The sequence below is a fragment of the Gadus chalcogrammus genome, chromosome 4 (genome assembly GCF_026213295.1).
Source record: "Gadus chalcogrammus isolate NIFS_2021 chromosome 4, NIFS_Gcha_1.0, whole genome shotgun sequence".
NCBI classification, from domain to species: domain Eukaryota; kingdom Metazoa; phylum Chordata; class Actinopteri; order Gadiformes; family Gadidae; genus Gadus; species Gadus chalcogrammus.
Genome location: NC_079415.1, coordinates 21,132,715 through 21,204,803, shown reverse-complemented (window position 1 = coordinate 21,204,803; position 72,089 = coordinate 21,132,715). Strand labels below are relative to the sequence as shown.

Below are 72,089 nucleotides of genomic sequence, written 5' to 3'. Positions count from 1 at the left end.
TGCGCTGCGGCGCCGGTGTGTGGAGGCCTTTTTTTTAGAGACACTTGGTGGACACGTTCACTTGCATGGACTCTGTCCATGCAAGTGAACGGAGCGTTCCCTCTCCGTTCACGTCGAGAGGGTCCGAGCTTGACCCTCTCGACGTCGGGTCAAGCTCCACGCTGATTGGCTATCGCGGCTAAGCGCCACGCGTTGGAGCGTTGAAAGTTCACATTTCTGAACTCCGGGCGTTGGTGCGTTGGGCGCGTTACTGCGTTTACGTGCGTAATTACGTGCGTCTGACGCGCCTAACGCCCCTAACGCGACGCTTCAACGCATGTAACGCGTCTACGCGCCAATACCAATGGTTCCCTATGCAAAAATGCCGAGTTTGGACACCCCTAACGCGAGTAACGCGGTTGGTGTGGCCCTACCGTAATGGTGCGGCCACACCAACCGCGTTACTCGCGTTGGATAACGCGAGTAACGCGCCTAACCTGACGCTTGACCAGTGTGTGGTGGTTCAACGCTTCCAACGCGCCAACGCAGCTTGATGAGTCCATGTCCATGCAAGTGAACGGAGCGTTCCCTCTTCGTCATAACTATCAAACCAAACATCCTTCACATTCACCGAGCGAACATTATGAAAGTAAAATGCTAATTTCTCGCTAGAAATGTTTCCATAAACGCATTTAATGGCGTAACTACGTTACTATTTCCACCCAGAATAAAGAAAGATGTCGGCGTATGCTTCTGTGCAAGCTCACTACTCTCTGCCAGTGACGTCGGGTCAAGCTCCACGCTGATTGGCTACCGCGGCTAAGCGTCACGCGTTGGAGCGTTGAAAGTTCAATTTTCTGAACTCCGGGCGTTGGTGCGTTGGGCGCGTTACTGCGTTTACGTGCGTAATTACGTGCAACTGCCGCGCCTAAAGGCGGCTGCATGCTTCAGCGTTGGTGTTACGTTGTTGCGCAAAATTTACTCAAAGCAATTCATGCTCCCTTTTAGGTTGCGCGTGTTGCCAAGCAATTTACCGCCAGAACAGTAGGTGGAGTAATATGTGGAGGAAAGTTTTTCGTTGAAGACGACCTCGAGAATGACGTCTTTGTCTATGGGAGTCGTTGGTTTGTTTATGTGCCAGATCGTGTTCTCCCCATACACAGTGAATGATGGCAACAGACAGAGGAACAGGGGTGATGAAGTTGTTGATCATTGGGGTTGTATAAATGTGCATATCTCTCTACATTTTAAAACGACATAATGTGTTGGCAGCAAAGTTAACTTCACTTCAGGTTAATGCTTTTGTATATGAGCCTGCCGGGTGATACTCCAGACAGGAAGTAGTAACCAGACCAGCAAACCAATCACAGCCTTGCAGGCTGGGCTGCTCGCGTAAAAGCTTACGTAAAAAATGACGCAAGTCTAGAAAAATCACCCGACGCACGCAAGACGTGAGAAGTCGCGCAAGGGGGGCGCAAGGGCGCGCAAGGGCCTCTTGCGCTTGCGCTTACGCTTACGTAACCGAGCATAAACCAGCCTTAACGCCCCCAACGCAACGCTTCAACGCTTCAACGCGTGTACCGCGCCTAGACCAATGGTTCCCTATGCAAAAATGCCGATTTTCAACGCCCCTAAAGGCGGCTGCATGCTTCAGCGTTGGTGTTACGTTGTTGCGCAAAATTTACTCAAAGCAATTCATGCTCCCTTTTAGGTTGCGCGTGTTGCGCGTGTTGCCAAGCAATTTACCGCCAGAACAGTAGGTGGAGTAATATGTGGAGGAAAGTTTTTCGTTGAAGACGACCTCGAGAATGACGTCTTTGTCTGTGGGAGTCGTTGGTTTGTTTATGTGCCAGATCGTGTTCTCCCCATACACAGTGAATGATGGCAACAGACAGAGGAACAGGGGTGATGAAGTTGTTGATCATTGGGGTTGTATAAATGTGCATATCTCTCTACATTTTAAAACGACATAATGTGTTGGCAGCAAAGTTAACTTCACTTCAGGTTAATGCTTTTGTATATGAGCCTGCCGGGTGATACTCCAGACAGGAAGTAGTAACCAGACCAGCAAACCAATCACAGCCTTGCAGGCTGGGCGGCTCGCGTAAAAGCTTACGTAAAAAATGACGCAAGTCTAGAAAAATCACCCGACGCACGCAAGACGTGAGAAGGGGGGCGCAAGGGCCTCTTGCGCTTGCGCTTACGCTTACGTAACCGAGCATAAACCAGCCTTTACTCGCGTTATCCAACGCGAGTAACGCGTTTGGTGTGGCCGCACCGTTAGGGCCCTTGTCCACAAAAAGCCTTTTTAAAAGGCGGAGCGCTCCGTGAACTGCTTTCAACGCGTTTGTGCGCGCCGCTCAAAAAAAGACGCACGAAGCTTTTTTCGTTTACGTCATTAAATACACGTCATCGCTTGTATCCATCGATACACAGCTTCTATCTGTTGGCTCCATCATATGGCATCTGACACCTGAACGTCCTGGTTACTCCTACAATTTGCGAATTGAATTCAAGAGTAAGGCCGCGTTCACACTAGACTTCTTTTTTTAGAAAAAAGCGCCGCCTTCTGCGTCTTTTTTACATGTAACTCTATGGGAAAAAGCAAAACGGCGGACGCCTTTCAGAAAGGCGCCGCCTTTTATGATCTTCTAAAAAAGCGCAACCTCCGACGCCTTTTTGAGTTCAATTTTCTCAACTTTTCAGAAAGGCGCCGGGTGACGTCAAGCGCCTTTTTGACCGCTGACCAATCAGGACGAGGAGAGTAGGTACACGCGTACCTTCCCTAGTAACATTCTATCTTAGTTACCGGTGCCCTCTAAAAAAGACCAAGATGGAGAAGGTACCAGTAGAGACACTCGTAATTGCTGTGGCTCATTATACTGAATTGTATGATTTGAGTCATAAGAGGTACTCAAACATCCACCACAAGGAGTCAATCTGGGAACAGATCGGCAGGACTTTGGGTTTTTCTGGTAAGTACACGTGAACTCTCATTCAACTGACTCTGATTCAACTGACGTTACTTTGCATTCATCGATATCGTAACCCAACCTATTAATTGATATCGTAATCCGCCCCAGTTATTAAAAGTGACAACCCATTATAAACCTTTATAGATCTAAAAATATTTAATCAATCAATCTTACATATTTTAGTAACGGTGGGTGTCTAGATTACGACTGGTTACGACTGGTAACTTGTTTGGAATTTCAACTGAACTTTTTTGAAAACCATGTGTTCCGTTATTTCCCGTTGTGTTAGAATAACGATAGATAGCCACAATAGGTATAACGAGTGTAGACTTATGCCAGGTTCATTTTTATCATAGCAAATGCATGCAGCAGAAAGTGGAAATACTTGAGGGACAAGTACAAGAAGGAGAAGAGAGAGGAGCAGGAGAAGTCCAGGAGTGGAGCCGAGGGGGGAGTCACGAGGAAATGGAAGTACCTCCATATACTGGAGTTCCTAGAGCCTTATAATCAGGACAGGGAGACCACCTCTAACTACCATCCGCGGACGGCAACAGTTATCCTAAATAATATTTGTTCAGAGGCAGGACAGGTAATTAAGTAGGCGATTATTAGGAATGTGTATACAGAAAAGCAGTGTGTATGTTCATAATTCATGTATAAACCTGGAACATGCTAATACTTCTAATAATGTTCTAATAAGTGCTGTGTTGGGTTTTATTTAAATTTTTACTACAGGATCAAGCTGAGGAAAGCCTTGACCTAGAGGATAGCCTGATGCTTTACGAAGAGACCCCTGAAGCAACCCCTGAAGCAAACCCTGAAGCTGAAGTGACCCCCGATAACCCGCCTCCCTCACCAACTTGCGCACCTTACCGGGACCCTTCACTGAGGACCACGTCTATTGGCAGGGGGAAGAGGAAGGCACCACAAGATATGACCGCATACCAGGCCCAAATTCTTCAAAGAATTGACCAAACTAAATACACAGAGACACAACATTACCTCCTCAGTCTGGCACCCGCAATTGACCGGTTAGACCCGCGGAAACAAGCCCTGGCAAAGCTTCGGATTCAACAAGCCTTGTATGACATTGAATTTGGAGAATAGTGTATACTATTCTCCAAATTCAATGTCATATAAGGCTTGGATAGTATAAAAATAGTGTTATATAAAATAGTATAAATATAGTTTATATAGTAGTAGTAGTAGTAGTATATATATATTGTATAGTATACAATAGAGTACTATAAAATAGTATAAATATAGTTTATATAGTAGTAGTAGTAGTATATATATATATATTGTATAGTATAAAATAGAGTAATAAAAAACTAGAGTAATATATGTAGCATATAACTAGAGTAAAATATTTGTATATATTTATATCATTATTGTATTTGTTATTGTTATGATTATTGATGAAAATAAACCTATAATTATATTTACTTTACCTGCAGTCATTAATCACATTGTTAACATTGCCTTGACACATTGCTTAATTTGTTCTTTAAATGACAACTCACAAGACCACACCTCAACTGATTTAGTTTTTAAAAGTTTACTGAAGGGTATCAGGGATGTGCAGGGGGCGGTTCTGCCAGGGGACTTGACCAGCTTCAGATGAAAAATAAGTTGTGAAGTTGGTCCTCACAGTAATGGCCTTGCAGAGTTCTTCAGGGAAAGAGGGGTCGAATCCAAAGGAATAGCTTTAAAGAGACTTTATTTGTATAAAGTATTTTCGGTATGGTAAACTGATGCTCTGATGTAAAGAGAGATTGAAGATGTGTTCTAAGCACGTGCAAGCGTTCTCCTAGCTGATCATAGCCATAAACCCACCTATGTCTAATCGCTGCCGGAAGAATTCTAACCTGCCTCCACCAGCTGGAGGCTTCTTATGGACTCAGCGAGGACCGGAAGACTTGGAGAGGAACCGGTGTGACGTAATCCTCGGTTTTCCTCGCCTGGTCTGTGGTGCTGCCCTCTGTGGCTAAAGTATCTATTGCAGCCTTCAGTAATGTCCTGCTTTCCCTTGTGGCTATGTGTAGTATTTACGGCTTATATGTTTGGTCCTACCCCCTATTGGTTAAGTGAGGGAAATACAGCTTGTGTTCCTAAAATACGTAACAGCCTCGTTGATGGCGTTGTTGCTGCCAACCCTGCCAATACTTCTCATTCCAGCAGATGGTTCTGCTGGACCAGTCAGTGCCTCTGTAGCACCCCCCCATCGCAGAAAGTTGTGTAGTATACACGTTGCCTTGACAACTGACTCTGCTACCTGTGGTGACACACCAAGCACCCTCCGGTATATCCTCCATTGGGCCGCAAGGATGCAGAAGGTACACTCCACCATTCTCCTGGCGTGAGAGAGGCGGTAATTAAAAACACGCTTTTCCCCGTGAGTGTGCCCAGGGTAGGGGCGAAGGAGATTTCTCCGCAAGGGGAATGCCTCGTCCGCCAGGAAAACATGAGGAATGGGCCCCAAGTTCTCTGCTCCAGGTAGGGGGGCATCCCCAGGGAGGTTGAGGGTCACCTGCCGCAGGGCAGACCCAAAGGCAGAGGCAGCTAATGTTCCTCCATCACTATTTTTGCCATAGGCTCCAATGTCGACCACCCTAAAACGATAGTGGGCATCGACTACCGCCAACAGTACAATGGAGAATGACTTCTTGTAATTAAAATAAAGGGAGCCGCAAGTGAACGGAGCGTTCCCTCTTCGTCATAACTATCAAACCAAACAGCCTTCACATTCACAGAGCGAACATTATGAAAGTAAAATGCACATTTCTCGCTAAAAATGTTTCCATAAACGCATTTAATGGCGTAACTATGTTACTATTTCCACCCAGAATAAAGATAGTTGTCGGCCGTGGCTGCGCTGGAGTCCGAGGTAGGAACCCCAAACGCTGCCGTGTTTGGGTGATAGATCTTAGATCGGGTTAGATTAAATAATCTCTGATATAAATAACAATAATCGGGTTAAATAACTTCACATGGTGTGTCTGGTGTGTTTCCAGCATTCGTAGTGTTGATCAGCAGAGAAATAGTCCGCCAAGACGTTGAGGTTGCTTAGCATCCAGACACTCTGTCCATGCAAGTGAACGGAGCGTTCACTCTTCGTCATAACTATCAAACCAAACATCCTTCACATTCACTGAGCGAACATTATGAAAGTAAAATGCACATTTCTCACTAAAAATGTTTCCATAAACGCATTTAATAGCGTAACTATGTTACTATTTCCACCCAGAATAAAGAAATATGTCGGCCGTATGCTTCTGTCCAAGCTCACTACTCTCTTGCCAGTGACGTCGGGTCAAGCTCAACGCTGATTGGCTATCGCGGCCAAGCGTCACGCGTTGGAGCGTTGAAAGTTCAGATTTCTGTACTCCGGGCGTTGGCGCGTTGGGCGCGTTACTGCGTTTACGTGCGTAATTACGTGCGTCTGACGCGCCTAACGCCCCTTACGCGACGCTTCATCGCATGTAACGCGTCTACGCGCCTATACCAATGGTTCCCTATGCAAAAATGCCGAATTTTGACGCCCCTAAAGGCCGATTTATGCTCAGTTACGTAAGCGTAAGCGCAAGCGCAAGAGGCCCTTGCGCGCCCTTGCGCACCCCTTGCGCGACTTCTCACGTCTTGCGTGCGTCGGGCGATTTTTCTAGACTTGCGTCATTTTTTATGTAAGCTTTTACGCGAGCCGCGCAGCCTGCAAGGCTGTGATTGGTCTGCTCGTCTGGTTACTACTTCCTGTCTGGAGTATCACATTTCCTGTTTTCATACCGCCACCTACCACACGATCTGGCACATAATTATGCGAACCCTTTATGCGAACCCTTCCACAGGGGCAAAGTGCTATTTCGATGCGCGACATCAAACAGCTGATGCGGGATTGTGAGCCATTTTAATGATCTTGTCACCCGATATTCGTTCTATTAGGCCTACTGGCCTTATTTGTTTTAGTGTTAGCCTATTTGAATTAATTACGTAATGTTTTGTGTTCACGTTCTATGTGAAACATAAGTGTTCATGTTCTGTGTGAAACATAAGTTCAGTAGCCTCTTTGAGTGAATGAAATTTGAAAGCGTGAGTGTGTAGTGAATGAAAAATGTGTGCGTGTATGGTGGGACTATTTTCTGTATTTGATAAATAAACCCCTTTTCTCTAATAATGCTGCCTACCAATAATTTATGTGGACATTATGCGCTATAGCTTAAAGCCTTTGGCTATAGGCCTCCACTTAAATAATTCATTCATCTGTCAAGGCAGTAGCTGTTGTATAAACATTTTATATGGATATGAATTAATGAGTTTGACGTAAACCAAATTAGGTAACTTGTGTAACATGATAACTAATGAATCAAAAGACATGCTTCCAAGTGACCAATGTATATATATTTATTGGTCAGTGCGCATACCCAATCGTAGCACATTGTACTGGTGGGGAAACACGCCAGCATCTGACAAAACATAATCTGCCAGCTGCTCCCTGACAAGGGCCGGTTTTGGTGAGAGTCGGGAAGATATCGGATGACTCGCGAAAGGAGATCATCAAACTTTGGCACATAAACAAACCAACGACTCCCACAGACAAAGACGTCATTCTCGAGGTCGTCTTCAACGAAAAACTTTACTCCACATATTACTCCACTTATTACTGTTCTGGCGGTAAATTGCTTGGCAACACGCGCAACCTAAAAGGGAGCATGAATTGCTTTGAGTAAATCTTGCGCAACAACGTAACACCATCGCTGAAGCATGCAGCCGCCTTAACACGCCTAACCTGACGCTTGATCATTGTGTGGTGGTTACTCGGTTCAACGCTTCCAACGCGTCAACGCGCCAACGCAGCTAGATGAGTCCATGTCCATGCAAGTGAACGGAACGTTCCCTCTTCGTCATAACTATCAAACCAAACATCCTTCACATTCAACGAGCGAACATTATGAAAGTAAAATGCACATTTCTCGCTAACATTTTTTCCATAAACGCATTTAATGGCGTAACTATGTTACTATTTCCACCCAGAATAAAGATAGTTGTCGGCCGTGGCTGCGCTGGAGTCCGAGGTAGGAAACCCAAACGCCGCCATGTTTGGGTGATAGAGTTTAGATCGGGTTAGATTAAATAATCTCTGATATAAATAACAATAATCGGGTTAAATAACTTCACATAGTGTGTCTGGTGTGTTTCCAGCATTCGTAGTGTTGATCAGGAGAGAAATTGTCCGCCAAGACGTTGAGGTTGCTTAGCATCCAGAGACTCTGTCCATGCAAGTGAACGGAGCGTTCCCTCTTCGTCATAACTATCAAACCAAACATCTTCACATTCACCGAGCGAACATTATGAAAGTAAAATGCACATTTCTCGCTAAAAATGTTTCCATAAACGCATTTAATGGCGTAACTATGTTACTATTTCCACCCAGAATAAAGATAGTTGTCGGCCGTGGCTGCGCTGGAGTCCGAGGTAGGAAACCCAAACGCCGCCGTGTTTGGGTGATAGAGCTTAGATCGGGTTTGATTAAATAATCTCTGATATAAATAACAATAATCGGGTTGAATAACTTCACATGGTGTGTCTGGTGTGTTTCCAGCATTCGTAGTGTTGATCAGCAGAGAAATAGTCCGCCAAGACGTTGAGGTTGCTTAGCATCCAGAGACTCTGTCCATGCAAGTGAACGGAGCGTTCCCTCTCCGTCATAACTATCAAACCAAACATCCTTCACATTCACCGAGCGAACATTATGAAATTAAAATGCACATTTCTCGCTAAAAATGTTTCCATAAACGCATTTAATGGCGTAACTATGTTACTATTTCCACCCAGAATAAAGATAGTTGTCGGCCGTGGCTGCGGTGGAGTCCGAGGTAGGAAACCCAAACGCCGCCGTGTTTGGGTGATGGAGTTTAGATCGGGTTAGATTAAATAATCTCTGATATAAATAACAATAATCTGGTTAAATAACTTCACATGGTGTGTCTGGTGTGTTTCCAGCATTCGTAGTGTTGATCAGCAGAGATATAGTCCGCCAAGACGTTGAGGTTGCTTAGCAACCAGACTCTGTCCATGCAAGTGAACGGAGCGTTCCCTCTTCGTCATAACTATCAAACCAAACATCCTTCACATTCACCGAGCGAACATTATGAAAGTAAAATGCACATTTCTCGCTAAAAATGTTTCCATAAACGCATTTAATAGCGTAACTATGTTACTATTTCCACCCAGAATAAAGAAAGATGTCGGCCGTATGATTCTGTCCAAGCTCACTACTCTCTGCCAGCGACGTCGGGTCAAGCTCCACGCTGATTGGCTATCGCGGCTAAGCGCCACGCGTTGGAGCGTTGAAAGTTCACATTTCTGAACTCCGGGCGTTGGTGCGTTGGGCGCGTTACTGCGTTTACGTGCGTAATTACGTGCGTCTGACGCGCCTAACGCCCCTAACGCGACGCTTCAACGCATGTAACGCGTCTACGCGCCAATACCAATGGTTCCCTATGCAAAAATGCCGAGTTTGGACACCCCTAACGCGAGTAACGCGGTTGGTGTGGCCCTACCGTAATGGTGCGGCCACACCAACCGCGTTACTCGCGTTGGATAACGCGAGTAACGCGCCTAACCTGACGCTTGACCAGTGTGTGGTGGTTCAACGCTTCCAACGCGCCAACGCAGCTTGATGAGTCCATGTCCATGCAAGTGAACGGAGCGTTCCCTCTTCGTCATAACTATCAAACCAAACATCCTTCACATTCACCGAGCGAACATTATGAAAGTAAAATGCTAATTTCTCGCTAGAAATGTTTCCATAAACGCATTTAATGGCGTAACTACGTTACTATTTCCACCCAGAATAAAGAAAGATGTCGGCGTATGCTTCTGTGCAAGCTCACTACTCTCTGCCAGTGACGTCGGGTCAAGCTCCACGCTGATTGGCTACCGCGGCTAAGCGTCACGCGTTGGAGCGTTGAAAGTTCAATTTTCTGAACTCCGGGCGTTGGTGCGTTGGGCGCGTTACTGCGTTTACGTGCGTAATTACGTGCAACTGCCGCGCCTAAAGGCGGCTGCATGCTTCAGCGTTGGTGTTACGTTGTTGCGCAAAATTTACTCAAAGCAATTCATGCTCCCTTTTAGGTTGCGCGTGTTGCGCGTGTTGCCAAGCAATTTACCGCCAGAACAGTAGGTGGAGTAATATGTGGAGGAAAGTTTTTCGTTGAAGACGACCTCGAGAATGACGTCTTTGTCTATGGGAGTCGTTGGTTTGTTTATGTGCCAGATCGTGTTCTCCCCATACACAGTGAATGATGGCAACAGACAGAGGAACAGGGGTGATGAAGTTGTTGATCATTGGGGTTGTATAAATGTGCATATCTCTCTACATTTTAAAACGACATAATGTGTTGGCAGCAAAGTTAACTTCACTTCAGGTTAATGCTTTTGTATATGAGCCTGCCGGGTGATACTCCAGACAGGAAGTAGTAACCAGACCAGCAAACCAATCACAGCCTTGCAGGCTGGGCTGCTCGCGTAAAAGCTTACGTAAAAAATGACGCAAGTCTAGAAAAATCACCCGACGCACGCAAGACGTGAGAAGTCGCGCAAGGGGGGCGCAAGGGCGCGCAAGGGCCTCTTGCGCTTGCGCTTACGCTTACGTAACCGAGCATAAACCAGCCTTAACGCCCCCAACGCAACGCTTCAACGCTTCAACGCGTGTACCGCGCCTAGACCAATGGTTCCCTATGCAAAAATGCCGATTTTCAACGCCCCTAAAGGCGGCTGCATGCTTCAGCGTTGGTGTTACGTTGTTGCGCAAAATTTACTCAAAGCAATTCATGCTCCCTTTTAGGTTGCGCGTGTTGCGCGTGTTGCCAAGCAATTTACCGCCAGAACAGTAGGTGGAGTAATATGTGGAGGAAAGTTTTTCGTTGAAGACGACCTCGAGAATGACGTCTTTGTCTGTGGGAGTCGTTGGTTTGTTTATGTGCCAGATCGTGTTCTCCCCATACACAGTGAATGATGGCAACAGACAGAGGAACAGGGGTGATGAAGTTGTTGATCATTGGGGTTGTATAAATGTGCATATCTCTCTACATTTTAAAATGACATAATGTGTTGGCAGCAAAGTTAACTTCACTTCAGGTTAATGCTTTTGTATATGAGCCTGCCGGGTGATACTCCAGACAGGAAGTAGTAACCAGACCAGCAAACCAATCACAGCCTTGCAGGCTGGGCGGCTCGCGTAAAAGCTTACGTAAAAAATGACGCAAGTCTAGAAAAATCACCCGACGCACGCAAGACGTGAGAAGTCGCGCAAGGGGGGCGCAAGGGCCTCTTGCGCTTGCGCTTACGCTTACGTAACCGAGCATAAACCAGCCTTAACGCGAGCAACGTGGTTGGTGTGGCCGTACCTTAACGCGGTTGGTGTGGCCGCACCATTAGGCTGGAAAAACGGGACATATGCCCAATCTGGCAACACAAACCGAAACTAGACATAGGCCTAGTCGCGCTCACACATGTGCTCGCTGTTGCCTCGTTTAACCGGTGAACGGATGAGTGGCTTGGCGCTTTGCGCAGAAATAGTTTCACAAACACCCGCGAAAGGAGATATAATAATAAAAGCGTGTAATACAGCAATATGCATCGTTGTTGGGCGTTGCAGCGATGCAGTTGGATCGTTCGCCAATTACGTTAAACCCCTAGTGTTTATGTATGTATAATAACTGGGTAGGTTATATTATGACTAAAAGCAGCACCAGAAAGTCCAAAAGGCCTTGAAATGTTTCAAATATGGATTGAATTTAACAGCTAATATTACTAATAGTACTTTGAAGGAAAAAAGTAAAGGAAGAGGGCTATGATAAGACACCTCAGACAAGATGCAACAGACAATATTTTCTAGAATTAGAATTAGAATATTTATTTGTCATTGGGTTAAATACAAAGTATTTACACAACGAAATTATGGTGCAGATCTTGTTCAGTGCTTTTTTTTTTTTTAAATAAATGAATAGAATGCAGTAAGAAATATTAATAAATATATAACAACAATAACCCCAATAACCCCTCCCCCTGCCTTCCACTTAAGGCACATTAAAGTGTCCTTCACCCTCCCCTCCCTCCCAGACAACAACGCCTTCTGCCCACATATATCTAAATAGCAGCAGGTCCAGGAAGGTAAGCAAGATGAGGAATGTCCAGAGGTAGTGGTGATCGATTATGTGGTTGTCTATGTATTGCACAGGGGTTATTTTTGTTTAGCGTACGTATGGCCCAGGGGAAGAAGCTGTTGGTTAGTCTGGTGGTGCGTGATTTCATTGAACTGTAACGCCTGCCAGAGGGAAGCAGATCGAACAGGTGGTGAGCAGGGTGCGCAGCGTCTTTTAGAATAGCACTCGTCCTGTTTCGGCAGCGGGAGCTGGCCAGCTCTTCCAGGTAGGGCAGTGGGCAGCCTGTGATCTTCTGAGCTGTGCCTATGACCCACTGAAGTGCCGTCCTGTCTGCCGCCGAACTCCCAGCATACCATGCTGTGATGCAGTAAGTGAGCACACTTTCAATGGTTGAGCGGTAGAAGGACACCAGCAGCTTTCGTTCAAGATGTTTTTTTCTGAGAATTCTCAGAAAGTGTAGTCGCTGCTGGGCCTTCTTTTTTATTGCCGTTGTGTTTGTTGACCAAGAAAGCTCCTGAGAGATGTATGTTCCCAGGAACTTGCAGGACGGAGCCCTCTCCACGCAATCCCCGTTGATGTGCAGAGGGGCATGGGCTGGGCTGTGTCGTCTGAAGTCTATGATGATTTCCTTAGTTTTGGATGTGTTTAGTTGGAGGTAATTTGCTGAACCCCATGCTGACAGCTGCTGGACCTCATCTCTATATGCCGTCTCGTCGCCCCCAGAGATGAGTCCGACCACAGTGGTGTCGTCAGCAAATTTTATAATGAGGTTGGAGGGGTGGGAGGGGGAGCAGTCAGATGTGTATAGAGTATACAGAAGTGGGCTCAACACACAGTTTTGGGGGGAGCCAGTGCTGAGTGTGAGGGGGGAAGAGAGATGGGGGCCGAGTCTCCCTTGTTGTGGTCTGTTGGAAAGGAAGTCCTTTATCCAAGCGCAGGTGGAGGCAGGGAGGTGTAGGCCCAGTAATTTATTTATCAGGATGTCCGGGATTATTGTATTGAAGGCTGAGCTGTAATCTATGAAGAGCAGTCTTGCATAGGTGCCGAGGTGGCTCAGCGTAGAGTGGAGGGTGATGGCAATGGCGTCCTCAGTAGAGCGGTTAGCCCTATAAGCGAACTGGTGGGGATCAAATGATGCTGGGAGGAAGGCCTTGATGTGCTGGGCAACCAGCCTCTCCAGGCATTTCATCACCACTGACGTGAGTGCAATGGGCCTGAGGTCATTTCCGCTTTTACCAGCTGACGTTTTTGGAACTGGGATGATAATTGCTGATTTCCAGAGGGTTGGGATGGTGGCTAGGGACAGAGAGATGTTGAAGAGCTTGGTGAGAATCCCTGTGAGTTGGTCTGTACAAGCTCTGAGTACTTTCCCCGGTACGCCGTCGGGTCCTGTCGCCTTCCTCGTTCCTCGTTCCTCCTTCCTATGACGTTCAAAATAGGCTTAAACCTACTTATTTAGGATGGCTTTTAGTACCCGGTAGTATGATAATACTTCTGTTTTATCTTACATGCTACATTTATTTTGAAGTACTGTTGGAAGGTAAAGTTAAGTAAAGTTAATTCACACTGTGTGACTTACCTTTTATTGTGTATGTTATTGATGCTTTCCGAATCACTGCCTTTCCGCTCTCTGGTTTCGAGATAGTGTTGGTTAAGGTGTGGTAAACACTAGTTTCTAGGAAATGCTTAATTTCTGCATAAAAGCTCTCCATAGCTGCTGCCATCTCCGGGAAACAAAACTCTCCAACGTACAGTATCTAGTTATGTGGTTGCTATGACTGCAGCCAGAGCTACAGCACAAAACAGCCAATCACAACTGTCCGACGTATAGCCAATCACAATGTATACGCCCATTCAAGCGTACAGCCAATGATATTGTGTGGCGTAATCAGCAGACGACGCACCCCGAGCCGATCTCTGGAAGCCGAGCCGATATGGAACTTACACCCTATGCTTACACCCATAGACATCTTATAGGTAGACGGAGCATCGAATGCTACCGCCTACTGGCGCTGACGAGACGCGGGGCCGCCATCTTGGAGTGGTCATCCGCTCCACTCAGTGTAATCCGTTTGGCTGGAGCAATGAACTGTCAGCGCATTTAATTAATCATACCTCACTGAATACCACAGATTTTCATGCGGTTTTTTGTCATACGTGTAGCTATGATAAAGGCCACATGGTTTGGCGTGTTTTATTATTCAATACTAATTATACCAATAGTACGGTAATGTTAAATCTTGCTTGTGAAAAGTAATCCCCGAATCCTATTATGGATTGTCCGCCGATTTGAGCAGGAATACGCTGAACAACAGCCCGGCATCCTGTTTCTGCTGCTGTTGCTGCTCCCGGTTGACCACTCCAAGATGGCGGCCGTATTTCTCGCTTCCCAGCAGCCAATGCTCCGTCTATCTATAAGATGTCTATGCTTACACCGGCCTACGTCAGCCATAGTAATCCATTCAAAACCTGCCTGGCAACAGACGATCGCGTCGCGTCGAATGACGTGGGAAGGTTCTTGAACATTCGCGAACTCGTTCATTGAGCGCGACAAGACAGATAACACTTGTTATTTTACAAATTACATTTATTAGGGTTCCTAACTTTATATACTATTGCATTGTATTTATCTATTTCCCTACACAGTAATAGCTAAATGTTATGGGGATAACATGAATAATAATAATAAACAACATTTACCAGTTAGTAAATGCCTGCTCACCTATCTACCCATCTATCTATCTATTACCTATAGTCTATTCTCTAAATTAAATTAAGGAAATTCAATTAACACAAGCTGGCTAGACTAAACACAAATTCGATTAAACAATTAAATGCAACACAAATATAAAGTAAAAACAAGTGTTATATAGCGATCCGTTATCTGTATTATATTATTTCGTCTTAGGCAACTTGAGCGCGATTGAAACCTGCCTGGCAACGGACAACCCCTTACGTAATCTGTTGATGAACTGATTACGTATCCGGTACAATATTCGCCCCCGGTACAATTTTAACGTGACAGTGCCTCTACGTAGATGATTTCCACAGTCACCCCAGACTGTCAGCAGGGAATACGTCGAAATGCATGTACGTCATTATTTGACACTTTAGTATGGTTAAACATGACTCATCATCTCATCTCATCTTCGTCCGCTTATCCGGGGTCGGGTCGCGGGGGGAGCAGCTCAAGCAGGGGGCCCCAGACTCCCCTTTCCCGGGCCACATTGACAAGCTCTGACGGGGCGTTCCCGAGGCGTTCCCAGGCCAGTGTTGAGATATAATCTCTCCACCTAGTCCTGGGTCTTCCCCCGAGGTCTCCTCCCCACTGGACGTGCCTGAAACACCTCCCAAGTTAGGCGCCCAGTGGGCATCCTTACCAGATGCCCAAACCAACTCAGCTGACAAGGAGCAGCGGCTCTAATCCGAGTTCCTCACGGTTAAACATGAATATCAATCATTATAACAACGTTTATAGGTCATAAAAGTCGAAAAAGCATAATAGGTCTTAAATAGTGTAGGTATTGACTGTTTTAAGTTGTTTTTGTAAATCCCAATCGAGATTTCAATCTTGACCAAGAAAATCTTGATTTTCATTTTTTCCCAAAATCAAGCAGCCCCAATGTAGCCTATACTTTGTATATGATGGCGACTTGCCGCGAGCATAGCAGACTAGCTTCCAGCAAACTAGTCTGCTTCTTCATTATTTTTTCCCACCATATAAGCCCTTTTCAAACATGTACTGTGAATTCTTAATGAATCGTGAGTATCCTGATATCAATACTAAGCTGAAAAATCGTGATTCATATTCACCGAATCGTATCTCTGGGAGAGATTCTCAAAATATTTTCTGGAGATCATGTGCGAAAGGGGCTACAGGCTACTTTAGTACATTTTGTTATAATGACATGTCCAAAATAGTGAAGTCAGGATTTATTTACGTGGCTAAACAAAAATGTTTTTTTACAGGATCAATATGCTGCAATAGCAGATGTTGCGCAGTCTCTAGTCACCCTTCTAGCGGCAAGAAATCCATCACGACCTGAAGGCACCGCTCAAGGTCAAGGCGGGAGGGGGCAAACACCCATTCAGGAAAGTCAACCACCTCTTAGCATTCAGCCCATAGCCGGGACAAGTCAGCCACAGACCGTGCAGAGTGACATGCAAAGGTAGTGGCTATTCAGTTGAGAAATGAACGGATAAACCATTAAAATGTCTTTTGATATATATTTTTTTAAAAACGGAGTACACAGAGATTTCACAACTGTGGCCACCACACAATTGTGCAATTCCTCAAATCCTATTAGCCTACCCTCTTGGTCTTGCACTATATACAGTACATTTGCTTCATATGACCTTCTGTAAAAATATTTCTTCCCATGGCACATAATACTTTTATTGACAATGCATGCAAGCATTAATATCTGCTACAGACTAGATTGTTAATACTGTCTTTTAATATAAAAAGTACAATGCAGTGTCGCAAGTGAGTTTTTTTAATGAATAACATGCAGAATGCGAAGACACAAAATGTCTTGTAAATACCAAAAACTTTGGTATTTATTAAAAACTCACTCTTACCGTGGCTACGATTTGTTCAATTTATTTTTACAATTATTTTTGCTCTTTGGTAGGCTGGAACCTCTGCATTACTGGTGTGTGCCCCTTCCTTTATTGTAGTAAATATTATCTTTTTAACTCCATAATGCAATTGTTTAAATTAATCACTTGTTTTCACTAACTGTGTTTCTTCACTGACACTGGATGAAAGAGCATTCAAAGACATTGATATAACTTGGTTCGTTATTATTAAAACACATATTTAAAGGATATATTGACTGTATAAATGCATTGTACATTTTGTGTTTTCTTTTTATTAATTTTTTTGCAGGTCATTTCCAGGGTTCTTTAGGCGGGATGCGGTTAGAGCAAAAAAATGCCCGGCAGCTTTATCCAAGCTTTCTCCAGCCATTGCCGTGAAGTATATACGTTTAGGGCCCTTACATAGTCAACGCATCGCTACGCTTACGCGTCCAAAAGGCTACGCGACGCGACGCTTCGGCCGCCATTAAGCGTCGAAGCGTAGCAAAACGCGTCCTCCAAATTTTTGATACGCGACGCGCCAATCCATGCAATACCATGCGTTGTCGGTGGGGGCGATACTGCAAATATTGTACGTTAATTTCAACTATAGGTTATATTAGTTTTTTTCGATTGCTTAAACACTAAAATCAAAAGTATGACACTTATCAAAACCTTACACTCAAGGATCATAACATGAGCCCAGATCTGCACCACTATAAGCACAATGTCAGCCTCACACTTTTTGCAAAACAATACACACAGTGATTTGCAAAACACTAAACACACTTAACATACATTACACACAAAAATCTATCATGAAGTCACGTCCTTACAATACCAAAGCACTGACTGTCAAATTACCACACCGTCCAACCAATTGGTTCAACACAGTCATCAGGTGTGCAAACACTTGTTTGCTTAATTGCAGACACAACAATCAGGTGTGTAAGCACTATAAAAAGCAGTAGGTGAGTTCAGCGTTCTCCAAGCACAATGGAAAGAGTCAGAGAAAGAGTAAGACGAGGAGGAGGAGGAGGACGAGGAGGAGGAGGAGGAGGAGGACGAGGACGAGGACGAGGACGAGGAGGAAGAGGAAGAGGAAGACAAGAAGGTGCTCAAAGAGGACCGAATCTGACAAATGAGATCCGCGCAACACTGGTTGACCACGTTGTCAACCACGGCCTGACGCTGAGGGAGGCTGGACTGCGAGTACAGCCAAATCTAAGCCGATATACAGTGGCAAGTGTGATGAGAACATTTAGACTGGAAAATAGGTATTGTAAAAATATCATCATATCAAAAACATCTGCACGGTTTCAGTCACAGCTTACAGTACTGTATTCTATGCACTATCAGCACTTCTGTTACCTTTTCCTGTGAAATTACTGTACTATTGTATACTGGGTTTTTTTCTACATAGGATTGAGGGTCAAGGACGACAAGGGGGAAGGCCTCCTATGTTCACAGAACAGCAAGAGAGGGAGATAGTAAACATGGTTTTGGCCAACAATGCTATAACACTCAAGCAGCTCCAAGCTGACATTGTCAATAACCACGCCATTTTCAATGATATCCATCAGGTCTCAACATCAACACTGGCACGCATCCTAAAAAAGAAACATATTCAAATGAAGCAAATTTATCGAGTGCCTTTCGAGCGCAATTCCGAAAGGGTAAAACGACTGCGGCATGATTATGCAGAGGTATGTATTCACTTTAGCAGTGTGATCTTGCATACTGTCTCGGTTTTTTACTGTACTGTAATATGTATACTAGATCTACACTGAACTACACAATTTTGCCGGACACTGTTTTTCAGAGTTTTACGAATGGATGGAGAGGAGATCCAGCGTGAGTTCATTTACGTAGATGAGGCTGGGTTCAACCTGACGAGAACACGAAGGAGGGGAAGAAACATCATTGGCCACAGGGCTATAGTCAATGTCCCAGGGCAACGTGGGGGTAATATAACACTCTGTGCAGCCATTACACAGAATGGGGTCCTCCACCGCCATGCCCATATGGGCGCTTACAACACAGCACTCATACTTACATTCTTGGACCAATTGCGCAACATAACAGCAGCAAATCAAATAAATCATATGCAATACATTGTTGTCTGGGACAATGTGTCTTTCCATCGCTCTGCTCTGGTTCAGAACTGGTTTCAGCAACATCCACATTTCACCGTCTTATATCTTCCACCATACTCTCCATTCCTCAACCCTATAGAAGAGTTTTTCTCGGCATGGCGGTGGAAGGTATATGATCTCCGTCTCCAGGCTGAGGTACCCCTCATCCAAGCCATGGAGGAGGCCTGTGACCAGATGGAGGTAGCAGCAATGCAAGGATGGATTCGTCATTCAAGACGTTTCTTTCCAAGGTGTCTTGCTAATGACAACATTGCCTGCGATGTTGATGAAATTCTCTGGCCAGATCCAGCTAGGCGAAGAGACAATGTCAAGTTGTTGTTTTTTAACTTGCAATACGTAAAGTGACGTTTGATTACAGTATTATGAATCTCTATGTCAACATTTTGGGCGTGTTGAGAAATAAATGAGTTTCTTCAGTCTGCAACATTGGTCTTGTGTATTGTTTGGTGAATTTACATTATATTTGTACTTTGTTGATAGTAGCCTACTCTAATCATAGGGAAGTAGAAGTGCTAAAAGTGTTTTAGGTTTATCACAGCAGAGTGTAACTCGTGCAAACAGAGTATAGTAATGTGAAACGTGTGTGTTTCATATAGTAACAAAGTGTGGTTTTTAAAAAGAAGTGTATAGTTTTTACAGGAGTGTTTAATTTTGCAAAGGATCTGTAGTGTTTTGCTAATTGGGTGTGTGGTCGTGCTAATTGTGTGTAGTGTTTTGAAAACACAGGCCCTGTTTTGAAAATTGTGCTAAAGCAATCGAGAAAAACAGTAACGGAAGAAAATTCGAATGAAATGGCGGGCGAAGAGGAAAAATTGTGCGAGCAAATAAGATTATATCAGCATATTTATGACACTTCATCCGTGTTACATTCCAACAAAAATGCTTTGGAGAATGCGTGGAGGGAGGTTGCAAGTGCAATGGAAAAATCGGTTGCAAAAGTTAAAACAGACTGGAAAGCCGTCCGGGACAAATACACCAGAGCGCATAAAAAGTGGAAGATCGCGTGCAGAAGTGGTGCTGGCCAAATAACTTTCGGCTATCCTAAAATCCTGACCCAACTTAGCTGGTTGAGCGAGTTCATAAGGCACAGGTCCACCGAATCAAATTTTCCGGTATGTAGGCATAATCAAATTGTGTGTGTGTGTGTGTGTGTGTGTGTGTGTGTGTGTGTGTGTGTGTGTGTGTGTGTGTGTGTGTGTGTGTGTGTGTGTGTGTGTGTGTGTGTGTGTGTGTGTGTAGAGAGAGACTGTTTTCAATGTAGGTAATGGTAGGCTATTTACTTGGTCAGGATGTTTGAAAACAGATGTCTTTCTGTAGGCAGGTGAGGAAGACGATGAGGAGGAGGAGGAAAGGCCTAATTTGCAGGCAGATCAGGCACCTCCATCAACCCCCAACCCCGCCTCATCCCTATCCCAATTTCCACTTCTATCTGACCCTCTAACCACTACCTCTTCCACATCTCACCCTCCCACCACTCTGATGGCTTCTACCTCTACCTCTTCCCTTCTTCCACCCCACCCTCCCCCCGCGACACGAGTGGCTTCTGCTACCTCTTCCTCACTATCCGACCCTTCCACCACTCAGATGACTTCTGCCTCTACCTCTTCTCTTCTTCATCCCCACCCTCCCACCACCCTCCCAGTTACCCCATCATCTCATACCCCGACATCATCAGCCTCCCGTGGGGGTAAAAGAAAGAGGAAAAGCGTCAGGCCAAATACAGATCCATGCGAGACTGCCCTCCTCGATAGGCTGGAAATTCATCAGGATAGAGAGAAGGAGATGGAGAAGGCGAGAGAAAGGGAGATTTGTTTTAGCCTATTTTAATTAATTACGTTCACGTTCTTCATGTTCTGTGTGTTCAATTCAGTTCAGTTCAGTGTTCAGTTCAATTCAATTCAATTCAATTTTATTTGTATAACCCTTAATCACCATTACAGTCTCAAAGGGCTTAACAGGCCAAATATTTGTGACACCCCCCTTTACCCATGCCCCCACACGGGCAAGAAAAAACTCCCTTGAATCAGCAAGGAAGAAATCTTGAGAAGAAATGCAGTGTAGGGGATCCCTTCTTCCAGGGATGGTCAGGAGTGCAATGGGTGCAATAGCCACCCTTCCTCTTCTGACCACCATTGTACACTGTATTGTATTGTAGTATTGTATTGTATTGTAGCACTTAACTGTGTAGCAACTGTAGCAGCTGCTATCATGTCTGTAATACGGGGAATTGATTAACCTAGCGATTGTGGTACTTGCACTTGGTTCTATGAACATCCTTTCTGTACCGACAGCGATATATTGATGCACTTCTTATGACAAATGTACTTATTGTAAGTCGCTTTGGATAAAAGCGTCTGCTAAATGCCCTAAATGTAAATGTGCCACAATTGACATACAGGTAAATACATGCACATCATATTAAAATGGTGATAATTTCTGTGGACATTATGCGCTATAGCTTTGACAAGCTATTTTGAAAAGCCGTTGCTTTTGATCTGATGCTGTATATGTACCCCGATTTCTGATGGCAATGATTTGATTTATTTTCCAAAGGAAAATAAAGGAAAGAAAATTCAACAGTTCCGCCTCCGTCTCCCTGATGCTTGACCATCGTTACACTGGGCGTACTAGTGTACGCGTTATGGGCGTACACTTAAATAATTCATTCATCTGTCAAGGCAGTAGCTCGTTGTGTAAACATTTTATATGGATATGAATTAATGAGTTTGCCGTAAACCAAATTAGTTAACTTGTGTAATGTGATAACTAATAAATTAAAAGTCATGCTTCCAAGTGAACAATACGTTTATTGGTCAGTGCCCAATCGTAGCACATTGTACTGGTGGGGAAACACGCCAGCATCTGACAGAAAATAATCTTCCAGCTGCTCCCTGACAAGGGCCGCTCTCTGAGATGGTCTGGCTCTGCCGACCGAACACCGTGGTCCGTCGACCATATTCCGGTCCCCCTCAACATGCTGCCTCCACTCTCCGGACCTCTCCGTTGTCAGCGGTCGTATCCACAAAGGAGGCGGGCATGTATCTGGCTCGTTCGGTGGATGCCAGGAAGTGGAGAGCCACGCACGCCTTCACAATCTTCACAGCCTTTTCAGGTTGGCAGTCAATTGGACGGCCAAAGATTCGGAAGTGCGCAGCCAATATGCCAAAGGCATTCTCCACTACGCGTCTCGCCCTGGCCTGTCGGTAGTTGTAGATGCGCTTCCTATCCTGCAGGTTAGTACCTAATGAGAAGACAAATAAGTGTCATGCAGGAACACAGAACAGATGACAGAACAGATGACTTGGCTGACTCCAACTTTACACAGCTTTTGAATAGTAATGGTCAAGTGTGCCATTGCGCGCACTGTGTGCCTGCCTGGGTAGGCTATGCATTTTTTTTCGTTAGACTAATTCATGTATAATTAATTCAATCATGTATAATTAATTAATGTAATTAAAACAATAAATAGCTATTCAATATTTTTATTCTCACCTGGATAGGGACGCATCAGGTTCACCTGTAGGGGAAAGGCCTCATCCCCCAGAAAAAAATAAGGACTGAGCGTTGTGGTGCCTGGTAGGACAGCAGGGGCGGGTAGATTGAGGTTGCCCTCTGCCAGTCTGGATCCGAAGGCACTGCGACCCAAGACACCTCCATCGCTCTCACGCCCGTATGCGCCAACATCTACATAAATGAATCTATAGTTGGCATCAGCAGCAGCCATAAGGGCAATTGAAAAAAAACCTTTGTAGTTATAGTAGTCACTTCCCGATCGTGCTGGAGCTCTGAGTCTGACATGCTTCCCGTCAATCGCCCCGACACACAGGGGAAACTGCCACTGCCTCCAAAATTCCTCCGCTATGTCCTGCCACTGACCGCGGGAAGGAAAGGCCATGAACTCCCCCTGAAGGGCGTCCCAGATGGCAGAACACATCTCCTCCACGATGCCCGACACAGTGCTGGTGCCCATCTTGTAGCTTGCCGAAAGAGCTTGCAGGCCGATGCCGGTTGCCAGGTACCTCAAGGTAACCGCAAGCCTTTGGGAAGCCCCGATCGGGTTCCGGTGGTTTTGGTGAGAGTCGGGAAGATAACGGATGACTCGCGAAAGGAGATCATCGAACTTTGGCGCCGACATACGGAAATATTGGAAATGCCTCTCCTCGTCCAGTCTTCGCATTGGAAGCACCAGAGAAACAAATTCCCCATCCCGATCTCGTGTGGTATTCAAAGGGCGCACATACCACCGCCTATCTCTGCGCTTCCTGCGTTGTCGTTGCCGGTGTAAAAGGAGCAATAAAATGCACTCTTCTTCCGTAGACATTTTGATCGGAATGGCACTCGGAATGTCACCCGCAATATAAGCCGCGAAAACACTGGCGATTCTGCTGCCGCCCGTGGCGTAAGTGGTGTATTGCATGTAATGCAATACACCACTACGCCCGCGACGTTCGCGTATGCTGTGTGACTATGAAAGGAAGCGCGACGCTCGCGTCACTCACGTCGTTTACGCGCGCCGCTCGCGTCGACTATGTAAGGGCCCTTAAGGTACGAACACACCAAACGCGTACCCCGCGTATGGACGTGTATAAAATCGGCAATTTTTCCATAGGGAACCATTGGTTTACGCGCGTATGAGCTGCGTACATGCGTTACATGCGCTAAAGCAACATTTTACCCGCGTTAGCGGCGTATGAGCTGCGTATATATACGCGCGTACATATACGCGCGTACATATACGCGCGTACATATACGCGCGTACGCGAGGAGTTCAAAAAATTGAACTTTTTACGCTCATACGCGTGATGCTTAGCCGCGATAGCCAATCAGCGTGGAGCTTGACCCGACGTCACTGGCAGAGAGTAGTGACGCTTGCACAGAAGCATACGGCCGACATCTTTCTTTATTCTGGGTGGAAATAGTAACATAGTTACGCCATTAAATGCGTTTATGGAAAAAAAATTAGCGAGAAATGTGCATTTTACTTTTGTTCTGAAGGTTTGCATATTTTTCATATTGTTGTAATTGCATATAAGGACAATTATAGTTCATACTTATAGTTCATGTTAATGGGGTATTGTATTACTCATTTATTTGTTTGCCCTTTTATTATGTCAGTTTGGTGTTATTAGTTTGTAATGAGACCTATCTGCGCGGAGTGATTTGGTCCACTGGGGATACGGTCACTCGCGCAGTTAATTAATTCAGTCTCGCGTAGTCGGCCACTAGCGAAGGTTTTCGTATTACAACCGGCCGTTGGAAACCGCACGGTGCGGACGTAAGTCGAGAAATATAACGAATTAGAATATTCGTGAGTTTCGTGAGTTGTATCGGCAGACAGAGGTGCGTTTGCCGTCCGAGGCGGGCTAGCGTTTCTCGTGGAGGAGCGCTATCCAGGAGCACGTGCTCGCGGCCTAGTCGCCAGATGGGAACCAGGAAGAGGCTGGTTTCCCTCGTTCCAGACGAGGTTCGTGAGGCGGGTTCAAGCCCCTTACCAGGCAGCACTGCCGATCTTCACCCCAACACCAATGGAGGTGTCCCCCCTCTCCAACGCCCCCCTTTGTATCCGGCAGTTTCGACTCACCCCCTTCCCCCTCCCCACTCCAAGTGCACCAACGACCCAGCGGCGCCGCACTACGAGCACGAGGACATTCGTTAGGCCCACCGAGGGGCCTCAGGTCGGATTGTCTGCGTGTGTGCGGGCTGTGTGATTGGGTTAAAGGGAGGGTACAGCATTGGGGAGGTATAGTGTGAGTGTGTATTGAAGTGTTTAGATGGCAATGTGTTTAATGTGTATCTCTAGGTCAGTTTATTGTCTGTATTAAATTGTTAAACGTAGCTTTGGTCTCCTCTCACTCTTAACTAAATACGTACAGGTTTATTATATTAATTGTTTATAGATTCCTTTATTCAGATTACATCCCTTTGGTAATTATACAGTCCTTTATAGGCTCCGGTACTTCCTTCAGTACAACTTTCATAATGTTCGCTCGGTGAATGTGAAGGATGTTTGGTTTGATAGTTATGACGAAGAGTGAACGCTCCGTTCACTTGCATGGACAGAGTCTCTGGTTGCTAAGCAACCTCGACGTCTTGGCGGACTATTTCTCTGCTGATCAACACTACGAATGCTGGAAACACACCAGACACACCATGTGAAGTTATTTAACCCGATTATTGTTATTTATATCCGAGATTATTTAATCCAGTGGTTTTCAAACTGTGGGGCGCGCCCCCCCTGGGGGGCGCCAGAGTTCTTCAGGGGGGGCGCGACGTGAGAAAATAAACCCGAAGAAAAACCTGAAAGACGATGATTCAAATCATCAGTCGTACTTCAACTGTAGAAGTAACATAACTAAATCAATTTTCAACCGTTTATCTTCGTGCAAACCATTTAACAAATCTACACACTTGTATCTTCAATAATATCGAAACAGAATTTCGATATCATTTAAAATGTCTTCAGAATCACAGTTTTAGTTTCATACTGCTTCGTTTTCAGCTGTTTTCATTGAAGACGTCAGCCCATTCTGATACACCTACTTCTAGACATCGTAACTCATTCCTTTTTCAACCGTTTACCATCGTTCAAACCATTAAACAAATCTACACACTTGTATCTTCAATACTATCTAAACGGAATTTTGATAGCATTTATACTTTTTTCAGAATCACAGTTTTAGTTTCAAACCGGCGTCGTTTTCAGTTGGTTATAATAATTGAGGTCACCATAGCAACGCCGGTAAACAAACCCCGCCGAATAATCGAATCTCTGGACTGAAAAGGCAGATCTGATTCGACTCAGAAAATTCAGAGTCGGGGACCCTGAATGAATCTGTAAACTGGCAGTTTACACAGATTAAGATTTTCAAATGTATTTAAAAAAGGTTAAGCTAAAACATGCTTAGATAAAGTCGTGACATTTTGTTGTTTAAAAACACAAAAAGATGTAATGTTTCAGAAATGTTTAAAAAATATGTTAAATTTGTTTCAAATGTTTCAAAAATATGTTCCAAATGTTTTAAAATTATGATCGGAGATGTTTGAAATGTGTAAAATAATTAAAATAGCTTTCAAAACACAGGTATTTAGAAAAAAAAATGGGGGGGGGGGGGGGGCTCAGCTGAATTTTTTTCTCTGAGGGGGGGCTCACTCTCTCACACTTTGAAAACCCCTGATTTAATCTAACCCGATCCAAGCTCTATCATGCACCCAAACACGGCGGCGTTTGGGTTTCCTTCCTCGCACTCCTAAATCCAGCGCAGCCACAGGCGCGTAGCTGCGTACGTAGGACACAAAATGGTCAAGCAACATTTTAGCTGCGTTACGCGCGTAAATCTTACGCGGGTACGCGTTTGGTGTGTTCGTACCTTTACAGTTCTTCCTCATGCCTGGCCCCACGGATCGATCTCCTCGACAACAAGAAGAAGTGCAACTCCTTGAGGCGGGCATGGGAAAGAGAACAGTAACTGTTTTGGAAAATGCTTCGCATGATGAGGTAATCTACATTTCATGTGCAGTTGTTGATGGTTTATAGTTGTTTAACTCTTTGATTCAGCACATCACTCATGTTCAACATGTTTACAGAAAGTTATCATTCATCAGTGTGTATGCTCACATCATTATCTTTATCGTTAATTGTCATTGTCGTTGTGGACAGCCCTTCACATCACTCTTTATGTAAAACCTTTATTTAGATTGTCAGTCAACTTGAGGAGAAATACTCCAAGTTGAAGAACTTGTCTGGAGGCTGGCTTTGCTACAAAGCATCAGGTATATTCAGTTTAGGCTTTACCTGCTTGAACTTTCATGCATTGTGTAGTGGCTCTAGCTCCCTTGTTGTGATCAGTAAATATCTCTAAACATATTCAGCCACTTAACCACTCTATGACAGAAAGAACAAGGTCTACGTGTGTTTACTGTGTTGAAATGACGGTAGAAAAACAGTGTATTCGCTCCGTCTTTACCAGTGTTGGGCAACTTACTTCCAAAATGTAATATATTTCATATTACTAGTTACTTGCATTTGAAAGTAATACGTTTCTTTAAAATATTACCTTCTGTGTAGAGTAATAAGTAACTTATTACTTATTACTTTCACCAAAATAAACATTCAGGACAAGGCGGAGGGGGGGGGGCAAACATTAAAGTCTAATGAGGTCTATATTGCATCTGCATGTAGTGTGTACCATGAATAGCTGAATTACAATAATGTTCTGATACAGAATAATTAAACAACCAAAACCTTTACACGACATGACACAAACTCTTTTTCTATGCCTCATTTATTAGCTCCTTAGTTAAAGTGCAGCCACACAAACATTTAACAAAAAAAGTTGCATTTCCATGAAATCAAACATGTTAATAGTTCATACTATTTCAATAATAAAATAAAAGTGCACTTCAAGAATGACGTCTAACAGTCACCAGACAGGGCATGTTTTGTAATCAAGTATTATATATCCTGCCCTGAAATAGCAGTAAATAGCAGTAATAAAAAAGAGCATGAGAACAGCATAAATAATGAAACACATTCAACATTTCAGTCCCACAGAGACTTTACAAGGAACTTATGCTTAGAGCCTATTAATGTTTTGGTTAGGACCAAACAACAAAGTCTTAATAGACAAAATATACAGCCAAACAAGGGCTGGAGTCTGTGTGGCTCGGATTGTAACCTATTTGTAACCAAGCCCCCAGGAACACTAGCCTGGCTCCGCCCGCCTAAGTACTTCCGCTCAATTTGAATTTCCCTTCGGTACTAGGTCTGGACCTGCTGTATGTAATTTGGTTTTCTTGTGCCGCCACAGCGGCCACCAATCAGCGAACAGAGGGTGTGTCTGAGAACAATGACGATGAAGTCGTACGCCAGTTTGAGTTGTTGTTGTAGGTCGGTAGTTGATTTACAATGTGCAATTTTTCCCTGATAAATTAAATTCGACGAACAAAACCTGCAGCTGTCGTTGACGGACATTTTTGTGCAAGGTGTTTGGTTTGTGTACAACCTGCGCGTGATTCCCGGCGCATGACATACGTCACAACCAAACGTTAGCGATTGGTTATGGCAGATCCAGAGTGGCACTGGGCAGATCCAATCATTTTAGACTTCAACAGACACCCGCCTTCAACTGAGTTAACGTTTGTCATAGGGCTGTCACTTTTTATTCGAAGTTCGAATATTCGTTCGAAGGTGGGGTGAAAAGTTCGAATTCGAAGTGTAATTCTCCATTCGAACTGTAAAAATGCGCTATAAAGAAGAGAGCGGCGAGTGGCTTTTCCTCAATAAAGCGGCCCTCCTGGATCCCCGCTTCTCCCGGTTAGTCCACCTTTCCCCTGCACAGAAACATCTCGTGACTGAAAGCCTCTCACACGAGCTCATTGAAACGGAGACCTACACTGATCGCACACGACAGGGAGAAAAGTCCGCTGCTGCGCTGGGCGTGATGGGCAGCCTGTTTGGGGACTTATACAGCACGGGTGACAGAAGCAGCTGCAGCGGTAACGGAGAGCTGCGAGACTACATGTAATTTTCTTTCCGTAAGGAATAAAAAGAGCAGCATGCCGTGTTGGAGGTCGGCCTCACAGATTGTTCGTTTATATAGGCTGTGTGTGCCATGGACGACATGCGCTCCGCATATCGCGCTCCGAGCAGTTATTGTTAATGCGTAAAAGACAGCCGCACTTGTGTGTCGGAGCTTCCTCTTGTTGTGTTTACAAATGTGTTATCAAAGATGTGTTTTTATCCTGTGCTGTTATGAATTCAGTAGGTATACGTGATTTCCACAAGAAATAAAAAGAAACACGACAACAGTCGTTGTCGTGTTTCTTTTTTTTTTTTTTTTTAATAGTTCTATGGGCGGGGGCGGGGGTCGAATGTATTCGAATGTATTCGAATTAATTATGGACATTCGAAATTCGTTCGAATTTCATTTTTGGAAAAAGTGACAGCCCTAGTTTGTCAATTGATTAGGTCCAGACTCTGGCCGTTTCTCAATTCGCGTACTTGTGCGTGCTCGTGTGCTCGTGGACTCGTGAAACGTCATCAGTCGTTGCCCGAGCACTGTTCCAATTCGAAGCACGCATCAAGCGAGTACTGTCGTAAAACCCGGAAGTGTTCTGGATGCGTGCTCGATATCGCCGTTTCACCGAGCATGCATCGGAGGTGGCTCGTGTGTGCTTGCTCCCGCTATAAATCCCAGGATGCATTTCGCACTCGCAGCAGTACGAGGGCGGACAATATGGAGAAGACGCACAAGTTACAACTGTAGCTTAAGTTACTCTTAACTTATATATATATTTATATAATATATAATATATAGGCCTAATATAATAATAATAATATATAAATATATATATGTAAGGTCGTGTGTGTGTGTATAGCTTATAGGCCTACACATGACAGGACACTCATATCTTTTCAATTGTTATTCATTCAGAATATTTACATACTATTTGAAAATGAAAGAGGCTGGGATTTTGTTTTATATCATTTGTTTATATTGTTCAGTAGTATATGCCTAAAGGTGCGGCCACACCAGACGCGTATCTCGCGTACTTTTTACGTGAGATACGCGCGTAAAATGTTGCTTGACCATTTTGTGTCAAAAATTAGCATATTATATGGAAAGAGAGATGTTGCCTTTTTGATATCTAGAAGAGGCTCTTTGTATGTCTGTCTGGAAATAATTTCACAAAACGCTGCACAAACTTCATTGTGCACACTGCCAGGTGGCAAATGAAGTGTACCCCTGAAACATTTAATTTATTCATTAACTTTTAAATCTTAGATGTTTTACTGTAAGTCAGTGGTGGTCAGATTGTGCTGAATCTTTGCCCAAATATGGAGAAGACCAATGTCATGTTACTGACATTTGGGATGCATGAATTTGTAAAAAATAGTATCTCGATATCTTAGGCGATTTTGCTGATATAGATCATTTATATTTTGCATCCCTCAAAAATGTGTTTTAAAACAGCCTTGGTACTGCTACGGTCGCCCCTTTGTTCCCATACATACCGGTGTACAAAGTCTAGGCTTTGTTTTCGTACAGGTAGCCGATCGTGAGGAGAAATTCACTGATTTTGACAACAAGCATTCACCAGAATCACTGACTCCACCTTTAATCATCGTCAGAGTACTTCCTACTTAAATTTATTTTTATTTCGGAATTCACAGAACAGTGATGAGCCAGAAATGAGCAGTATTGAAGAGGTCCAGGACAATACTACAGTTGAGTTTTTCACTCTCAATTCATCAACTTTTATAAACAAACTTTTAAAAACTTGTCTCTTTCCAATGTCTTCCGAGATGTAATTACAATGTTAATATTTACTTTAAAATAACATTTAATTTTAATAAATAAGGTATATATCTTCAAAACCTGTACATTTCTCTTTTCACTCAGGAAATATGTCCAATATGTGGACAAAACTTTCCCAAAGAGGACATACAATTCCATGCAAGCTTTTGTGGAGATGGGTACTAAATAAATTAAAGTCTTATATTTCATTAATTCAATGTTTTTTACAGTTGTAATTATGGTACAGCTGATAGTCTCATGGTTTGTTTAATTGTTTAGAATTTCAGCAAACAGCAGTCGGATTCATGATGATGTTGCTGGCGAAGGGACTTCTGGGACAAATAATCTCTGGCAACAAGGGTCCAGGCATACTAGGGCTGTCAACGAATATTCGAAGTTCGAATATTCGTTCGAAATGTATCCAAAAACGCGAATTCGAACGTGAAAATTAATATTCGAATGTGAAAAAACACTCCCGCGGTACAAGCGCCTCTATCTGCTTTGTGAATGAGCCTCTATCTGTTCGCGATGTCCCTCATAATATTCGAATGTGAAAAAACACTCCCGCGGTACAAGTGTAACAGACTAGTATTGTGAAGAGCGAATGTATTTTATCCCCTCGGGGTTTCCGTACTTGGATATAGGTATTCCAGCTCTCACGCTGTGACTGGGTGACTTCTGATAGGTACTAAGTAAACGAGACTATTTTCCCTTCCACGCTTGTGTCATTCTTGTCATATAAATATCTAAGTGCCAACGCTCGGTTACACAAGCGCCTATCTGCTTTGTGAGTGAGCCTCTGTCTGTTCGCGATGTCCCTCTTAATATTCGAATGTGAAAAAACACTCCCGCGGTACAAGCGCCTAACTGCTTTGTGAATGAGCCTCCGTCTGTTCGCGATGTCCCTCGTTTTAAAGTAAGGAAATGCCCAGCAGGAAGCCGCCGCCCTATATATAGGATATATATATATCCCACTAATTTGAACCATGGTTTTGTCGCATTATTGACATATTGACGGCAACTGCGTAAAATAGGCAACCAGATATTCGAATAGTTCGAATTCGTGATTTTTTTCCAAACGAACATTCGAATGTCATTTTTGAGCAATTTTGACAGCCCTAAGGCATACAGTGCCACAAAGCACCACTTCCACTGTTACAGTCAATCCTGACGAACCAGGTGCAAGACATAACCCACAAACCCAATGATATAGAAAAACTATAAAATTCAAGGTCAAACTTTTGAATGTTGCCCGCCTAGCAGGGCATTTGCAGCACCCCCTGTCGGCCTGGCTCAAAATAATTCAGCGAAGCCACTTCTTCGAACAGTTATGTGAATGTAGCAGCTTAGCGTGCCATTGTAAGGACGTATTGGTCAATGGTGGCCATGTTTCTCATCTCGTTAATATTGTATACACGTGTATGTCAGTCCCTTAAGGCTGAATACCAAATCTGATAGTTTGGAAATCCATAAAATAGCACTGACTGCTTAAAAAACGAAATGTTTTTACTGTTGAATTAAAAATAATTCCCTTATTTTAACTTTACATTTTTAATATCACTCTGAAATGTTTTTGACTTATCTTTTTTACGTTATTGTATTGTGTTTTTCATAGAATGGAAGGAAACACTCAATGCTGAACGTGCAGCAACACTGTTTCGAAGATGTTTGTTGAGAGAGCAAGAGCTGGAGACACCTATTCGCTTCTCAATGGACCTAGCATCAGATGTTGGAGACAGAGAAAAGGCAGTTCTCGCTTTCTACAAGATCAAGAGAACAAAATGGGCTGCTCCACTTCACTGTGTGCTCGAAGGTCACAATATTTATTCATAAATATTATATACAAGGTTGAATTTGTAAAGAACTTTGCAACCACATTTGCCATTTCCATTACATCCATGAATGAATGAATAAGGGTTACTGCTTCCACAAGAAATGTGTTGAATATAATTTCAATGTAACCTTGATTTAGCAATACTTTTTAATATATATTGAAATTAATGCGTAGGTGCCACGACTTGAGTTGGGAAGGTCTAGTGCTCGTGGCCAGACCCTACATTGTTCTAGATGTTGGTCTGGATTTACAGACTAGGTGCCTGCTTGAGGTGCAAGTTAAAAGATGGGTGCTTTGCATCAACGACATGTCTTAGTTTTCATATTTAAGTTTTATCACTCAAGTCTCAACCTTAAAAGATGTAGGCCAATTGCTGAAGGGGAAACCTTTAAAATTACTTTCCCCATAGATTGCGACTGTTTCCACATACTAGACAGAAAATCAGCCATATAATTTTTGTGTTTTAACAATTATTCTTGGGTTTTATAGGTGATGGCGTAAGTCGCTATTTCCTCAGCTTTGCCATGAACGCTTTACGGTCCGGATTCAGAATACATTTTGGTATGTTTTAGTTAAGTTTTGCATTCAAATATAACATTCTATCTATGTCAATCTATCAGTCCACGGTATGCAGCAGTGTGACTGTCTGTTCAAAATATGTGATACTTAATAAGCTTCAATAGTTTAGTTTCATAAAAGCTCTCTGGTAAAAATACTCTTATGCTAACTATTATTTAATCTTTATCATGCAGGTAATGCTGATGTGACAATGCTCTTTGAGGGGCAAAAGGATCACCTCATCCCCTGCGCATCACAGCCACTATTGGACTCTGACCTATTTATGATGGCAGGCAGAATGGTGGGGCATTCCTTCATTCACGGTGGCCCAGGTTTGGCAGGCATCAGTCCTGCTGTAGTCCATATGCTCCTAGGGGGGCAATTGGAGACAGCAACATTGGTCCTGGAGGATTGCCCTGATCTTGATCAGAGGAACACTATCCACTTGGTAATGTCTGTTTCTGTAGCTTTTTTTGGTATGCGTGTGCGGTAAAATGAAGGACTGATGTGGAGGACTTTTTTCTCCACTACAGCTGGAAGGCATTAATGAGCTATCTGAGGACCAGAAGGCTGATGTCAATAGCCTGACAGACATGTGGGAGCTGCCACGACTGACTGATAAGAACAGAAGATATCTTCATCAGCAGCTTTTGCAGCATGCGGTAATGGAAGACTTTGTTGAAATTGATACAATTTAACATACAGTAACTCAATACTTGGCTGTTTCTGAATCTGTCTTTTTATATGAATTTATTTAAAAAAAGGATAAATATGCTAAATATTTTGATAAAAAAATTATCACAGAGAAAAAAGTTACATTTCATTCAATTCATATCTTACCTTTGTGCAAATATTCAGTGCACCAATCAATGGACTGCTGTGTCTAGCTCAAACTTTTTGGGACGTCTAGGTACCCCCATTGAAAGGGTGACGTAAGCCTTAGGTTCCCACTGAGCGTATTGGTGCTGATTGCATGTATTTATTTTGAAAAGGCACTGCAGTCCGTGAATTGTAACTTTGGGAACAGACAGGAGCCCAGGACAGCATTCTAAAACCACTGATTGGGCATGGTCCTTGGTATTTGCCATCCACAATAGAGAAGATAATCCAACACTAATTTAAGTCATGCTCTCACCCTGTATTTCCTTGTGGATACAAGGACACATTTCCAGAGGCGAAAGTGAGTTCTTGTCAGTGGTGGGGAATTAAAGGAATATTTTTGAGACCCAAATTACAGAACAAACACAGGCCATTATATGATTCCTGACATCTGTTTTAATTACATTCGACTAATGGTTTCAAAGGAGCTCAGAAGCCCAACAACATGCCACATTAGCTACAACCCACATTATTGACTTTTCTTCACATTCTCAGTTACTGTTATGTCATGTGAAATGTATGTTTTTTGTGTGTATGTGTGTTTACGATTGTTGCAGATTCTGGGAAGAACTTCTTCTCAGATAAAACAAATGAGAAAGGGTCTTAAAGAAACTGAAGTGTGGCCGATATTATCAGAAAGAAAAGATGTGGCTGAAGCTGTCTTCCCATCTGGGAAAGAAGTGATCTGCAGCCCCCAGGTACAATACCAAACAATATACTTTACTGTCCCCATGGGGAAACTTGTCTTTGACTCAAATGCTGCACACAAATGGCTTCCTCCATAGGAGTACAAAATAAAATGTAAACTAAGCAGCATATACTTTCAAATCACAAGCACAAATTACACATATTGTAGAACTAGTGATAAGAATGCCAGAAATTTGAATTTTTAACTGATGCAGGTACAAATCAATAAAGGTTAAGTTTACAATGGGTACTCTATCTACGTATATACCGGTACTCTCCATGGAGAATATGAGTTGCTATACTCCTATGTGGAACTACTCTATCAAAAACATTTTTTTATTGAACTGATTTATGTTACTGTATATTGCTTTCTTATTCCTGAGATTTACTGTTCTGATTAAATCAGATTATCCTTTATTGCCAATGTACATTAATATACAAAAAAAAGTGTGCACAGACGTACTCAGCAGATAATAAAGATTTGGAGGAAGTATCTAACTAACAAGTTGTGACAACTAGGTCATGATTGATTACATCATCTGGCCGACTGAGTCAGTCGATGAAGAAGACGAGGACTATCCTCTTCAGACAAGAGCCAAGGTTGGGATGTTCCTTCAGCAGTTCATTGAAACTGGTATGCCATTCCCATATACCTCTCATTATGAAGACGTCAAAGAATGATGACAGTATTTTTAGAATAGCCCACAGCTTAAGGCTACAATTTTGTTTGTATGACCTACCATTTCACAGCAGTAAAAATATATGTTCCTGTCTTTGTTCCTTAATTATTTATACTAATTAAAACTATTTTTTTGTAGCTCCAGCAGTGTCTCGCTTAAACCTACTCCGGTTTTGAACTGGGTGGGAAGTGTTATCTGGGATGCTGAAAGTGGAGGTTGTGCGTGGGCAGTTCCCCAAATCCTCCACCTGTTACTTGTGCCTCCGCATCCCTGGCCACCTCTCAACTTATGACGATTTCAAAGAAGCTCTTGAGGCATCCATCGGGACGTGGGATACGGGATTTGGACTTGTATAATGCTGCTGGTCCTTGCAGAATGTTCTTGTTAAATGATGATGAGTTCGAGCATCTTTACACTGTTATTGGATTGATGAGGTTCAGGCACGTGCACAGACATTTTGGGGGGCAGGTGCTCAAAAAAATAAAAAGGGCACCCATCGCCAAAATTATTTATGAAATTAAAAATAATAATAATAAATAAAAAAAACACAGAAGGAGGTTTTCAACTTATATATTTATTTGTGTTAACAAACTAGATCAAATGATCAAATTGAATAAATAAATGGATAACAGGCATAAACAGACAAAACAAGGCCATATCGTATAAGCAAATAGTATGTTAAATAATCAAACAATATTCTAACTTAAAACTTATCAAAACTCTGCTCTGGATAAATAAAAGGATCTTCACAGGAGCATCCTCCTTGGTGCCATGTCTTGGAAGATTTGTATCACTTCACTGTGATTTATTTCAATGTCTTGCTCAATGGCAAGCAGGAGAAGGTCAGAGAGTCTTTCTTCCCCACAGAGACTCCTGAGCCTGTTCTTTATAATCTTCAGTTTTGAAAAGGATCTTTCCACTGAAGCTGTTGTCACTGGCAGTGTTGCATAGATCCTTACCATCTTCACAAATGTTGGAAAGATGAGCTGGCCAGAGTTCTCCTCCACAATGGCAAGGATTTCTTGCAGGTTCTTCGAGGGAAAGCTGGAGTGGAACACCTTTACCTCTGTCTTCAGCTGGTCCTCATTTTCCTCATATAAGTCACAAAGAACATGGACAGCTTCCTCTGCCTCTGGGTTTGTGGTGCTTGTCCAGTTGGCACACACTGTTAGAGAGTGGAAGGAGCGTATGATTGAGCCAGTTGGACTTCCAGTGATGCTCCTATGGAATCTCCTGTTGAGCTCTGCAGTCAAGGTATCAATAAATGTGTAGTACACATTCTTCCTGTAGTATGACTCCAAAGAGTCAATCTCATCACTCACTTGTGATGCAGTTGTGCTTTGGTTGAAACGCACTGGCACTTTCCGTTTCCTCTCCTGGCCAGGCACAACGGTAGGTAAAGGAATGTTGAGAGCCTCTGCCTTCTCTGACGCACCTTGAAATATCTCGGCAAACTTCTCCTCAGACCTCAATGCTTGTATTGTGTGAATAACACCATCAATTAGCTTGTAGGCTGTGGAGTGGTCCAGTCCTTCTTCTTGCAGAGCGTTTGATGCAAGAGCAGTGACTTCAAATGCTGGGGTGGTGATTTCCATGCAGAGGATGAATGCAAAGTTAATCGCATTACTGTACATTTTTGCATCCCCTAGGGCCAGGTCAGGTGGAATTCTTTCACAGATCTCATTGAGGAGCATCATAATAGCCTCCAGATTTTTCTGAAGGGCCTTCAGTGCTTGTTCCCGGCAAGCCCAACGGGTATCTGAAAGCCTCTTGAGCTCCACAATACGTCCCTTTGGATGCAGGGACTGCTGCAATCTGACTAAAGCAGCATGGCGCTTTGAGGAGCCACTGCAAAAGGCATACAGCTTCTCAACCAGGTTGAAGAAGGTCACAAAGTGCTTGTTTGACTTTGAGGCTTCCACCAGGACCAAGTTCAGGCAGTGTGCTTTGCAGTGCACATAGAGGGCCTTCTCATTCAGTGTGCGTATTCTGGCTTGAAGGCCATTGTACATGCCACTCATGTTGGCTGCTCCATCATAGCCCTGGCCATACATATTTTTCACCTCCAGACCATTCTTCTGTAGAAGGGAGACTACAGTTTTCTCCAGCTCCTGGAAAAAAAAAAATTGGGCTCAAGAAAAAAAAGGGCACTTTTTATCAACCAGGGCACAAGGGCTGGTGCTTGAGCACCACTTGGGGTCTATCTGTGCACGTGCCTGCTAATACATCTTCATGTTAGAATTGCAAAGCTCTTCAAGAGCTAGGTTGGAACAGTCGAGTTGGAGGCCTATTTGCTTTGTGTACAGACGGCAGCGCCTGTGTTTGTTGTATGGAAATGTGAATTTTATTCTAAATAAGCTTTCAGATTTTTTGTTATGTAGTGGTTCTCTCTGTTAGCATGCAGAGTATTGTGTGGTATGAATGATGCTGTGCCTAAACTTGCAGCATGTTTACTATTTGAATTCTTGCCAACTAAGTTCATTTTATGTGGAAGAGCGTATTTTTTTACTTTGCGAGAGACTATGACTGCCGATCTGAAGCTAATTTCTTTAAACTTAACTATTTCAGATTGTTTTGCTTTGAATCCACATTGTTCATTGTGAATAGCCAATTAGTGTTTTGGATCTTTTCTTGCGTTTCAATATGCTGTAAAAATAAAAAGCATTGCAGTGGTCTTTTTGAGTTCAGCATTTTATTCGACAATACAAGAATCCCTGCTGTTCTGTTTGAAAAAGTTGACGAATTCCAGCAAGTAATTGCACAATGGAGATCACCTCCCACTTATATCTGTAAATAATAGCAACAAAAAAAACGACCTGGTGTGATGCAGGCTTGAGTTCTCTGTGTTAATTGGACCCAGAACTACCTAATCAATGGGGTGTTGAAGCGTGTGTTTAACAAATTCTAACACCTGTATATAAAGGTCATAACCATTTGAATCTGAATCAATTAAAGGGTTGATTGCCGACTGAAGTACTGCCAGATCTTCAGCAGGCAGAGGCGGTTGAAATTCCGGGACCTGAACTCCTCCGACAGTGGCCTCTGGGGTCATCAGGGAACCCTCCCTGTCCAGTTCTCGATTTTGCAGGTCCTAAATATGATGACATTTTAGTGAAACATGTCACGTTACGCTTGGACCCCCAATAATATTTCAGGAATTATAGAAGTATGCTTGCCTTATGCTAGCCCTCAAGTACAGAATACAAAACACTTTAGCACAGCAATGAGGCTACCTCAAGATCTTCACTGTCCTGTGGAGTGTTGAGGTGTCCCATCTGCCACAGCTGCTCTGGGGTGTGTTTTCTCTCCGTTCTGAGGGGATGGTGATTCCAGCCAGCTACAAAGACCTGTAGTGCTGATCGAAGGCGAGGCAGGAAGACATAATGCACGCAGAAAAGGTGCATTATGTTTGCTATGTCCAAAACACCATCTTCCTCGAGCGTGTGAAGCACATCATAAAAGATGCAAGTCACAGCCATCCACACATCTCGCCACATCCATTCAATCCTGTAAAAGTACAGATGTCTATCAGGCCTGGGCATTGGCAAAACAACAAAGCTGATTTGTTTAATCAGGGCTGTACCATAGCATATCATATAGAAATGTCAATTAAACAACACTCATTAAGCAGCCATCAACCGTTACTCATCAAGATTAAATGTAGCCTATTTATAGTGGAATTGGGGCTGTGCCGTGCAAAAGAAACACTTTCATTCTTTTCTCTTACAGCTGTCTGCACTGACCAGGGCTCAAAATGTTTTTTTTTGTCTTACCGGAAAGGGTAGATGAAATTATATACACACACACACACGCACACACACACAGATCAAATTATGATAAACGCTAAAGCTATAAAACAATTTTCTTCCGAAGTATATCACATGACCTTTGATTGTGTACACTCTTTCCCGAGATAAAGCTAGCTCGACCGGTTCCACGTCTCTCGAACATGAAATGGGCAATGTCCACATTTTCAACGCCTTGATCTCCACGAACCCTGTAACATAGGAAAAATATAAAGAACCGTGAACTTCTGCAGCAGTAACACATAGCAGTGATTCAGAAGTAATGTGAATTGAATGGGCATTACGATTTTTCTCAAATACATTTTCTGGATATTAGGGATACAGCAGTAAGGAAAACTTTCAAAACAAAAAATGAATAAGACAGATGACATTTATTATTTATAAAAAATAATTACCTTGATGGAACACCATGTAAGCGAGTGGCCTCAAGGAAAAAGGAGAATGCTGTATTGGCACGGTTGTTGGTTGCTGCATCCAAGTACAGGACCTGTGTAAATTAACATTGATTAATAACTGAAAAGGCTTATGTACACAGCAATTACAATCAAAAACAACATTTGACGGTTAAATAGGGGAATAACAGATTATATAGTCATAATTAAGGATAATTTGATCTCAGACAGTCAAAGGTTTAGGTCTAATACAATAGCAACAGTCTTAACCTTAATTGTAATGTTAATAAGCATTAACAGGTTCTGCAGGGTGCCATAAGAAAAACGTTATTTTTAGGGCACAGACCACAGAGTGACAAATATGTTAGCCAACAATGAAAGGAGCATGACCATGGATGTATTCTCAGCAAAACTTGCAAAGTTTTAGTCACTACGTCCCGGGCAACATGACCAATCTGTATGAACAGGTGAGACAGCACAGAGAACAGTCTGATAAATGCGTGCAAGGGAAGGCACAGGCAAGTTTACATAACGGTAAGTTCCACACTGCTACTGTTTTTGCACGTTTGCACTGTTTTTGGAGGAATGCATTTGTTTAAGTTGAATAAACATTTTTATTTATTTTCCAAAGGAGTAGGCTAGTGTAAGCTAAGTAAGCTTTATTTTACATGTTGGTACAATAACAATTTCCCCCCACACAATTCTATGTTTTCACTTTAGAATACAAAAAACATATTGGTCTGTAATTTCCTTGAAAACCAAGCAAGTAGACTCATAATACAAGCCATTTGTTATATAGCAAATCACAATATTGTCCATCATATTGACACTATTTAACCAAATCCTGCAGCACTATTGCCACCTAATTAGTATGCAACAACTTTTTCTGGGGGAAAACGTGTGAAGCTTTAACCAACTGAAATGAATAATTGGATAATGTATGCATGAAGTACTACCTTTCTGGAAAATCCATCAACTCCACCAAATATTACCAGGTTGTACCTATGAATAAAAATAATACAATTAAAATATAATAAATGTTATACATTTAATTGTCATGCATGCCTTAATTTATTTACTGTTGTTTAGTACGCATCCATATTGACTCATATCACGCCCAGGAAAATAGATAACCTGATTTAATTTAGCTTAAAAGTCATGAAGACGGAACCTAAACCATACCTGATGAGTTTATGGTTTGTGTCAATGTGCACCAATGCAAGGGGACCTCGTACTGAGTATGATCTTCGTACAGTGCAGCCAAGCCTTGCAAGTCGGGACAGGATTCCAGCTGCATCGAGACGATGCATTGAGTCTGTAATCCTCTCCCATTGAACACGGCTACCCATTGCCATGAGCTGTCCCTTTACACTCCTGTACCCTGCATTGGGCATCTGTGTTTTAATAGCTCTGACCATATTATCGAGCTCTGCGTCAGTCATGGTGCTGTAGAATCCTCTCACGCTCAGCCCATACTCTGTTGCAGCTGATCTTTCTGGATTATCATTCTGGGTTTTCCCTTCAAACCCACAGCTGTGTCAAAATGTGATTCAGTTGGACTGTTCACAATTGCCGCATGGACCAGCTCCAACAAATAGTTTAACTGCTGCAAAATATCATTGTCTATGTGGATCTGATCAGCAAAAGATTGAAATAAAACTAATTCGTTGCAGCAGACAAACTCTAGGAAGTCCAAATCAAGAGGCTGCCTGGAAAGTGCTTGCTGGAGTCTTGACTGTAGCCGTGCAAGTAACTCCTCCTGAAGGACGTCCTGGAAATAAAAGAGCAAAGTAAAGTAATTAGAAATGCGTACTCAAAGTCATAAAAACAAATAAAGACTGAGTTCTACCCTTTCACACATGCAGCACAGATATTGTAAATGTGAAAAGTATCCAAACTGGTGCATCTAAAAATATTAGAATCTCATGTCCATTCAAAAAGTGAAAATATCAATTTTATATTCATTACAAAAAGTGAAAAACTTGGTAGGTCAGGCATTTCTTTTGTAGATGATGACTACACCTCATGGAATAAAAAATCCAGGATCTCAAAATATTCAAATACTACATAGAAAGTCAAAAATAATGAATAATACAGAAATGTCAACCTTATTCAAAATGATGTGCATTCTATATTCATTTTACCTATGAATATTGGATAGGCCTGCATAAAAAATATTTTAATTAAATTATAAATAAAAATAAAAGTATAATCTATTGTCTGTTGTCCACCTTGTAATGCCACTGTTTTGGGTAAGAGAGAACAATAAGAACAGACACTTCTAGTTTAAATGGGTTAAGGTACGAACACACCAAACGCGTACCCCGCGTATGGACGCGTATAAAATCGGCAATTCTTCCATAGGGAACCATTGGTTTACGCGCATATGAGCTGCGTACATGCGTTACATGCGGTAAAGCAAAATTGTACCCGCGTTAGCGGCGTATGAGCTGCGTATATATACGCGCGTACATATACGCGCGTACATATACGCGCGTACATATACGCGCGTACGCGAGGAGTTCAAAAAATTCAACTTTTTACGCTCATACGCGTGATGCTTAGCCGCGATAGCCAATCAGCGTGGAGCTTGACCCGACGTCACTGGCAGAGAGTAGTGACGCTTGCACAGAAGCATACGGCCGACATCTTTCTTTATTCTGGGTGGAAATAGTAACATAGTTATGCCATTAAATGCGTTTATGGAAACATTTTTAGCGAGAAATTTGCATTTTACTTTCATAATGTTCGCTCGGTGAATGTGAAGGATGTTTGGTTTGATAGTTATGACGAAGAGTGAACGCTCCGTTCACTTGCATGGACAGAGTCTCTGGTTGCTAAGCAACCTCAACGTCTTGGCGGACTATTTCTCTGCTGATCAACACTACGAATGCTGGAAACACACCAGACACACCATGTGAAGTTATTTAACCCGATTATTGTTATTTATATCCGAGATTATTTAATCTAACCCGATCCAAGCTCTATCATGCACCCAAACACGGCGGCGTTTGGGTTTCCTTCCTCGGACTCCTAAATCCAGCGCAGCCACAGGCGCGTAGCTGCGTACGTAGGACAATTTTTTTTTTTTTACACAAAATGGTCAAGCAACATTTTAGCTGCGTTACGCGTGTAAATCCTACGCGGGTACGCGTTTGGTGTGTTCGTACCTTTAGGCCTACATGTTGAAGCCCCGCTAGTTTTTAGTGTTTTCATGAAATAGGCTATCTGTAGGCCTATTGGCTACGTGGTCAAATCACCCTATTATTAATGCCATGCGAGCCACAAATGAAAGCTTGGCGAGCCTCGAAGGCCGCGCAATGAATAACACTGCGGGGATACTGACATATGCCCATCCCCGACTCGGACCATTCTCACACCAGGCTGACCCTGACAATCATAGACATCTTATATGATAGACGGAGCATCGAATGCTACCGCCTACTGGCGCTGACGAGACGCGGGGCCGCCATCTTGGAGTGGTCATCCGCTCCACTCAGTGTAATCCGTTTGGCTGGAGCAATGAACTGTCAGCGCATTTAATTAATCATACCTCACTGAATACCACTGATTTTCATGCGTTTTTTTGTCATACGTGTAGCTATGATAAAGGCCACATGGTTTGGCGTGTTTTATTATTCAATACTAATTATACCAATAGTACGGTAATGTTAAATCTTGCTTGTGAAAAGTAATCCCCCGATTCCTATTATGGATTATCCGCCGATTTGAGCAGGAATACGCTGAACAGCCCGGCATCCTGTTTCTGCTGCTGTTGCTGCTCCCGGTTGACCACTCCAAGATGGCGGTGTCACGTTAAAATTGTACCGGGGGCGAAAATTGTACCGGCCTACGTCATCGTTTGTTTACATCCTGACAACCTGCCCAGCAACAGACGACGCGATGCAGAAAACATGTTTCCAAACGACGAAATAACATAATACAGATACAGATAATCGAAACAATAAAAAAAATCGCGTCAAATGACAAATGTTTTGCCCGCAAAACGGGCGATCGCGTCAAATGACGCGTTAAATGACGTAGGAAGGTTCTTGAAACATAATACAGATAACGGATCGCTAGATAACACTTGTTTTTACTTTATATTTGTATTGTATTGAATTGTTGAATCGAATTTAGCTAGAAAACTGAGTGTTTTAAGCAGGTTTCATAGTCTAGCTAGCTGGTGTTAATTCAATTACCGCAATTTAATTTAGATAATAGATATATAGATATAGATAATAGATGGGTAGATAGGTGAGCAGGCATTTAGGAACTGTTTTGTTTTTTTCACGTTATCCCCATAACATTTATCCATTACTGTTTAGAGAAATAGATAAATACATTGATAATATAAATCTTACCATTAATTTGAGTAAGGTAAAGTTGAAAATGAAAAGAAAAGAAGCACAGGCCACATATGAATAACATTTAATTATTTGCCTCAGATATACAACTAACATTGACAAAAATCTTCTATCTATCTATTTATATATATATATTATCTAAATTAAATTGCGGTAATTGAATTAACACCAGCTAGCTAGACTATGAAACCTGCTTAAAACACTCAGTTTACTAGCTAAATTCGATTAAACAATTCAATACAACACAAATATAAAGTAAAAACAAGTGTTATCTAGAGATCCGTTATCTGTATTATGTTTCAAGAACCTTCCTACGTCATTTCACGCGATCGCCCGTTTTGCGGGCAAAACATTTGTCATTTGACGCGATCGCCCGTTTCGCGGGCAATTTTTTTTATTGTTTCGATTAAACAATTAAATACAATACAAATATAAAGTAAAAACAAGTGTTATCGCTATCTATCATAATACAGATAGCGATCCGCTATCTGTATTAGGTTATTTCGTCGTTTGGAAACATGTTTTCTGCATCGCGTCGTCTGTTGCCGGGCAGGTTGTCAGGATGTAAACAAACGATGACGTAGGCCGGTACAATTTTCGCCCCCGGTACAATTTTAACGTGACAGCGGCCGTATTTCTCGCGTCCCAGCAGCCAATGCTCCGTCTATCTATAAGATGTCTATGCTGACAATGGGTCAGCCTGACATATATCCACCTCAGCGATCGTTTTCGTGTCGGAATTCTCCGGTTTACTATGGACGGAAGGGCTAAACGGATACATTTCCCTGTATTATATAACTAGCCTACATAGTAAATAAAGCGACTATTTAGAACGCATACAATATATAATAAAATTACTCACCTGTCTCCCAGCCATGGTTCCAGAAAATGGAAATCAAAATCAACCGCGAAAGTCGCTTGTTATTCGTGTCATCGGCAGAGCACTGTCAATCATGCACAGCCCGGTGAACGGCACATGTGATTGGAATGTACGTCAGCCGAAAGCAACTAATAGGTTTAGAGCTAAATGGTCCCGCCCCCAGGAACGTTTTTTTTTTTTTCAGATTAGACTGTCAGGAGTTTCAAAACGAGTGGGGTCAGAACACTGCCAATATTCACGTGACTCAAAGCTTGCGCCTGTGTGGTCAAATCTCTGAAAAGTCAGTTCTGAAAAAATACGTTGCAATGTCGTAAACGTACACCTTTACAAGTTTTTAAAACTAAATATTCAACCTTTCAAAACGTATTTCTCAATGTATGAACACCTGTTTGCAGAATCCCATTTACAAGGTTTCAAAACCGGGCAACAATGAAATACACTGTTAGAACAGTGCCAGATTTGAAACTCTGCAAATGTGTTGGTGAAAATGATGAAGGCAAGGCAAGGCAAGGCAACTTTATTTATATAGCACTTTTCATACACAAGGCAGACTCAAAGTGCTTCACATATAAACATTGTCATACAATAAAATAAAATAATAGATAAGTAAAAGAAAACATATGCAAGAAATGAGTAAAATAGAAAGTGCAATGTATTTAAGAGAAAATTAAATTGAAAGTTAAAAAGGCTTTTTAGTAAGTAAAATTGAAAGTGCAATGTATTTAAGATCAGATCAACAGTCTCTCTGGAACCCAAGCCTGGACTACAACCCGATCTAAAGGACAATATTCTAGGACTCTAACCCAGCTTCTAGGACTCTAGCCCAGACCAAAGGCCTTATTGAACAAAACTCAGGACTCTAACCCTTATACACAAACTCAGGACTCTAACCCTTATACAAACAAACTCAGGACTCTAACCCTTATACAAACAAACTCAGGACTCTAACCCTTATACAAATACAAACTCAGGACTCTAACCCTTATACAAACAAACTCAGGACTCTAACCCTTATACAACCTTTCTCTCTGGTATCAGATCATGTATTTTTCTGGTACAAATAGAAAATAAAGGGAAAGTTAAAAAGGCATTTTAGTAAAATAAAGGTAAAGTATTTAAGATTTAGCAGAAAGCTAAAGCAAACATAAAAGTCTTCAATCTTGTTTTAAAGGTGCTCAGAGTTGGGGCAAGTCTTAAATCCTCAGGGAGTTTATTCCAGCTATTTGTTGCATAGTAACTAAATCCTGCTTTCCCATGTTTCGTGTTTACTCTGGGGATAATTAACAGATTGGTCTCAGAAGATCTTAGTGTTCTAGAAGGCTTATGTAGTGGAAGCATATCAGTTAAATATTTTGGGCCTAAATCATGTAGGGATTTATAGGTTAGCAACATGATTTTAAAATCAATTCTCTGACCTACAGGAAGCCAATGTAACGATTTAAGAATTGGTGTAATATGTTCAAATGTTCAAAGGTGTTGGGTTACTTTAAGCCTTTCCGTTTTAGCACCAAATACAATTATCTCTGTTTTATCCTCATTTAGCTGAAGGAAATTTCGGCACATCCAGTCTTTCACTTGCTCAATGCACTGGCACAGCAGATCTATGGGCCGATAGTCATTTGGTGATAGCGATACATAGATTTGCGTGTCATCAGCATAGCAATGATGGTCAATATTGTTATTATGCATGATTTGCCCTAGTGGGAGCATGTAGATGTTGAATAAAGAGGGTCCTAAGATCGAACCTTGTGGGACTCCACACATCACGTTGGTTGATTCTGATACAAAGTCGCCAATGGAAACAAAGTAGTTCCTATTTTGTAGGTAGGATCTGAACCAATTTAAGACTGTGCCTGAAAGCCCCACCCAGTTTTCTAACCTGTCCAAAAGTATTGTATGGTCTACAGTGTCGAATGCAGCACTGAGGTCTAGTAGCATTAGTTTTGAGGTTTTGCCAGAGTCTGTGTTAAGACGGATGTCGTTTACAACTTTAATGAGGGCGGTCTCAGTGCTGTGCAGGGGTCGAAATCCTGATTGGATGGTGTCATAACAACCAGTTGATGCCAGGAAGTGATTAAGTTGCTGGAGGACAACTTTCTCAATGATTTTACTTATGAAGGGCAGATTTGATATTGGTCTGTAGTTGTTAATAATAGAGGTATCTAGGCTCCGCTTTTTTAAAAGGGGTTTAATAACTGCAGTTTTCAGGGCTTTTGGGAAGTTGCCTGACTGGAGAGAGTTGTTAACTATCTGCAATATGCCTATTGCTAGGCAGTCAAAAACATGGTGTTATCAGCCTGTGGGCATGACCTGGCGATGCTATCATTGACACAGATGCAAGTTTGATGCCAACATATTCCAGTTTCTTAAATTCAGCTGGAAAATCGCAAAGGGAGGAGACAGTGGAGCTGGAGTTGTTGTTGTGGCTGTGGGAGAGATGAGGAGGGGGGTGGCCGTTCCTCGCCAAGCCAGCATCAGTGATGGGGGAAGGCACGGTGTCCATGGTGTCGGGCAGGCTTTTGTCTCTCTTCAAGGTCTTTGGTCTGTAATGCAGAGGAGGGGGGTGGCCGTTCCTCGTCAAGCCAGCATCAGCGATTGGGGAAGGCACAGTGTTGATGGCGTCGGGCGGGCTGTTGTCTCTCTTCAAGGTCTGTGGGCTGTCTGCTATCTGTGTGTCAGATAGTGGCAGAGTAGATGTGTGGGGGAGGCTGTAGTCTCGCTTCTTCTCAACCTGTGCTCTGATTGTGGCCTGTGCGTCAGACCATGGCAAGATTGTGGCCTGTGCGTAAAGCGAGAAGAGAAGATTGTCCCTCAACAGTTTTGAGCCTAACCTGTTTGGGTGTAGGCCATCTGCTCTGAAAAGATATTTGCGCCCCCAGAATAAGTTGAAATTGTCAATAAAGCCCCTTCCTCTTTCATTGCAGACTCTGGAAAGCCATGTATTCAGTGCAAGTAGACGACTGAATCTGTTTATTCCCCTGTCAACTGCTGGTATGGGTCCACTGATGAATGACTTGATGTGTATTTTGTCCAGTGTATCCAATAGATCAGTGTAATCCCTCTTCAGAAGTTCTGACTGTTCTCTTTGAATATCATTAAATCCTGCATGCACAATAATCTATGAGATTTTGGGGTTTTCCAATATGATTTCGTCTAGTTTATGGTTGATATCACTTACCATTCCATATGGGAAGTTGCATGTTTTGATCTTCTTACCGGTTATATCCTTCATGGTTGAGTCTCCTATAATCAGAGTGTCTGGTTCATCTGCTTTCTCTGAGATGGGCCCTTGTTGGACGGTGGCAGACACATGCGCAGCCCGCCTCCGTGGCGACTGGTTGTTCCATGTCTGTCCGTACCGTCTGTCCGGACACATTTCAGGGGTCAGGGGTGCACAGGTGGCCGAGGCATGCGCAGCTTGCCTCCATGGCAACTGGTTCATGTTCCGTCTCTGTCCGCACTGTCCGTCCGGACGCATCTCGGGGCTCAGGGGTGCATGGGTGGCAGGCGCGTTCGTGGACTCTTGAAGTGGCAGGAACCGGTTCTTCAGTGGGAGGGTTAATTTCAGTGACGGGCTAATCCGGCTGATACATGTAACTTTAGCTTTGGGTAGTTTAGCATTTGGCGTTGAGTGATCTTGTTGATTCACTTTGGTATGTTGTTTTGGCTTAGCGCCGACTCTGTGCCAGTGAGACGCAGCTGGAACTGTCTCTCTCTTGTCCAGCTTCGGGAAGGATACAGTGTAGCTTTGATCATCTTGCTGTATCTGAGTGAGCTCAGCAAACTCACCCATCGGCACTGTATCCTGTAGGAGTCCTTTGCATTTTTCTAATGCTGCTAGTCTCGTTTCAAATAAAGCCACCGTCTGTTGCAGTTTGGTGCAGTCTGTGCATTTCCCAGTCTCCGTGCCTGAGATATCCGAGTACAGAGGCATGTTGGCGATAGGAAAGTCCAAGGCTTTTTCTGCGGTCTGATCCGGGAGTAAAAAGTGCCAAAATGTATTGTTGAATCGAGCGATGGAGGACGACGGAAACAAACTATATACTGTTAGGTATTATGATCATGAAATAAAATAAGATAAAGTAGATCTGAACGATGAATTAAGTAGTTTTTTCCAATGCCTAGCGGAGCTTCAGGAAACATGACCTCTCTCTCTGCTGCCATTCACAACCAAGGCAAGCAGAGGACCGTGAGAGTTATTGAGCAGCAGCTGAACCAGTCTAAAAATCGGACTTAACGGAGCACTGAACTAGGCCCTCTCGGATGCCATTTGTTTCACTACGACTCCTTTCAGCTGCACACCCCTCTTCTCCAGCAAAAAATAATTAGAGATAACGGCTAATAAAACGCTTGAAATGGCGTTTTGAAAAGAAAAAACGTACATTTTTTTTAGGACATGCCATGAAGGTAATTATGAGCCTTTGATTGATATCCAGACATTTTTTGCGGAGACACATTCCTGTACCCCACTTGTATTGGAGTGAACGGAGATATCTACTTCTGGGTCCCATGATTTGAGGGACCCGGCCGTCCACAGTCCGCTTAAACAGCTGCAATACCAGGCTTGGCCGTTTTTATCAAGCCCCCAGCCAGGAACAGTGCATACTTCCGCAATCCACCAGTGTTCAGCGGCCAAGCCTGGAATTGCAGCTGTGTAAGCGGGCTGTGGGTCCCTCGATTCAAGGGACCCAGAAGTAGATATCTCCGTTCACTCCAATACAAGTGGGGTACAGGAATGTGTAGTGATATATGAATGTATGGGCCACCGTAGTGCCATACCTGTGACGTCATATCCATGTGTCAATAAACCAGTTATATTAATGATCCTACACTGTAGTCACGGTTAATGCCTCCGCACATGACAGAATGTGTTTCCGTAAAAAATGTCTGGATATCAATCAAAAAAACATTTTGAACAGCACATCCGATCCATGACCCCTGTAATTTTTGTACATTTAAATGTATGTCCATCACTAACTGAGTTTAGCTTTATCGACTATTACCTTTATTTTCTTCCCTTCTTTTCTTAATGTTATGTGTATTTTGTTTTTAAAATAAACCAAGAGAAACCCAAACATATCTTATGGTCTCGTATTTATGTAAATGTTTCATGTATTTATATGTTTTTTACATGTTGTGACTGTCTGTGTTTGTGATGTGGGTCTATGGTCTCGTAGTTATGTACATGTTTCATGTATTTATATGTTTCTTACATGTTGTGACTGTCTGAGTTTGTGATGTTGGTCTATGGTCTAGTCCAGGCCTATTCAACTAGCGGCCCGTGGTCCGAATACGGCCCATCTTCTTTTTTTTCTGGCCCGCAAGAGGTTGCCTGCAGACCTAAAAAAAGAGTTACAAAAAAAGAATATATATATATATATATATTATTTTTTTAGGAAAATTGTTGTCTGCAAATCAGGTTTGCCTGTGTAATATGATTCATATTACACCGTGTATTACACACGCGGGCCGTGACTTTTACCATGAGGTCATAGTCCCTATTAGCGTCAACAGCGAGGGTATTCTCTCAGGATTCTGAAGAGAATCTTTTTTATTTATTTATTTTACCCGGAGACAGCGCAGGGAAATAATCTGATTGGATAAGGGCTCTAATATATATATTATCGCGCTGGAGGCAACGCAACTGAAGGAAAAACAAATAAATACGTATTAAGACTTATGTGAACAAACTTATTAAAACAGACACAATGAATGAAAAATATATATATATTAAAAGGTATAAATTATATATTTTCTAAAAATAAAAATAATGTATGGTTCTGAAAGAATTCTATAAAGAATTCTACGGCAACAGGATTACATCCGCTCTGTCTGCACCTGCCATTGGCTCAGTCAAGGTCACATTGCATTTTATGCTTGCGGACCACGGAGAAACTCACTTTAGCTAGGCTAACATCAGCTCCAAGATGTCTCTTTCCAAGCCAAAAAAAAGGAAGGTTGATGGTGAATTCAAAAGCAAATGGACTGAAAAATATTTATTTACTTTGCCATCCGCCACAAGTAGTAAACCGGTGTGTTTAGTGTGCAACGAAGCCATTTCCGTGATTAAGGAATACAACGTGAAGAGGCACTACCACTCAAATCACGGCTCGTTTGCTGCCAGTTATCCCGCGGGCTCGGAGGAACGGAGAAAGAAATTACAAGGGCTGCAAGCATCGTTTGAACGGAGTCAAATGGCTTTTGGTCAGTTTTGCACGGAACAAGAGGGAGCCATGATAGCATCCCTGCGTGTAGCCTGGACTCTAACCAGACAGAAGAGGCCCTTTAACGATGTGGACACCGTTAAAGACTGCATGCTAGCTGTCATTGATGAAGTGGTTATTGACCAAAAAGTAAAAGAAAGCGTTAATTCATGCCACTTTTTGACGTATCAATTCTCCGCAGAGTGGAATTACTGGCAAAAGATGTGTCGGGGAAGCTTTTTGAAAACGTTCGAAAAGCGGAATATATATTGATCGCTGTGGACGAATCAACTAATTGTACCGACATGGCCCAGCTTTGCATTTACGTGAGGTTTTTCGATTGAGTGAGATTTCGGGAAGAACTTCTTGGGCTAATTACGCTGGAGGGACACACAGGTGAAGTGATTTTTCAAAAGATAGTGTCATTTTTTAATGAACATGAACTGGATTTACAAAAGGTGTGCCTGTTGGTTACTGATAGGGCTCCGGCTATGATCGGCAGAGTGCAGGGGCTGGTGGCGCGGCTATCAGCCATAGCCCCACATATGCAGTATTTGCACTGCATCATTCATCAATCGGTGCTGTGTGCTAAGCTCAGTGGTGATTTGAAAAAGACCATGGACACCGTCATGAGCATTGTGAATTTCATCCAAATCAACCTCCAGCCTACAACATCGCCTGTTTCGTCAGCTGCTTGCGGACACGTTCGCCGATCACAGTGACTTGCTCGTACATAACGACGTGAGATGGCTGAGCAAGGGAAAGTTTTAGACCGTTTCTGTGAGCTCCGCCAGGAGATTGTGTTTTTCCTTCGCACATGTAAACACAAACGAGCAGCGAACCTAACGTGGGTAGAGACAAAAAGCCATGTCAAAAGTTCGGATGGAGGGATTGTACTTCACCACCCGAGGTTATTGAACTCCACCGAGTGGGTGGATGACATAGGGCGGTGGCCTCAGGTGTCATATGGGGATATTTGTAATTATTACGTGCTGTCGGTGGGTGTATCAATATTTAAAAAGTGGAATGGTAGGAATATCTCTTTTTGAAAGCTGCAGTCAACCCCAGTCAGTCCAGCACACCAAGACTAAGAACATTCTATTTCAGAGACATGTTTCCTTGTGTTTCAGACGAGTATAATGGTCGCCGGTTGCTCTGTGAGCGGTATATGCAGTTATGCAAATTATTACTTTATACTACTTAACAACTTGTGCATATTTTAACTACTATTTGTACATATTATTGGCTATTGTTTTTAATGTAATTCGTTTTTAGTATTATGTCAAAGCATTAACTCAATCATTAAAGGATTTAGCAAATGCCTCAAATGTGTCAAGTTTATTTTATTCACCCTCTCTGACAAAGACATCATGTTTGTGTATAAAAATACAGATATCAGTTAAAGTTTGGTATAGATTTGTAAAAATGAACAGTATAAACAACAATAGAAACAATATTTTAACCATGTAACCATTACAACTGATTGAACTTATAACTGATTGAACATCTTATTCCTCATCCTCTTCGTATAATGTCCCCAAGAAGATGACATCGACCTGCAGACTCTCAGAATATTTTAAAATTTCGGAGCAAGGTTAATTGGCACTGTTTGAGAGACTATTCTGTAGTTCTTCAGGCGGCGTATGACCCTCTCAACATGCACTCGGATGTTGGCTATGCGCCTCGTGTAGGTGGTGTCTTCTTCGGACAAGGGAAGGCCTCTTCTGGTGAAAGCCGGCAGGACGAGTTTGACTTTACGTTCAAACAGAAGATCTTCGATAACAAATCCTCGGTCACCCATCACCTCATCACCTGGAAGCAGATACTCCAGAAACCCTGAGTTGGCTGTGATGAACTTGTCACTGCATCTCCCACCATATGCTGGAGAGATGAACATAATCAAACCACATGGTGCAATAGCTAAGAGGAACTTGATTGTATTATTGTTATGTTCCCTGTATCTTTTACGTGACTATCCTTCACAGCCCATACAGAGATCAACACAGAAACATTGTATCTTGTTCTACAACTTCAGCGAGGCTGGTTTATTGTGCACGGGAATTTATACAAGTCAGAGGTGCCACCTAGTGGTCACCATAAACGAAGCACCTTCAGCTTCATACATAACATTTCCTCCCCGCTAAGATATGTTGTCAATCAACACAAAGGATATTTACTTTAACACAACAGAAAAGATTATATCTTTCTTTTTTTTACATCAAATAAAAATGAGGGGATGTCTTCTTATACTGCAAACAATATGTCTCAGAACATTATATTACAATAAACAATGTGGTCACTCCGCACCGTAACGTACGGGCGGTTTAGTAATCCTCACAGGATAGCGTCTCATTGTCTCTGTTACCGGAGTACCGGTTAGCGCAGTCTGTGGTGAGTCAGTGGACTGGTGTGGAGATTGTGTGTGCTGAGAAATTTGACAGTCAGGCTCCTGTGTGTGAGGTGTATTAGAGTGGAGTGTGGTGCAGATATCACTCGGGGGTAAGTCCTCTGGTACTGGAAGGTTCACTGCAGTCTGCTGCAGCTCTGGATCGGGGCGTGTCAGCATCTGATCCACATGGCGTTTCCATACCCCTGGTACTCCCACATTTATCCTGTACGACACTGGACCTGTCTTTTCCACAACAATGCCTTGTGTCCACTTCTCCTCCCCCTTCCTATAGTCCCGCACACGGACTGGCTCCCCAACATCAAACTGCCTGTCCTTTGAGTGTTGGTGGCGGCGTTGTTGTTGGGCATCCTGTGATCTGTGCACTGTTCCAGCAATATTGGGTTTCAGGAAATCCAGACGAGAACGCAGCCTGCGTCCAAGGAACAACATGGCTGGCGTTTCCGTTGTTGTGGTGTGGGGGATGTTGCGGTATGCCAGCAGGAACGTATCAAGGCGTTGTTGCACCATCCCGGTGCCCTTAGATGATTTTAAGGCCTGTTTGAATGTGCGCACAAAACGCTCTGCCAAGCCATTGGTAGCAGGATGGTACGGCGCTGAGCGGGTGTGTTTGACTCCATTGGACTTCAGGAAGGCACTGAATTCTTCAGAACAGAACTGAGGTCCGTTGTCGCTCACAAGGATGTGCGGAATTCCATGGCAACTGAAAAGTCCCCTGAGCACGTGTATGGTCTTGCTGGCTGTGGTGCTGTCCATGATATGCACCTCAGGCCACTTGGAATGGGCGTCCACAGTGATCAGGTACATATGACCTTCGAATGGACCCGCAAAGTCCACATGTATCCTTTCCCAAGGACTGGATGGCCACATCCAAGGGTGTAGAGGAGCTAACCCAGGTGCTTTTTGTATGCTCTGACACGGGGGGCAGGATTTGGCGTGAAGCTCAATTTGAGAGTCGATGCCGGGCCACCACACATAACTGCGTGCCAAGCTCTTCATCCTCACTACTCCTGGATGTGCTGAGTGGAGCTCTTTCAGAACCCGGGGGCGCAGTTTAGGAGGCACAATCACTCTCATACCCCACATGAGGCATCCCTGTTGTATGGTGAGGTCATGCCGGCGCAACAGATAGGGCGACAGCTCTTCGTCGGCATCCTTTGCAGCTGGACAACGACCAGTGGAGACAATTTTCCTGGACACGAGATAAAGTGGAGTTAGACAGGGTCTCACGTTTGATCTCGGTGTTACTGACTGGTAGTGTGTCCAACTGAGATGTGTAGAACACCTCTACTGCGCCTAGCTTCTCTTTATGAGTGTGGGAGAGTGGTAAGCGTGAAAGTCCATCTGCATTTGCATGTAGTGCACCCTTACGGTATTCGATGGTATACTCATGCGCTGATAGGAGGAGTGCCCAGCGCTGCATTCGGGCTGCAGCCATTGATGGTGTACTTTTCACTGGACTCAGGATGGAGGTCAGCGGGCGATGGTCAGTGAGTAGGGTAAACTTGTTACCATAGAGGTACTGATGGAACTTGCGAACTCCAAAGACTATCGCTAGCGCCTCCCTCTCTATCTGGGCATAGTTTTGTTCTGCCTTACTGAGTGTTCGTGAAGCATAAGCTATAGGTTGTTCCTCTCAGGCATAGCGTGCGAGAGCACAGCTCCGACCCCATATGGTGAAGCATCGCACGCAAGGCGAAGGGGCAGCTCAGGATTGTAGTGCGTTAATACTTCCTGTGATACTAGGAGTGCTTTTGCTTTCTGGAAAGCTGATTCACAGTCTACTGTCCACTGCCATTGCTTCCCTTTATTTAGCAGTTCATTTAATGGTTTAAGGACAGTGGATACATTAGGAATGAAGCGTTCATAATAGTTCAGCATTCCCAGGAACGAACGTAGCTGGCTGACATCACGTGGTGCTGATGCTTCCACAATAGCACGTACCTTCTCCGGTGATTTGTGGAGCCCGGCCGCGTCAATGATGTGGCCCAAGTATTCCACAGACTCCTGGAAAAACTGGCACTTCTCTTGTTTGAGATGCAGGCCATACTCCTCTAGCCTGCCTAGGACTGAATCCAGCGCTTTGAGGTGAGTCTGTTCATCAGGACCACTGATGAGGATGTCGTCCAGGTAAAAGCGATTAAAGCGGAATAGCCCTTTCTGTGTGGAGATAGTTAGCAGCTTCCTACACTTCTCTTCTACCTCCATATGCCGATAGGCATTAGATAAGTCTAACTTACTGAAGCGTTGCCCTCCTGCTAGAGAGGCAAAAATGTCTTCAATGCGTGGTAATGGGTATCTATCCACGCAGAGAGCTTGGTTGAGGGTTACCTTGAAATCGCCACACAGTCTAACTGTGCCATCCTTCTTGATAACTGGCACCACTGGTGTGGCCCACTCACTATTCTCCAATGGTGAGATCACCCCAAGCTCAGTTAGGCGCTTCAGCTCGGCTTCAACTCGAGGTCGAAGTGCATAGGGCACCTTACGTGGGGGGCAGAATTTAGGTATACTGTTAGGTCTAACAGTCAGTGTGGCTTTAATCTGCTTCAGTGTGCCTAACTCTGTAGAGAACACAGCTGAGTGTCTCTTTATCACCATCTTCAAGCTGTCTTTCTCTCTTTGCTCAAAGGCATGCACTGTCTTCAAGTCTTTCCAATACAGTTTGATAACTCTCAGCCACTCTCTGCCAAACAGTGGAGGTGCATCAACTTTCACTATGTACAAAGGCAAAACAGCACACTGCTTATTTAACTTAACTTGTACTTTGATCACCCCTTCTGGTGCCAATGGCTCTCCAGTGTAAGTTTTAAGCATTATCTCAGTGGGTTGCAGAGGTAATTTACTTAACTTGCTTTTATACAGTTCCCAAGAAATTAAAGACACAGCAGCCCCAGTATCCAATTCCATTTCCATTTTCTTTCCATTAACTCTAGGCAGCACTGAGATTCTGGAATATTTCCCTTTTTCAGACAAGGCATAAAGTCCCAACTCAGAGTCAGTGTCAGATTTAGTCTCATCACTTTCACTAACATTCCTAGCATCAACATGATGAATTCTCTTCTTTCTGTCTTTAACACTGCGCTTCATTGTATTACCTTTCTGTCTCCATTCTCTGCCTTGGCTGCTTCTGGATTGACTCTTACACATGTGTTTGGTATGGCCTTTCCTCCCACACTGGTAACAGTCGCGATCTTTGTACCAGCAGTCTTCATCTGTATGGTTCGTTTTCCCGCACCTGCGGCATTGGTCACCTTTGTTGGCACTTATTGCATGCACTTTAAGTGAACTGCTTAATTGCTGCACGTTGCGTGTGGCTGTCTCTGCCGTCACCGCATAATCCACTGCTTTCTGAAAAGTGAGATCCTTCTCGGTTAAAAGGCGCTTCTGAACTGTTTCAGTCTTTAATCCACAGACAAATCTGTCCCGTAGTGCGTCTTCAAGATAAGCACCGAACTCACAATGTTCAGTACAGCAACGTACTGCGCAACGGTTTCCTCTTCCCCCAGATTACGCTTGTGGAACCGGAATCTTTCCGCTATAACAAGCGGTCTTGGAGCGAAATGGGTTTGCAATACTTCCACAACACGTCCATAATCCATCTCCCCAGGCTTGTCAGGAGCCACCAAACTGCGAAGTAATCCATAAGTTCTTGGTCCCATCACACTAAACAACACCGGCACCTTCTTAGCTGTTCTGATCTCATTAGCAAGAATGTAATGTTCAAAACGCTCAATATACGTTGCCCATTGTTCACCAGTATCATCAAAGGGATCCATATTTCCAATTATTCCCGCCATGATGCGTCCGCTCTCAGTTGCTTTCTCTTCAATAACGGAGTCTTCGTTAGAAGATTGGCTCATCACCTCTTAACAGATACACTCTAGCTCAATAGCTAGCTTCCAACGTGGTTCTTCTTTTGTTCTGATGACCAGTCAAACGTCTTCCGAACTACGCATCTCATCGCCAATTTATGTTATGTTCCCTGTATCTTTTACGTGACTATCCTTCACAGCCCATACAGAGATCAACACAGAAACATTGTATCTTGTTCTACAACTTCAGCGAGGCTGGTTTATTGGGCATGGGAATTTATACAAGTCAGAGGTGCCACCTAGTGGTCACCATAAACGAAGCACCTTCAGCTTCATACATAACAATTATGTCCATAGTAATGACTGTAAGACTCACCTCTTGAGTCCAGATTGTGAGCCTTCTGAAGAGGGGTCGCAGAACAGTCGATTACACATGTGGGATAATATTCCTTGAAGCTCTGTGGCATCGTTGCGTGGATCGTCTCCCTGGGCAGCCATGGAACATAGCACCTCATCTTCTCCTCCATGAAGTCCAGCCACTGAGAGATTATCCTACTGACCACAGACTGAGACACTCTGAACTTCTCTGCGATGTCGTCCTGCAATAGGTTCAGCCGAAGCTTCATCAGGGTCATCAACAGTTGATCCTTGGGATGTAGCTGAGAGATGCTGCATCCTTTTTTCAGGTCGTCGGATAAAGCCTCAAAGGCTTCCACTGAAAACCCAGTGTACAGTAGACACAGCCGATCATTCCGGAGAAGATGTTTTTCAGGACACTGTGTTGCCTGGTCATGGAGGAGAGGAAAATGGAGTGAGTCACTGACAGCATAGATGTGATCTTCCATGAATGTATACTCCCCCTGTGTAGAAGCATCACGGTGTGTCATCCCATCAGTCTCCTGGATTGCACAGCTGGTTGATGGTTCTGTAGAAATAACAGCATCAGACATCATGTTACGGTTGCGGGTGCAGGCAGGCAGGTAGGACCCAGACGCAGACGGTTTAGGGAGAACAGCACTTTATTTATGCCTAGAGGCTAAGGCAAGGAACCAGGGAACTCAGGTGACAACAGGGAACAGGGAACACGCAGGACGAACAACCACAATGATAGCACAAGGAACAAAGGAAAGACAAGGGCTTAAGTAACAAACACAACGAGGAACAGCTGAGACACATTAGGGGAGGGATTAGTAATCAACCCAGGAGGGAAACACAGGGAAACACACCAAAACACGACAGACCATGACAGTACCCCCCCCTTAAGGGTCGACACCCAGGCGACCCACGACAAGCAAAAAAAGAAAAAAAGGAAGAAAGTCAAACCCAAAACGGGTGGGTGGAGGGGCGCCAGGAGGGGGGAATCAAAAAAAAATAAATGGACTGGGGCAGAGCGGAGGGACGTCAGGCGGGCGGCCAGAAAACTGCCCCAGGGCATGGCAGGGAGCCTCAGGCGGACGTCCTGGGGGGCAAGCAGAGGTAGAGTGAAGGCGGAACCCTTCAGGAGGCCGGCGGCAAGGACGATGAGGGCTCAGTCCCTCAGGAGGCCTGCAGCGGCAAGGAAACCCCTCTGAAGGCCAGCAGTGGCGAAGGCGGAAACCTTCAGGAGGACGGCGAAGGCGAGGTAGAGGGCGGGTCCCCTCAGGAGGAAGGCGAGGTGGAGGGCGGGACCCCTCTGGAGGAAGGAGAGGTAGAGGGCGGATCCCCTCTGGAGGAAGACCAGGTAGAGGGCGGGTCCCCTCTGGTGGAAGGCCAGGAAGAGGGCGGGTCCCCTCTGGAGGAAGGCCAGGTAGAGGGCGGGTCCCCTCTGTAGGAAGGCCAGGTAGAGGGCGGGTTCCCTCTGGAGGAAGGCCAGGTAGAGGGCGGACCCCCTCTGGAAGGCAAGGTAGAGGGCGGACCCCCTCTGGAAGGCGGGACCCCTCAGGAAGGCAAGGTAGAGGGCTGGTCCCCTCTGGAGGTAGGCGAGGTAGAGGGCAGACCCCCTCTGGAAGGCGGGACCCCTCAGGAAGGCAAGGTAGAGGGCTGGTCCCCTCTGGAGGAAGAGGGCGTGCCCCTTCCAAAAGGTTTGGAAGGCGGGATCCCTCTGGAAGGCCTTGAAGAGGAACCCCCCTCGGGAAGGAGTGGAGGAGGACCCCCACAGGCAGGAGCGGAGGGCGTGCCTCCCCTGGACGGTCTGGAGGGCGGGCCCCCTCCGGCAGGAGCAGAGGCCGGTCCCCCTCTGGAAGGAGCAGAGGGCGGGGCCCCAAAGGCAGGAGCGGAGGGCGTGCCTCCCCTGGACGGTCTGGAGGGCGGGCCACCTCCGGCAGGAGCAGAGGCCGGTCCCCCTCTGGAAGGAGCAGAGGGCGGGCCCCCTCAGGCAGGAGCGGAGGGCGTGCCTCCCCTGGACGGTCTGGAGGGCGGGCCACCTCCGGCAGGAGCAGAGGCCGGTCCCCCTCTGGAAGGCGAGGAGTGGGCTCAGGAACCGGACAGGGCTCGGGGACCGGAGTCAGTGCGAGAGCTGGAGTGCCAGGAGGAACCGGGTGGTAACCCAAACTCACCACCCCCACTCTGATTGTCCGCAAGGGAGGAGGTTGGTAGCTAGGGACCGGGGGCAGAGGCTGGTAGCTAGGAACCAAAAGACTGTGGGGCTGAGCAGCTTAACTGCCCACTCGGGCAAAGGCGTCCTCCAACTCGGGCCTTGACGAGACAGCCCTGCGTGTACGTTTCAAGATAGCCTCCTGCTCCTTTCTGCTGGGAATGTTCTCCGAGAAATCCATTGCTTCCATTATGAACCACAATAAATCCTCCAACTCACGGCTAAATTGAGCGTCCGCTGGGTCCAATGTTGGTGCTATCATTCTGTTAGGGTTGAGGGTGCAGGCAGGCAGGTAGGACCCAGACGCAGACGGTTTAGGGAGAACAGCACTTTATTTATGCCTAAAGGCTAAGGCAAGGAACCAGGGAACTCGGGTGACAACAGGGAACAGGGAACACGCAGGACGAACAACCACAATGATAGCACAAGGAACAAAGGAAAGACAAGGGCTTAAGTAACAAACACAACGAGGAACAGCTGAGACACATTAGGGGAGGGATTAGTAATCAACCCAGGAGGGAAACACAGGGAAACACACCAAAACACGACAGACCATGACACATCAGTTATCGACGATAAGGTTAATCATTTTGCTGCCTTTCAACATAACCAGTCCTGGACATCAAATTAGAAAGCCTCAACCTGATCTTATGTTGTAATGCTTTTCATTCATTGAGATCAAGTCAAGGCATAGTTCAACCCGGTATCACGCAATTGCGTGCTCCTGCGCACGAACGTTAATCTATTGAAGCGTGTTCCCGAGCACGATAGTCCGACTTTTTGCGTGTTACACAAAACGAAATGTAAACCAATGCATTCTGAATGGGAGTGTTCTAAGACAATTAACGTGCTCCACAAAACGGTACGAGAGAGAGAGAAAGAGAGAGCGGGAGGGACAGAGAGCGAGAGAGAGGCTTCAGAAAGGGTGTGCGCAGATAGTACAGTGCACCCTAGTTATGTTTATGCCAAAACCTATATATATAATTAGGCTGTGGAAATTGCAATAAGTTAAGAACACAACTTCGCACGTTGAGCACACAGCCGTGTGACTCGTTTATTTTGTAAAAAAGAAAACCGGAAAACAAAGCGTGCTGAAGGTAAACAAATCCAGCATGGTCTGTGACGTCATGAGACGCACGTAATCCTTAGGGACCGCGATCCCTGAACCACCAAGAACGTAAATGACATGCAGTAAACAACACAATTGAAAGAACAACACATAACGAAATACTGTAGGTGAATTATGTTACGGTCACTACAAGGCTATAATTATATTATTTAGCGTGTAATGAGACAATCTATAGCCAAATTGTCGAAGATGCCCGAGAATCTTCGGGGATATCAGCATGGGAAATCGGCGAATCAGACCCATGAAGGGGGGGGGGGACGGGACACGTTAGTTGAAGGGGGGGGGCACGCTCGACAACGAGAGTTGGTTTTTATTGAACGCTCGACAACGAGAGTTGGTTTTTATTGAACGAGACTTCAACACGGAACAGCTGCACGAAACGATGGTCACGTCACTCTCGGTGACGGTGTCGACAATAATGAACACACGAACAATGTTAATAGAACAACACACAACCACATAAAATCCCGAACCCATTAACCCCACTTAATCCTAACAACAAAACAAGTTAACAAAAGCCCCATTTGTCAACTGAGAACCCCAATTCCCAGAATCCCCCGCGGCTCCGGAACACAGCGTAGTTTATATTAATCTTTATTATCTGAAAGGGAAATGCAATATTTTAGGACAGATACACCATTAAACACGTTTCTAATGACATTTCTAGCGAGAAATGTACATTTTCCTTACATAATCTTCAGTCAGTGAATGTGTATGATCTTTATTAACTGAATGGGAAATGCAATATTTTAGGACAGATACACCATTAAACGCGTTTCTAATGACTTTTCTAGCGAGAAATGTACATTTTCCTTACATAATCTTCAGTCAGTGAATGTGTATGATCTTTATTAATCTTTATTATCTGAATGGGAAATGCAATATTTTAGGACCGATTCACCGTTAAACGTGTTTCTAATAACATTTCTAGCGAGAAATATACTTTTTACTTGCATAATCTTCAGTCAGTGATTGTGTCTGATATTTAGTTTTATAATTATTAGGATTTGATCGGCTCGCTCGCATGTTTCAACGACGTCAGGTTGCTTTCGCTAAACTAGCAGCTCACGTGCTTCCTGCGTTTGTGTTATTAAACTGTTACTTTATGTAACTTTTAATGATATCATCTTGTTAGAAACACGTATATCTGAGAGCCAACCCAGTCGCCAAAAGCATACGTTGACAGTGTACTTTTCGTGAACACTGGATTACGTCGCATTTCAACATAAAATAGCGTGTTATACACACACACACACGCACGCACACGCACAGACACACACACACAAGCACACACACGCACACACAGACACACACACACACACACGCACACGGTGCATTTCGCTGCTAACACAACAACAAAAAAATATTCCCTCAAATATTATTACTTTCAAAACGTTGGCCAAAATGGCCAATAATATCATTTTTTATTTGGGATGCTTCTAGGACATTTTGGGTGGATTTTGAACGGTATGTGGGGGGCACGTTTTTTGCAGGACCTGGCAACCCTGCGCTGTTGCCCGAGATCTGGATCCACCCCGGCGTGGTGCCGTCTCCTTTTGACCTTTTGACCCCAGACTTCTGGGGGAATAGCTGAATCAATTCATTAGTCAATCAGAAGCATGTAAATATCTTCCCGGTGGCGTAAGATGAGGAACAAGGTGTCCTTCAACATCTACGCGTCCAGGAGATTGCAACGGTGCCACACATGAGCATATTCGAACATGTTTAATGGTAGTAATTAGCTGTCGAAATTGGAGGCCTTAATCAATACTGAGCAGCTATTGATTTGCTTCCCGATAAAGATTTGTCACAAATGACATGTTATTTAGCATCTACACGTTGAGCTGAGTCCAATGACACCAAGAACGACACTCTAGCTAATGGTAACATGTGTTTTACATGGTACACCTAGGTCTAGGACATGATCTCGGTGTAGCAAGAGGCCGAGCTTGATCTCATTGGACTCAGCTTAACGTGTAGATGCTAATTAACATGTAATTTGTCAAAAATCTCCATCGGGAAGCAAATCTATAGCTGGTCATTATTGATAAAGGCCTCCAAAATCGACAGCTAATTACTACCCCTAAACATATTCAAATATGATCATGTGTGGCACTGTTGCAATCGTCTCGAAACGTAGAAGTCAAAGGACACCTTGTTTGCTCTGTTGCACCACCGGGAAGATATTTTCATACTTCTAATGGATTGATTCATATTTTAAGGTTCCCGGAGTGAGACTTTAAGTGGCTGCAGCAGAAGTGTTGAGACGAAAGATGATATCAAGAGATTTATAGAATATTCCCATTCACATAATGATTCTTCGTCGTAACATCCGACCAAACATCCTTTACATTCACAGAGCGAAGATTATGAAAGTCCAGGCTCAGCAAGTGCTCCATCTCGTTGCACCTGCACCCAGCGGCTCGCTTGCAAGATTTTGGCCTGAAGTTCTTCCCAGACCAACACCCTAGCCATCCAACATGCATATCTGAGAATCAGGCCTCTCTTTAATAATGACAAAAAGTTATGAGAGAAACACACATTAACTTTTTGTTATCTCATAAGCGGCGTGGTGCCGGCTCCTTTTGACCTTTTGACCCCCGACTTCAAAAACGTGGCCACAGGCCAGCTGTGTCTTCACACCTTTAGCCACAAATGTACACCTCCATCCCACAAAAAATGGGGACTAGAAACTAACCTCTGTCTTATGTACATTTACTGTACTGTTGGAGGTCACGCCCCTTTGCCGACCTTTTCGAGATAAATAGGGATGCTAAAATGTTTACACACATTTCCCGGCGCCCCGTGTACGACATATCCGAGATTTGGAGTTCTAGCCCTTAGAGAAAAAAAGTTTTCCCAAATGGAGTGTCATTTGGACAAAGCCCCTCAGAAGTGTAGCCTGCAAGACCTAATGGTTCAGAATATGGTGGAAAAACAGTTTTTGAAATAGGAAGGTCCTACCGCCCTGAAATTTTAATACCTTATTCTAGGGCCTAACTGAGACGTCCGCACCGAGACTTGGCCCGGTCAGACCCCGAGGGCAGGCCCCCCCTTCCTGCCCTCGGGGTCCGACCGGGCCAAGTTTCGGTATGCCCGGTGTGGTCGGTGCTATTGACGGGACGCACATAAAAATAATTGCGCCATCAAAAGACGAGGACGTGTTCGTCAATAGGAAGAAAGTGCATTCCATCAACACGCAGGTTGTTTTTGATGCAAATTTTAACATAGCCTACTGGATGTTGTTGCAAAGTGGCCTGGATCTTCAGCTACCCATGATTCGCGCATTTTAATGGTGAGCGGTCTGAGGCAGCTTTTTGAGATGTACCAGTTGGGTGTCACTTGCTGGGTGACAGTGACTATCCATGCAAGACGTGGAAGACACCCTACCTCAATCCTCAATCCACAACCAGATTACGCTTAGTCCTATGCGTAAAACACATCGTATTCGCTCTTTGACGCCTTTTATTTGTTGAATCCATATTTATTATTGTTTACTGATTTCTTCCATATACGCTAGAGCACACAAACATGCACGAAATGTTGTGGAGAGAGGATCGGGCAGATGAAACGTCGGTTTCATGTCCTCCACGGCGAAAGACGCCTCACCCCAGAGAGGGCAAGCACAGTAATCACTGTATGTGCCATTCTACACAACCTCTGCAAGCGGAGGAACATTCCACAGCCAGACGATGATGATGATGGCGATCAACATGACAATGAATTTGGCCGTGTGGAACCGAGTGGACAGGCAGTTAGGGATCACTTTGAAAACACATTTTAGGTAAACACCTTGGCACAAATCAGTCAACAGTTGGGTAGTTCATAACATTTATTTTCTTTTAAATTTTACGTATTTTTATTGTTTTCTTTCTCTCTCTCTTGAACGTGCAGGCTACAACGTCATTATCGTGGTCTGCACAAAATTGTCATCATGCGTGTATTCTGCTAACTGCACTATAACTACTTAATAGGAATTCATTTCTAGCCTAGGCTATTTCCTTGTTTTTCGGTGATTCAGTGGGCTCGTCTGAACAACCAATCACCGAACTGACCGCCTCTAAACTCGTGCACGAGAATTGACGCAATCCATAGCAACGGCGCGTTACTCTCAGTTCACTCTTTGTGATTTATCCTTAGTAAGAGTAGGTCTCAGCGGCTTTGTGAATAACTTTTAAAAAAAACTCCTACGTAAAATGTTTTAGCGCGAGTTAGGCAAGGCAAGGCAACTTTATTTATATAGCACTTTTCATACACAAGGCAGACTCAAAGTGCTTCACATATAAACATTGTCATACAATAAAATAAAATAATAGATAAGTAAGAAAAACATATGCAAAGAAATGGGTAAAATAGAAAAAGGCATTTTAGTATTAAAATAGAAAATAAAGGCAAAGTTAAAAAAGCTTTTTAGAAAGTGCAATGTATTTAAGATTTTAGCAGAAAGCTATAGCAAACATAAAAGTCTTCAGTCTTGTTTTAAAGGTGCTCAGAGTTGGGGCAAGTCTTAAATCCACCATCTTAGTGGTCTAGAAGGCTGATGTAGTGGAAGCATATCAGTTAAATATTTTGGGCCTAAACCATGTAGGGATTTATAGGTTAGCAACATGATTTTAAAATCAATTCTCTGACCTACAGGAAGCCAATGTAACGATTTCAGAATTGGTGTAATATGATCAAATCTTTTGGTCTTTGTTAGAACTCTAGCAGCAGCATTCTGAAGCATTCCTAAGGGTTTGTTTTGGGAGACCTGTAAGGAGACCATTGCAGTAATCAAGCTTACTAGTGATAAAGGCATGTACAAGTTTTTGTAAGTCTTCGGTGGACATGAGCCCTCTAAGACATTTTTAAGGTGATAATATGCCGATTTTGTAACTGATTTGATGTGACTGTCAAAATGTAAATCTGAATCCATGATAACCCCTAGATTTCTGGCTTTGATTGAGTTTTTCAGGGACAGAGAGTGAAGGTGTTGGGTTACTTTAAGCCTTTCCGTTTTAGAACCAAATACAATTATCTCTGTTTTGTTGAAGGAAATTTTGGCACATCCATTCCTTCACTTGCTCAATGCACTTAAACAGCAGATTTATGGGCCTATAGTCATTTGGTGATAGCGATACATAGATTTGCTTGTCATCAGCATAGCAATGATGGTCAATATTGTTATTTTGCATGATTTGCCCTAGTGGGAGCATGTAGATGTTGAATAAAGAGGGTCCTAAGATCGAACCTTGTGGGACTCCACATGTCACGTTGGTTGATTCTGATACAAAGTCGCCAATGGAAACAAAGTAGTTCCTATTTTGTAGGTAGGACCTGAACCAATTTAAGACAGTGCCTGAAAGCCCCACCCAGTTTTCTAACCTTTCCAGAAGTAATGTATGGTCTACAGTGTCGAATGCAGCACTGAGGTCAAGTAGCATTAGTATTGAGGTTTTGCCAGAGCCTGTGTTAAGACGGATGTCGTTTACAACTTCAATAAGGGCGGTCTCAGTGCTGTGCAGGGGTCGAAATCCTGATTGGAAGGTGTCATAGCAACCAGTTGATGCCAGGAAGTGATTTAGTTGCTGGAGGACAACTTTCTCAATGATTTTACTTATGAAGGGTAGATTTGATATTGGTCTGTAGTTGTTAATAATAGAGGCATCTAGGCTCCGCTTTTTTAAAAGGGGTTTAATAACTGCAGTTTTCAAAGCTTTTGGGAACTTGCCTGACTGGAGAGAGTTGTTAACTATCTGCAATATGTATACTGCTAGGCAGTCGAAAACATTCTTAAAGAGGTTGGTAGGTATAGTATCAAGGCAACAGGTGGATGGCTTTAGTTGTGTCACAGTTTCCACAAGATTTTGAGAGTCTATAACATTAAAGCATGCCATCCTTGCCACGTAATTTTTGCCTGAACAGGGTGGTAGTCCAACATTTTTGTTTGACATGGAGATATTGATGGCGCGTCTGATACCTTCAATTTTATCCATATAAAAAGCTGCAAACTCATTGCATTTCTGCGTGGAATGGAGATCAGGTGGAATTTCTATTGGGGGGTTGGTCAGTCTGTCAACAGTTGCAAATAGGGTTTTTGCATTATCAGTGTTGGTTTTAATGATATTGGAGAAAAATGTTTCTCTAGCATTTTTTAAGTGTAAATTGTAGGCACGGAGGCTCTCTTTATAGATATGGTGAATATGAAGTTTTGTTTTACGCCAGATGCGTTCAACCTTCCTGCATTCCTTTTTCTGTGCTGTTACAGAAGCAGCTTTTCTCCAGGGTGCCTTTTGCTTTCCAGAAATCGTTTTAACCTTATAAGGTGCAATGACATCTATGACTTTCAAAATTTTCTAATTAAAGTTTTCTACAAGATCATCAGCAGAACATGGGTTTAGAGGTGGTAGCAAGGAGATGGCCTTTTTAAAAATTACATTAGAATCTTCATTGATATACCGTTTTTTGACAGTGTTTGATTTTGTCTGTATGTCGGGAATAAAAGATATGTTAAAGAAAACACAAAAGTGGTCAGACAAGGAAGGATCAGTCACAGAGAGATCAGAAATGTGAGGGACCGGTGTGGTCGCCCCACGTATCTGGGATACGGCCAACTGGGAATTCCGAGTGTGGGCAAAAAATGAGGGCAATGGACTGAGGACTAAGAAAAAGTGAAGTTTTAATGTCTCCAAAACATTCACAAAGAATAGAGCAACGTTTCAAACGAAAAGGAAATGACTGCATCCGTCAGCAAACATAAACTAAGAAAATATAACATAGCATAGCCTAACATGAATCTAGCATAGCGTTACTAGCACTGGCCTCACATCAAGCCAGCACCTACCCTCAGCCCCCAAACACCAAATGAGAAAGCCCTTAAATAGGGAAATGGCAATTGGACCAATCACGGCCGTATGGGCCAGACCATTAGTTGGGGAACATTATTTATCTAAAGCTACCAATCCAACATAACTGAACAGAAAGTACATTGTGTGAATACTAAATAAACATGACACTAAATAAACAATCACCAAATACATATATACCCACACCCTGTGCACAACCTAAAGACATTTACAAAACAGCTGTTTCTATCAACACCCCCCTGGGCTATTCCCTGATACTCTGATCCTAAGCTCCCTTACCCGGGGATTCCACCGGACGCGTTACGGCAACGTTACGGCTGCGGCACGTCTTGGCCGCGACTTTGCCCTGCTTGCATTTCCACCGGGCGCGTTACGGCAGCGCAACGCTGCCTTGCGAGCCAGCCAAGGGCGTAACCATGGTTTAGACATTGGGGGGGTCCAATTTTTTATTATTATTTGTTAAGTGCATTGCCTACAATTCTATATTTATATATGAAAATGTGGACATTTAGAACATAGTTTCGAGGACTACATTGACCATTTGAATTCACATCTAAAGGAATAGTGTAATAATGTAATGTCTGCCCCGCCCCCCCCCCCCCCCCCCCCCCCCCACACACACACACACACTTTGTTTTGGTTAGCTGCTTACTGACCTTAAACACACCTACCAATTACAATTATGCTCTTCCAGTAGTACTGTAGCAAAAAGGATAGCTTCCAATGGAAAAATACCACATACCCATGACCACATGTCATTATGTTATCAGAAGAACAGTGGCTGACCTTCGTGATAATTTTGGTCTATATATTCTGCTTGTATTAGAAGTAGGCTACTTTTATGTATTGCTGACATGTAGGCCCAGGTTATAAACAATGTTGTAAGGCTGTCTAGTCTCATATTCAAAAATCTCACCTTATCACCTGCCTGTCCAGAGCATGTCCCTGTCTGGCCACGGCTTTCAGCATGCCTGTCAAGTTACTTACTGTCTGAAAAAAACTGCGTATGCTTGCCTGTTGGTCCAGTTTCTTCTGCTTTTTAGGTAACCTCAAATCCTCCATTACTCAACTTTACTTTCTTGGCTCTCACTGAAGAAAGAGTGTGGGGTAACCATGACAACGCAGAAAGTCGCGAGGTGGTTTCAAACTAAATCGCACAAGTGTACAATTAGGAGGGGGGATTCACACACTCAACAAACGGAAATAAATTGAAAATAAATAAGACATAACCAGTGATGTTGATAGGTTTTCAATGTAGTGAGTCCCCGGGACCCACAGGTGGCGAGTTGGGTGGGTCCCTGAGAAATTCAATGGGTCCCGACTCCCCAGTTTAAAAAATGTGTTTCTTTTTTATTATTATTCTATTTCTTAAATTAAATTAATAGTGTTAAACTCCTTGATGGTGGTATGATATGGTTAGAGCTGGAGTACTCAACCGTTCATGTTTAACACTAGAAACGCCGGGCCATTTTTACTTACTCCTAGCGCCGCAAGAGGGGTCAAATGACCCCTAAGTCATTTTAATGAGGCTGTGCATTTGCACATAATGATCACTAGGTGGCGCCAATGAGCTATTACCGCGCGAGCGCCACATTTGTGTGTGTGTGTGTGTGTCACAAGTAGATGCGCAGAGGGTTGAAACAGCGCTTGTCCGATCTGCTCACAAGAAGGTTTCTTTGGCCAGTTACTGTGATTAAACACGAGTTGTTTAATGTTCACAATGTATCGTTTTTCATGGGGAAAATGAGATGCGTCCCCGGGACGCATGGATAGTGAGTTTAGTGCGTCCTTTCAGATTTTAATGCGTCAGGGACGCAGGACGCGTACCTAGCAACATCACTGCATAACAAGAGACCGATCCATTGACAGGGTTCATAAAAAGAGAACATATATTTTACATTTTATCCTGCTGAATATTGGGGGGGACAGGTTAGTATTTTCTCAACATTGGGGGGGACACGACCCCCCCAAAGAATGCGTGGTTACGCCCTTGGAGCCAGCCGTATTCACGCGAGATCACGAGATCCCGCGATAATCCTAAACCTAATGTACTCACCTTCCACTCCCAAAACTACTGCAATTAAATGCCAGGCTTTGTCCTTTCTGACATTGTTCTTATAAAAAGGATGATTTGAGACCCTTTGATTGATTGACTGCTGACCTGGTGCCACCGGTCATGACGTAATAATGTTGGTGTTTTATTTATTGTGTTTTATTTTGAAAATTGAGCGGAATTCTCTATGGCTTTTACTTTTTCACTTCCTGCCCTGATCGATCTGCTCTGTTGAAGTTGACGCGGTTCAGCAGCGGCTCGCGGCAAAAATAGGAATGCTACGGAATGATAGCGCTGCGGCGCGGCACGCCGCTCCTGGGACGCTGCTGAGACGTTCCGCAGCCGCGCCCGGTGGAAATGGTCTCATTGATTAGAGTGGAACCTATCTGCTGCGGTGACCGCGGCCAAGACGTGCCGCTGCCGTAACGTTGCCGTAACGCGTCAGGTGGAATCAGGCCGTTAGCATACTTCCCCCTACCGGGACGGAAGACCAATCTTACACCAGCCCATTATAATCTATATACACACACAATATAATAATAACAATAATCATTTCTCTAATGTGAGACAGTGAGAAGGGGGAGGATTTCACCTTCTCACAAGAAACATTGAGGCCCTTTGTGAAAACCAGGTCTAGAGTGCGCCCCTTACAATGAGTAGCCTCTTTCACATGTTGAGACAGTTCAAATGTGTCCAAAATGGCAAAACGTTTTTTTGCACACTTGTCATTCAAATCATCAGTATGAAAATTGAAGTCACCAGTTATAACTAGACAGTCAAATTCTGTGGAGATGCTAGACAATAATTCTGTGAAGTCAAAAATTTGCAGAATATGTGGGTGGCCTGTAAATAATTAATAGGAGAACTCTGGGGGAGCATTTCAATACAGCACTAAGGTATTTGAACGATGGAAAATCACCAAATAACATCTGTTTCCCCTGAAATACATTTTTAAATATAGCAGCAACCCCTCCACCTCTTTTTCCAGATCTACATGCATCAAAAAAGTTATAGTTGGGAGGAGCTGTCTCTATCAGAACGGTTGCACTGTTAATTTGTTCCAGCCATGTTTCAGTTAAAAACATAAAATCCAGTTTAGAAGTGGTAATAAAATCATTAACTAAAAATGATTTGTTATTAAGAGACCTCACATTAAGTAGAGCCATCCTGATGGTGTTGTTGATAGGCTTTAAGGTTGTTTTTGGTTTTGAGGCAATAGATATGAGATTTGTGAGGTTAGCAGTGTGTCTAAGTTTCCCTTTGTTTACTCTCTTAGTGGGGGGGGGGGCGCCATCCTCTTGGGAGTTATCAGCCTGTTGCCAGGACATGGCGATGCTATCAATGACGCAGATATTCCAACATATTCCAGTCTCTTATATTCGGCTGGAAAATCGCAAAGGGAGGAGACATTGGGGCTGGAGAGATAGCTGTGGGAGAGATGAGGCTGGAGGTCATCGTCGATGAGGTAATGCAGAGGAAGAGGAAGAGGAGCACTCCTAGCGGTAAGATAAAATGCTTTGTGAATACGGCCCCTAATTTTCAACCTTTTTTGAGCCGCGGCACTTTTTACATTTACAAAATCCTGGGGCACACCACCAACCAAAATGACACAAAATGACACTCTAACACAGTACACATAATACATATTGCAGTGGCGATTTGTCCTCAATAAAACAAACTTTGAAAATTAAGAAATCAAACAAAGCAACGTAATCAAAATAGCCACTGAGTCGCCAGGGGGGACGAATCTTACGCAGTGCAGGGGAAAAGAGTCAACTGTCCAGTCGTGAATTTAGATTTCTGCAAGTTTAATTTCCGATCTTCCAAGCAAACAAAACAAATGTGCAACAGTGTGAACCAGCAGCCTCACTAAAGGGGTTCTCAAATGTTGCCCCTCAGTCACCTATTGCATAATTTCCTTTAGGGCTTCGGCCTCCTAATTGATCATTATAGTATAATTGAATGCCCTCTTTCATATATATGATACCTCCACCACTGGGACGTGGCAACAGTTCTGCGAATCCATATGGGGAGGTGGGAGGGATGCTTGTGGACAGTAGGGGTGTATACTCGACATAAATAGGAAGCAAACTCAGGAGAAGTAATGACATCTCACAAATATTTATTTAATAAATTGTTTCAAATGACCCTGCCTCGTTAAATCAATGAGCTTGGTGTTTTGCTTTCCAAAATAGGTTATAGTAGCAGTCTAAACTGCAGAAAATAAAAACATCCAAGCTGCCTTTTAAGGATACCTTGGAATATCTGCCTATTTTCTAACCATCGGACCCTAGTTTACGACAAAAACAACACAATGGACGGCAGCTCCTTTGCCGCGTGGTTTTTAGAGCCATGTAAGGATTAGAGGGGGCGGTCGATAGCAACCACCATAGCAACCATAACGGTCAAGTGACTGGATGCAGCCCCGTTGAAAGAAATTGAATACCACCCTACACACTCAGGATATTAATGATATTTAAATTATTATGACCATGAAGTCTTTATTTGCATGGGTTTACATTTCGTTCTGTGTAGCATGGAAAAATCAGAGAAACACTCCCATTCAGAATGCATTGGTTTACATTTCGTTCTTTGGAGCACGGTTATTTTTATCTATTTATTTATTTTCAGTTTTTGAGGAGGTGCTTCAAAGATGCAAATGTTTCAGCAATAATCCAAAATCCAATGGCAAAACCTGTTGGCTTTTTGTCGAGGGAATCCAGGGCGACGCTCACTTCCGGGTTGGCCAACATACGTCATCCCTCCACCACTCTACTGTAAAAACACATGTTCAAGTTGAATGAGAATAATAATAATAATAATAATAATA

General features: G+C 43.6%; 2 protein-coding genes and 1 long non-coding RNA gene across 4 annotated transcripts; 1 reads left to right on the top strand and 2 right to left on the bottom strand.

Annotated features, from left to right (window-relative positions):
- The first annotated feature begins 32,094 nt into the window (after positions 1–32,094).
- Positions 32,095–33,885, top strand: LOC130381225 (uncharacterized). Its single transcript, XR_008895352.1, has 3 exons — positions 32,095–32,547; positions 32,739–32,992; positions 33,078–33,885. It is a non-coding gene; the product is annotated as an uncharacterized LOC130381225 (long non-coding RNA).
- Positions 33,886–36,582: 2,697 nt separating this feature from the next.
- LOC130381217 (uncharacterized) lies at positions 36,583–40,462 on the bottom strand. 2 transcript variants are annotated; one of them, XM_056588694.1, is made up of 6 exons: positions 40,171–40,462; positions 39,945–39,990; positions 38,992–39,083; positions 38,677–38,787; positions 38,024–38,297; positions 36,583–37,881 (listed from the first exon to the last, which is right to left on the bottom strand). In XM_056588694.1, the coding sequence occupies exons 1-6, from the start codon at positions 40,428–40,430 to the stop codon at positions 37,657–37,659; spliced, it is 1,008 nt and encodes a 335-aa protein (XP_056444669.1). In that variant the 5' UTR covers positions 40,431–40,462; the 3' UTR covers positions 36,583–37,656. The 2 variants fall into 2 exon arrangements, with proteins under 2 accessions (XP_056444669.1, XP_056444670.1); XM_056588695.1 differs by having other exon boundaries at positions 40,224–40,462.
- An 11,902-nt stretch (positions 40,463–52,364) lies between these two features.
- On the bottom strand, positions 52,365–54,967 carry LOC130381213 (uncharacterized protein K02A2.6-like). Its single transcript, XM_056588689.1, has 2 exons — positions 54,790–54,967; positions 52,365–54,037 (listed from the first exon to the last, which is right to left on the bottom strand). Exons 1-2 carry the CDS (start codon positions 54,891–54,893, stop codon positions 52,735–52,737), a joined length of 1,407 nt encoding a protein of 468 aa, XP_056444664.1. The 5' UTR covers positions 54,894–54,967; the 3' UTR covers positions 52,365–52,734.
- Between the last annotated feature and the right edge of the window lie 17,122 nt (positions 54,968–72,089).

Excerpts from the sequence above, each read along its gene's own strand:
- LOC130381217 (XM_056588694.1), bottom strand. The coding sequence starts at position 40,430 with ATGACTGACGCAGAGCTCGATAATATGGTCAGAGCTATTAAAACACAG. Across the intron at positions 38,788-38,991 it reads TTACATGGTGTTCCATCAAG|GGTTCGTGGAGATCAAGGCG; the intron begins GTAATTATTTTT and ends CCTATGTTACAG. Across the intron at positions 37,882-38,023 it reads AGGACAGTGAAGATCTTGAG|GACCTGCAAAATCGAGAACT; the intron begins GTAGCCTCATTG and ends CATCATATTTAG.
- LOC130381213 (XM_056588689.1), bottom strand. The coding sequence starts at position 54,893 with ATGGCCTGCATCTCAAACAAGAGAAGTGCCAGTTTTTCCAGGAGTCTG. Across the intron at positions 54,038-54,789 it reads TCCACAAATCACCGGAGAAG|GAAAATTGTCTCCACTGGTC; the intron begins GTACGTGCTATT and ends TCTCGTGTCCAG.